This window comes from Gobius niger, assembly GCF_951799975.1.
Source record: "Gobius niger genome assembly, chromosome: 1".
In the NCBI taxonomy this organism is placed as follows: Eukaryota; Metazoa; Chordata; class Actinopteri; order Gobiiformes; family Gobiidae; genus Gobius; species Gobius niger.
The window spans coordinates 76213298-76277254 of NC_136852.1; the positions used below are offsets into that span (position 1 = coordinate 76213298).

Sequence of the window (63957 nt, forward strand, 5' to 3'; positions counted from 1 at the left end):
CCTCTCTCTCTCTGACGTGTCCTCTCTCTCATGTCCTCTCTCTCTCTGACGTGTCCTCTCTCTCTGACGTGTCCTCTCTCTCTCTGACGTGTCCTCTCTCTCATGTCCTCTCTCTCTCTGACGTGTCCTCTCTCTCTGACGTGTCCTCTCTCTGACGTGTCCTCTCTCTCTCGTGTCCTCTCTCTCTCTGACGTGTCCTCTCTCTCATGTCCTCTCTCTCTCTGACGTGTCCTCTCTCTCTGACGTGTCCTCTCTCTCTGACGTGTCCTCTCTCTCTCTCACGTGTCCTCTCTCTCTCTGACGTGTCCTCTCTCTGACGTGTCCTCTCTCTCTGACGTGTCCTCTCTCTCTCTCACGTGTCCTCTCTCTCTGACGTGTCCTCTCTCTCTCTCTGACGTGTCCTCTCTCTCTCTGACGTGTCCTCTCTCTCTGACGTGTCCTCTCTCTCTGACGTGTCCTCTCTCTCTCTGACGTGTCCTCTCTCTCTGACGTGTCCTCTCTCTCTCGTGTCCTCTCTCTCTCTGACGTGTCCTCTCTCTCATGTCCTCTCTCTCTCTGACGTGTCCTCTCTCTCATGTCCTCTCTCTCTGACGTGTCCTCTCTCTCTGACGTGTCCTCTCTCATGTCCTCTCTCTCTCTGACGTGTCCTCTCTCTCTCTGACGTGTCCTCTCTCTCTCTGACGTGTCCTCTCTCTGACGTGTCCTCTCTCTCTGACGTGTCCTCTCTCTCTCGTGTCCTCTCTCTCTCTGACGTGTCCTCTCTCTGACGTGTCCTCTCTCTCTCGTGTCCTCTCTCTCTGACGTGTCCTCTCTCTGACGTGTCCTCTCTCTCTCTGACGTGTCCTCTCTCTCTCTTGTCCTCTCTCATGTCCTCTCTCTCTCGTGTCCCTCGTGTCCCTCAGACGTCCTGGGGCAGATGGTGAGGGACTGCTGCCTGCAGGTGAAGAACAGAGCGGTTCCTAAACAGGCCATCGTGGATTACTCTGTGCAGGAGGCGGGACAAGGCTGTGCCATCAGCGCCATGATGTGAGTGCCACACATTACTGCTGTAGGGTCAGAGGTCAGAGGTCAGAGGACAGGGCTGTGCCATCAGCGCCATGATGTGAGTGCCACACATTACTGCTGTAGGGTCAGGGGTCAGAGGTCAGAGGTCAGGGGTCAGAGGTCAGAGGTCAGAGGACAGGGCTGTGCCATCAGCGCCATGATGTGAGTGCCACACATTACTGCTGTAGGGTCAGGGGTCAGAGGTCAGAGGTCAGGGGTCAGAGGACAGAGGACAGAGGACAGGGCTGTGCCATCAGCGCCATGATGTGAGTGCCACACATTACTGCTGTAGGGTCAGAGGTCAGGGGTCAGAGGTCAGAGGAAGCAGAGGTCAGAGGTCAGAGGAAGCAGAGGTCAGAGGTCAGGGGTCAGGGGTCAGGGGTCAGGGGTCAGAGGTCAGGGGTCAGAGGACAGAGGACAGAGGACAGGGCTGTGCCATCAGCGCCATGATGTGAGTGCCACACATTACTGCTGTAGGGTCAGGGGTCAGGGGTCAGAGGTCAGGGGTCAGAGCTGTGCCATCAGCGCCATGATGTGAGTGCCACACAGTACTGCTGTAGGGTCAGAGGTCAGGGGTCAGAGGTCAGGGGTCAGGGGTCAGGGGTCAGGGGTCAGAGGTCAGGGGTCAGGGGTCAGGGCTGTGCCATCAGCGCCATGATGTGAGTGCCACACAGTACTGCTGTAGGGTCAGGGGTCAGAGGTCAGGGGTCAGAGGTCAGAGGACAGAGGACAGAGGACAGAGGACAGGGCTGTGCCATCAGCGCCATGATGTGAGTGCCACACAGTACTGCTGTAGGGTCAGAGGTCAGGGGTCAGAGGTCAGGGGTCAGGGGTCAGGGCTGTGCCATCAGCGCCATGATGTGAGTGCCACACATTACTGCTGTAGGGTCAGGGGTCAGGGGTCAGGGGTCAGGGGTCAGAGGTCAGGGGTCAGAGCTGTGCCATCAGCGCCATGATGTGAGTGCCACACAGTACTGCTGTAGGGTCAGAGGTCAGGGGTCAGAGGTCAGGGGTCAGGGGTCAGGGGTCAGAGGTCAGGGGTCAGGGGTCAGGGCTGTGCCATCAGCGCCATGATGTGAGTGCCACACAGTACTGCTGTAGGGTCAGGGGTCAGAGGTCAGGGGTCAGAGGTCAGAGGACAGAGGACAGAGGACAGGGCTGTGCCATCAGCGCCATGATGTGAGTGCCACACAGTACTGCTGTAGGGTCAGGGGTCAGAGGTCAGGTAAAGCCCAGGATGCAGAAGAGAGGAAAGAAAACTGTGCCAAGTCCAAACCAAACCTTTCCCATGTGCTGATAGATTTACGCGTGTCGCCCCCTAGTGGCACTAACCCTGTACAACAGGAACCTGGATGAAACTGTCTCTGAATAAAGTATCTATTATTGAGTCTAACACTGATGACAAAAAGGTCCAGCAAAGACTCTTGTTTTTAAGGAAAATGAATTCATTTAGAGTTTGCCATGTCCTCTTTTTTATTGAGTCAGTTCTAGCATTTTGTTTTGTGTCATGGTTTGGTTTTCTTTCAGTGACCAACACAAGTATCAGTAGATCCTTGGTGCACAGCAGACTCTGCTGCAGGACCTTTAGCCCGACAGATAAAGGAGTCTTTAAGGAGTTTAAGTCACTTCCTGTGGGACGGGCTTTGTTCCAGAGAGTCGCTGAGGTAAAGGCTCTCATGTGGCTCAGTGAAGCTGCAGCTCCTCAGGCTTTGAGTGAAGCTGCAGCTCCTCAGGCTTTGATTGAAGCTGCAGCTCCTCAGGCTTTGAGTGAAGCTGCAGCTCCTCAGGCTTTGAGTGAAGCTGCAGCTCCTCAGGCTTTGATTGAAGCTGCAGTTCCTCAGGCTTTGACTGAAGCTGCAGCTCCTCAGGCTTTGACTGAAGCTGCAGCTCCTCAGGCTTTGACTGAAGCTGCAGCTCCTCAGGCTTTGACTGAAGCTGCAGCTCCTCAGGCTTTGAGTGAACCTGTGACTGTGTGTCAGTGTTTATGCCGCTGGTGTCTCACCGTACCGTGTGTGAAGCTGCAAGAGGAACCATGAACCTTTTCCATGTTACTGATCTGAGGTGATGCTCTTCCTTCAGCCTGGTGCCGCGCGGGCACCGCCCCCTCTGTGTGCCAACCAATCAGCAGTGGGTCAAAGACGTGATGAGGCACGTGGACAAACTCAAGAAGCACTGCCTGAAGAACGGCTACAAGGTACGGTCACCTGCAGCACCTGAGTCTGACTCTGGGACTCTGAGACTCTGTGACTCTGAGACTCTGAGACTCTGTGACTCTGAGACTCTGAGACTCTGTGACTCTGGGACTCTGTGACCCCCACCGTGTATGGAGTGAATGTAAATGTCCTTCTTCGTGTTCCAGGGCCGGCGCTGTGAGGGGGTGGGGCCACAGTGAAGACCCGCCTCCAGTCTGTGAGGGGGTGGGGCCACAGTGAAGACCCGCCTCCAGTCTGTGCAGAGAGAGTTAAAATGGCAGCCATATAACCAATGTGAACAGTCGAGTTCATGAACACAGAAAGGTTGAGTTCACGTTATTCATGTTGATGATGTCATGATGTGAGGGGCGGGGCCAAACACGAGGCTATGGGAGAGGCGTGAGGGGCGGGGCCAAACACGAGGCTATGGGAGAGGCGTGAGGGGCGGGGCCAAACACGAGTCTATGGGAGAGGCGTGAGGGGCGGGGCCAAACACGAGGCTATGGGAGAGGCGTGAGGGGCGGGGCCAAACACGAGGCTATGGGAGAGGCGTGAGGGGCGGGGCCAAACACGAGGCTATGGGAGAGGCGTGAGGGGCGGGGCCAAACGCGAGGCTATGGGAGAGGCGTGAGGGGCGGGGCCAAACACGAGTCTATGGGAGAGGCGTGAGGGGCGGGGCCAAACACGAGGAATCGTTTGTCCTTCATCATCGTTGGAAGTTCACTGTAAACCCAGAGAAGCAGAACTTTGTCGCTTCAGTCGAGTAAACTTAAAAGTTAATGGGTCAAAAATCTGATTAATATATTATAAAAGTCATTTGTATAAGTCAAGATAATATATTAAGTAAATTACACTCTGTCATGATTTTTCCGCAGAGCTCATCCATATTCTGCTCTTTTTAACATTCCTGCAGAAAAACAAAAACATAAAGCTTATTATTATTGAATGTGGACGTCGTGAAGTCACGTGAACTCAACCGATTAAGTAGAATGAACTCAGACTCATCCAGGAATAAACTTGTTCTGTTTTCTGAAAAAATGTGATTTATTTTGTGTGGTTTGTAACGTCTCACATGAATAATAAAAATGTTCTATTTTTGTGAAAAATTTCTGAGAAAAGTTTCTGTTTTCACGAGTAAAATAATTGCACTTTTATGAGTTATTTAGAACTTCCTTCAGGCAGACGTGGAACAGAAGCTGCAGAGCTCATTCCTTTGAGAAGAGCATTAGAGCTGCATGGATGAGGCAGGAGGCATCATTACTATTATTATGATTATGATTATGATTATGATTATGATTATGATTATTATTATTATTATTATTATTATTATTATTATTATTATTATTATTATTATTATCATTATGACTTATGTTCCTGTTCAAGACACTTTGATGAGAGCTACAGGCTACAGAGTTACGTCAGGTGTGTTTGAGATGAGACTCTCGGTGCCGGTTAGATTCTGTTCTTGCTCCAGAGGCTCTGACGTCACGAGGGGCACGAGGGTCACGAGGGGCACGAGGGTCACGAGGGTCACGAGGGTCACGAGGGGCACGAGGGTCACGAGGGTCACGAGGGTCACGAGGGTCACGAGGGGCACGAGGGTCACGAGGGGCACGGAAAGATCTGAGACCCCGACGAGAGCAGCCGACTGGATCAGCTGCTGCATCTCTCCAGAGGCAACTGGTGTGTTTAAGATGCCGCTGTGTCCACCCTGGACACTGTGTGAGCTAAAACCTGGTCTTAAACCTACATAGAAATCCAGGTCCGAGGTTTTGGTTTGTCCATGGTTTTATGGTTTTATGGTTTTATGGTTTTATGGTTTTATGGTTTTATGGTTTTATGATCTGCTGCCCCTGTGGTGTTTTATGTTTCATGTTATTGAACTGAAGCAAATGTTAGTAAAACCTTTCACTGACAAAACCAGTAAAATGTTTGATTTTAAACTCTGGGCCAGTTTTTGCTTCACGTGGACAGAATCAGGAACGACGTCACGGCTCCAAACGGCCTTTTTTAATGAACTGCTTTCATAAAAAACTCCAACAAACAACTCAAACCGGGACAGTTTCTCTGTGGAGTCTCATCTTTACAATTAACTTTGTTTTTCTTCATTTTTTAAAATATTTCAATAAATCAAGACTAAATGTGTGTGTTTTATATCTGATCAGAGGAGGTGATTATACAACACAGTCCATCTGACCCAGGCGGGATTCACCTATTGTACATGTTTTTGTGGTAGGGGAAACCTATGCAGACACGGTGAGAACATGCAAACTCCACAGAGAGGCCCCATCCAGGTGGGAATTGAACCTGTGACCTGCAGAGATGACAGGAGGCAGCAGGAGGATGATGTCAGTATATTTTATTACAGAGCACATGGATATATATACAAGCTGCATCTGCCCCTTAGACCCCCCCCCCCAGTCCCTTAGACCCCCCCATGTCCCTTAGACCCCCCCAGTCCCTTAGACCCCCCCAGTCCCTTAGACCCGCCCAGTCCCTTAGACCCCCCCCCAGTCCCTTAGACTCCTTTAGGCACACTTAAACCCCCCACAAACTGTCCCTCAGACCAGTGGCTCTGGACCCATTTCAAATCTGGTTTGTTTGTTTTGTACATTTGGGTTTTGGGCGGTTTTAAAGCAGCACTGAGTAACTCCTGCCCCTAGAGGCCGTAAGCGCCACTGCAGGTGTCGTGGACAGGTGTGTTTTTTCACTCAGGAGTAAACACGACGCTGACGGGAAAGACAAAGGGTCAGAGGGAGGTCATCGTTTATCTGTAAATACTGTTTAAGTGACGCTAGCCCACAGTTAACTTTACTGTTAGCTTCTTCCTGATTCCATTAGTGTGTATTGGTGACTCTGACCCGGAGGCAGGAAAAGTCACAATTGTGGTTTTGTGGCCAGAGACACCAGGGGGCGATGAAACCCCCCCCCCCAATCCTCCCATTAACACCTGGATCACCCCCAGAGGGACGACGGGAGGTAAAGAAGTTACTTAGAGCTGCTTTAAGTCAAACACACTGTTTTCAATCACAAATACATCAGATTCAAAGTTATGCAAATATTGTCTTTAAATCATCTCACGACCCCCTGAGGGCCCCCGACCCCCCCTTTGGGAACCTTTGCCTTCTTTGGCCCCACTGTCCGTGAAATACACTCACGTCCCTTATGCTCCTTCAGCCCCGGCCAGCTGTCCTTTAGGCCGGGCCTCCCTAAGGCAGAACCCCCCCCCCTCCAGCCCCCCCGCACATCTGTAGCCCCCCCCTCCAGCCCCCCCGCACATCTGTAGCCCCCCCCCCTCCAGCCCCCCCGCACATCTGTCCAGGCCCCGTAAGTGTCCTGATATGCTCAGCACATGGAATCACTCTCTTCACATCTGTGAGTTCCAATATAGAACGACATTTAGCACAAACGAGAAGTTAAATAATGAGCAACGAAACACGTCTGACGGAGGCGTGTTCTGTGGAGAAACACGTCTGACAGAGGCGTGTTCTGTGGAGAAACAGAGGCGTGTTCTGTGGAGAAACACGTCTGACGGAGGCGTGTTCTGTGGAGAAACAGAGGCGTGTTCTGTGGAGAAACACGTCTGACGGAGGCGTGTTCTGTGGAGAAACACGTCTGACAGAGGCGTGTTCTGTGGAGAAACACGTCTGACGGAGGCGTGTTCTGTGGAGAAACACGTCTGACAGAGGCGTGTTCTGTGGAGAAACAGAGGCGTGTTCTGTGGAGAAACACGTCTGACAGAGGCGTGTTCTGTGGAGAAACACGTCTGACGGAGGCGTGTTCTGTGGAGAAACACGTCTGACAGAGGCGTGTTCTGTGGAGAAACACGTCTGACAGAGGCGTGTTCTGTGGAGAAACACGTCTGACAGAGGCGTGTTCTGTGGAGAAACACGTCTGACAGAGGCGTGTTCTGTGGAGAAACATGTGATAGACATGACAGCCATGTGTCATGCCTGTGGAGAAGCTTCTTTAGATACAGACGGCAGCTGTCCACAGCTGTCCAGCCAGAGACCACGTCACGGTCAAAGCCTGGTGAGAAACAGATGTTCAGACCTTTGCAGATGTGCCTCAGACGAGTCGAGGCGACGGCGCAACAATCGAACAGCTGAGGTTCATCACGAGGCGGCATTTCACTAATCACTGTTTCAAAACCAAACAGAAAACACAGAGGTCTACAGTGTCGGCCATGAACTCGTTCAGTGACGTTTCAGTTTCACTTTAGACGGATGTTACGCCTCCAGGCCCCCAGGCCCCAAGGCCCTCAGGCCTCCAGGCCCCCTCCTTTTTCTATATGTGTTAGTGTGTGTTTGTGTTGTGTTTGTATTGTGTTCACTTGGGACGTCGTTCACTTTACATGAAATCACGTGACACTCGGTCCAGTCGTGGTTTTGTTTTTTGTTTTTTAGGCGTAATCCTGTTTGTTCTCTTGGCTTGGTTTAGGTTTCAGTTTCGTTAACTTTATGTGTATGTAGTAAATATCTTTTGATCTGCCAGAGATTAACAATGGTTTGGTTTGAGGCTGGTGTTTGTGTTTGTGTTTGTGTTTGTGTTCCTGGACTTTCTGCTCTGACCGTTTCAGAAACGAAACTTATAATAACCAGGATCTGACGCGTTCGTCTGGACAAACCTTCACAGAGGCAGGTTTCACAGGTTTCACAGGTTTCACAGGTTTCACAGGTTTCACAGGTTTCTGGAGGATGACACTTTTCCTGCTGCCTGCTGATTAGTGGTTAGTGACGACACACATGCACACGTTAAATATAAGTAAATACAAACTTCAGCACGATCCATATCGTCAGTTACGTCTAAAGCGTCCGAGAGCTAAATGCTAAATGCTAACTCAGACTCAGTCAAGCTCCTCCTGTTATGTTTGGTTATTTGTGTTCATGATAAAGAAACAGGAATGATGTAAATGCCACGAAACCTGCCGTACTTTAGTGTTGCAAACGAAATGTGCACATTGGTAGGAACTGGCTAAGATATAAGGCTAACGGCTAAAGGCATTTCTATGATGTCTGTGGGCGTGGCCTTGTCCAGGAGGGGGGGGAGGGGCAACATCTTCATCACACACAGTCACCGGGTCATTAAGGCAGGTCATTTCTGCAGCAAAGTGTCCAGTAAACGTGAACTCAAAGCTAGTGTTAGCATCATGGTTAGCATTATGGTTAGCATTATGGTTAGCATTATGGTTAGCATTATGGTTAGCATCATGGTTAGCATTATGGTTAGCATTATGGTTAGCATCATGGTTAGCATTATGGTTAGCATTATGGTTAGCATCATGGTTAGCATCATGGTTAGCATTGGGTTTGTCTTCATGTCTCTATCTTTATTTAGTAGAAAATGTGCATCTGTTAAAGCCGTTTGAGTCTCTGTTTCCCCTTTGAACACGTCGACCATATATGGGCATTAACCCCGGAGATGCCGCCTGTATCTAACGTGGTTCAGGTCCGTTTAAAACACAGGCCATGGAGGACGTGAACCACTCACTTATGTCTCTGTTAAACTCCAGTATTTACAAACGTCCTGCCCATATATGGCACTTCCACACCTTAAAAAAAAGACTTTTCCTTCACCTTCAAAAATACTTCTACTGTACACGATGATCGAGCAAACAATGTACAATCACGGCATTTACAGAGTCTTTTTACAACATGGCTGAACACGGGCACTTTACAGGAGACACATCGGTGTTAAAGAGCCGAGAGTTAGTCAGGTTTACCCAGGACTGTCCCAGTTCACCCGGGACTGACCCAGTTTACCCGGGACTGTCCCAGTTTACCCGGGACGGTCCCAGTTTACCCGGGACTGTCCCAGTTCACCCGGGACTGTCCCACTTTACCCGGGACTGTCCCAGTTTACCCGAGACTGTCCCAGTTTACCCGGGACTGTCCCAGTTCACCCGGGACTGTCCCAGTTTACCCGGGACGGTCCCAGTTTACCCGGGACTGTCCCAGTTTACCCGGGACTGTCCCAGTTTACCCGGGACTGTCCCAGTTTACCCGGGACGGTCCCAGTTTACCCGGGACTGTCCCAGTTTACCCGGGACGGTCCCAGTTTACCCGGGACTGTCCCACTTTACCCGGGACTGTCCCAGTTTGGAGCTCTCTGTCCCATGTCCCAGTGGATTTCTGCCAAACCATTGATTTGTCCCAGTTTTATACCCGCTCTGTCCCAGGGTTTGTGTTCGTGCCTTGGGGCCATCTGTGGATCAAACATGAACAGGGTGATTTCTTAAAAACTGGGAAGCATATCTTGAATGTTCCACAGGGGTCTCTGAGCTTCAGCCTTGTCTTGGACGTCTCTGATGGCCTGGGTGTTTCTCCTACAGCCTCATGTTTCCACAGTGATGAGGGTCGGGGAGGGTCAGAGTTATTCATATTCAGTTTCTCTCCTGAAGGACACTGAGCTTCACCAGAGACGTCTCACACATCCAGGAAACTACTTTACATCTTCATCATCGCATTATAGATTTTGATGAAGTTCTTTTCTCGGGTGGATCATCTCAGGGCGTTGGTGACGGGGTCCTGGATTTGAGCCATAGTGTTCTAGGCTTAAGTAACTAATGTTCACATGGGCCAGTTTCAGGGAAAGCATCTTATTTCGGGGCCCTAAAAACCAGGGCAAGTGGGACAGGGACCGAGTCAAACTGGGACAAATCTATTGGTGCTCAAAACTGGGACTGTCTCGGGCAAACTGGGGCGTCCGGTCGCCCTAAAACAAGGCAAAAAAAGCCAAAGGTTCATATTGGACTTTCACAATGTTCTCATTAAACCTGGAGAAACAAGACACTTTTCAGCTCCTGATACAAATTCACAAATATACCGGAGCTTGTGTATATATAAATATAACGGAGGCCACGTTCCAGGGCAGTGTTTTCTGAACATAAGTGGAGACGTCAGGCATTTCTAGCATTTCTATCAGAAGAAGAAAACTGTGGTTAAAGCGAGACACTGCAGGCGGAACATTAAGTCTCCTCATATAAATATGACTTTTTTATTACTAAGAGTTACGTTTTGCCCCAGAGCACCAGCCCTCTGAGGCTCCTGACCCTCCCCCAGAGTACCAGCCCTCTGAGGCCCCTGACCCTCCCCCAGAGGCCCCTGACCCTCCCCCAGAGCACCAGCCCTCTGAGGCCCCTGACCCTCTGAGGCCCCTGACCCCCAGAGTACCAGCCCTCTGAGGCTCCTGACCCTCCCCCAGAGTACCAGCTCTCTGAGGCCCTGACCCTCCCCCAGAGTACCAGCCCTCTGAGGCCCCTCCCCCAGAGTACCAGCCCTCTGAGGCCCCTGACCCTCCCCCAGAGCACCAGCCCTCTGAGGCCCTGACCCTCCCCCAGAGGCCCCTGACCCTCCCCCAGAGTACCAGCCCTCTGAGGCCCCTGACCCTCCCCCAGAGTACCAGCCCTCTGAGGCCCCTCCCCCAGAGTACCAGCCCTCTGAGGCCCCTGACCCCCAGAGTACCAGCCCTCTGAGGCTCCTGACCCTCCCCCAGAGTACCAGCCCTCTGAGGCCCCTGACCCTCCCCCAGAGTACCAGCCCTCTGAGGCCCGACCCTCCCCCAGAGTACCAGCTCTCTGAGGCCCCTGACCCCCAGAGTACCAGCCCTCTGAGGCTCCTGACCCTCCCCCAGAGTACCAGCCCTCTGAGGCCCCTGACCCTCCCCCAGAGTACCAGCCCTCTGAGGCCCGACCCTCCCCCAGAGTACCAGCCCTCTGAGGCCCCTGACCCTCCCCTCCTCGATGTGTCTCCTGTAACAGTGCCGCAGAGGAACCGTGTGGGGGCGTAGGGCGTCATGCACAGAGGCGGGGGCATGCTTCCTCTCGTCCGTCTGCACGCCGGGCCCTTCACTGTCCCGGATGTCCCGTCCCGCTCCGGTACAGGCTGTCCTCCGTGGTGCTTCCTCTCGTCCGCCTGCACACCGGGCCCTTCACTGTCCCGGATGTCCCGTCCCGCTCCGGTACAGGCTGTCCTCCATGGTGCTTCCTCTCGTCCGCCTGAACACCGGGCCCTTCACTGTCCCGGATGTCCCGTCCCGCTCCGGTACAGGCTGTCCTCCGTGGTGCTTCCTCTCGTCCGCCTGTACGCCGGGCCCTTCACTGTCCCGGATGACCCGTCCCGCTCCGGTACAGGCTGTCCTCCGTGGTGCCCAGGGTGACGTAGACGATGGGCACCAGGCCGTGAGCCGAGCCCCCCCCCCGGGAGCAGAGCAGCGTGTCGGGGTCGCTCCGCCGCAGCACCCGCAGGACGTCCCCCCGGAGGAAGCTCAGGTGTCCCGGCTCCGTGGCCTCGTGGTGACAGAGGGCCCGGACCAGGCTGCAGCACAGAAGCACCGGGAACCAGAAGATCAGCAGCAGAAACACCAGGAACCAGAAGATCAGGAACGAGAAGATCAGGAACGAGAAGATCAGAAACGAGAACATCAGAAACAAGAAGATCAGAAACAAGAAGATCAGAAACGAGAAGATCAGAAACAAGAACTTCAGCACAAACAGCTGTTCATGTCAACACTTTTGTTTTGGAGCCCTGACTTTAAAGGAACAGGCCAGCGTTTTTCCACACTGAGATATGTTCTTACCTGAGCTGTGACGAGTTCTTTAGGACCTGTCTGATCTTCAGTCACGTAAACACAGCGCAGACGGCGTTAGCATTTAGCCTCTCCCTCTCTCCTCTATAGCTCCAAAACAGGTCAAGATAGAAGCTACCGAGCTCTTCCACGTTTTCCCTATTTAAATATGGTACCAGGAGTAGTTTGGCATCCGCAGATGCCAAGCTACTGGTATTATTACGCCTTACAATATAGTTCCCCTTTTATCCGCTTAGAAAATCCACATTGTTTAATTGTGTGTAATTATACTTTGTAGTGGAACACTTCACGTAACCATATTTAAATAGGGGAAACGCTTCTATCTTGACCTGTTTTGGAGCTATAGAGGAGAGAGGGAGAGGCTAAATGCTAACGCCGTCTGCGCTGTGTTTACGTGACTGAAGATCAGACAGGTCCTAAAGAACTCGTCACAGCTCAGGTAAGAACATAAAAACAGTGGCCTGTTCCTTTAAAGGAATAGGCCACTGTTTTTACATACTGAGATATGTTCTTACCTAACCTTAGTCGAGTTAATATATCCCCGTCTGGTCTTTGTCCGTGCGCTCACACATACGCAGCCTCTCCCACATGTCACATAGCTCCAAAAAAGCTCACGATAGAAGCTACCAACCTCTTCCACGTCTGCGTCCGCGCAGTAACTCCTAAAGACTCCCCCGCTCACTTCCGTCAATAACCTTTAGGAGTTACTGCTCCTCGTATCATTACGCCTCACAATATAGTCCCCCTTTTTATCTGCTTATAAAATCGACATGCTACATTTCTGTGTAAATATACTTCACATGAAAACACTTGACGTAACTTTATTTAAATAGGGAACACGTGGAAGAGCTTGGTAGCTTCTATCGTGAGCTTTTTTGGAGCTATGTGACATGTGGGAGAGGCTGCGTATGTGTGAGCGCACGGACAAAGACCAGACGGGGATATATTAACTCGACTAAGGTTAGGTAAGAACATATCTCAGTATGTAAAAACGGTGGCCTGTTCCTTTAAGGAGGAAACTGTTTAGAAATCTCGACCACAATGTGTATAATCAGTACTTTCACCTACAAACCGGCCAAAGTGACAAAGAGAAAGAGAAATCAAGCAGAACCTTTGAGGCTGGTGTTTACATGAAGAAACTTACAGGGCTGAAGCTGGAGCTGCAGTGGAGGCGGGCTCCTGAGCTCTGGAGGCGGGCTCCTGAGCCGTGTGGGCGGGCTCCTGAGCCGTGTGGGCGGGCTCCTGAGCTCTGGAGGCGGGCTCCCGAGCCGTGGGGACGAGCTCCAGTGCAGGGGGGGGCGTGGGCTGGTTCTGAAGCCTCCTCTCGCTCCCCGCACTGAGGGTCTGAGCCACACGGCTGAACACGGAGCTGTCCAGGCGCAGCCACCCAGACGGCGTCCTGGGAGAGAAACATGGTTTGACCTTTGAGAACATGAGCAGCCCAACAATAGAGCATCTAATGAGAGGGGGGGCTTGTGTGGGGGTCATACCTGCCCTGTCCTCTCCTCCTGGACTCGCGGGCCTCCTGTGAGGACCCGCCCGTGGATCCAAAGAGGTGGCCCCAGCGCGGCCCCTGCTCCTCCGTCGCTGTGGGCCGGTCCTGACTCGGGACACACTCTGGAGGGCTGCCCATCCAGGACGACCTCCCTCTGGGGACCACAGCGCCCCCTTCAGGTCCTGCCTCCGCCCCCTCCACCACCCCCTCCCTGCGGGGCGGGGCGTGTCTCTCCGAGGGCCGCCTCCTCCTCTCGGCTTTGGTGAAGGAGCTCTGAGTGGACGGGTCGATGTAAACCTGGGACGACTGCATGAGCTGGAACCACCAGGACGAGTGCCGGTCCTGGAGTCCCCGGGGCTCCCCGCGGGCCTCCCCCCGGGGCTCCCCGCGGGCCTCCCCCCGGGCCTCCCCCCAGCCCTCCCCGCGGGCCTGCTCCGTCTCCTCGTCCCGCCGGGCCTGCTCCGTCTCCTCGTCCCTCCGGCCCCTCATGAGCTGGAAGGTGGAGCGCTCCGCCGGGTGGAGGCTGAGCAGCTCTTTGCGGCGCAGCTGCTCGCGGTTCTTCTGCAGAAGGTGGGGCTCGAACAGCAGGTCCAGGTCAAAGGGCAGCAGAGACAGAGGCTGGAGCAGCAGCAGCACCTCCTCAAACAGCGGCCGACAGGAGGCGTGGGACAGCAGCAGGAAGCCCCAGGGCTGGTAATGCGCCGTGATGATGTCTGAGGAACCAGAGGAGGAACGTCAGGCTCACTTTAAAACCAACAAGAAGCCGAAGTTTAAAGAGTTTAAACCAACACTTTCTGTCAGAGGTTTAGAACGATCGTATCAAACACAGAGCTGTGCAGTTGTATTTAGTTACAGAATACTGAACACTTCAGATGTAGTTTGTTACGTATTCCTTTGTCCAATCAGAGTGCAGTATTCTGAATGGGTCATTCTCATCAAGGCCAATGTTTGACAAAAATGAAACTTAAGACATGACATGCATTGCCCCCAAAACATAACTTACACTTCATATTAACGATAAAAGTAAGTTTTTTTCTAGTGTTCTTGTAATTTTTTTTTTTTTGCTGTTTTAATTAAACTTTGCTTAACTTTTTTCATAACTGTAACACTTTTTCTTTTGTTAATAGAAAACCTCAAACAGATTTTCACTGAGAATATGATTGAAATAACAAAATAAATAGGTTTTGGTCTCATTTCCCATAAAATTACTACCATTTTATATTCATTTTTTTTGGTTAAATTGTGCATCCGCGAAACATTTGAAAGAAAATGATATATTTACAGAAAGAACATTCAATTGTCACAGAACACATTAAAAAACAAAATACAATCTTTCAAAATTGTAATAAAAACTCATCTAAACAACGGCTTTAAGGTTGTGAAATACATGTTACGGTAATGAACAATATCATTTCGTTAATGAATTCATAGAACGTGGTTCAGAACAATAAATTCCCAGGTTATTTCACGTGTTTTCTTTTTGTCGGGCCCGTATGTCAGACTAAACACTGACTTGCTGGACAGAAGTTGTAGTATTGGCTCTGATATCAAATCCTTGAGTTTTTTCTGTATAATTTCACACTTTATCATTGTCAAATTTCGATGATGGGAGAAGAAATCATCCCCTGTACATCTCATCGCATTCATCCTGTTCTGTCCACTAGCAACTCACATTTCCTTCTATTCTCCTCAAGCAAGAGAAAATTCAAAGTAATGAATTATGGCTTAGTTTACATGGCGTCAATGGGAGCCCGGTCAGAAGAAATGTCATTGTAAAAGGTGACACTGGTGAGGGACATGTAAGAACAGTATATTTTGGTCCCGCCCTAAACATACTTTCACAATGATTTGCATAAAAGCAGTGCATGATATATATTTGATATTGACAGCCCAGAACGATGCAGAGCTAAACTTTGATCTTCTCTTTCTTACTGTTATGAATATGAAACTGAAATGTAAGGACTGAGTCTGTGACGTGTTCCTCTGATATTAGGAAAGTCACTGTAATCGAAATACCCTCAAACAAAAGAGGAACTTTACACTGCAAAAAGTCAATATCAAGCATTGGCTTAAATGAGTTGAACTGAGGAAATGTTTCTTGTTTTGAGCGGTTTTCACTCATTTAGACACTTTGAGGACATGTCAGACCAGTTCTAGGGTAAATCTCGCTTGAAATAAGAAAGTAAAACTGCCAATGAGATAAGACCAGTTTTCTTTCCCCATTGGCAAAGAAAATGACCTGAAATAAGGATGAAACGTATCGAAACGAGTCAGAAACATCTCAGAACAAGTGAAATAATCCGGGACAAATGCCCAACAACTTCTTAACTTTTTGTCATTTTTTTGTATTTTTTTGTCAAATTTTCATCAAATTTTTGTCATTTTTTGTATTTTTTTTTTCAGTTTTTTGTCCGTTTTTTGTTATTTTTTTTTATTTTTTTTGGTCAGTTTTTTGTCATTTTTTCGTCAAATTTTCATCACATTTTTTGTCATTTTTTTGTCATTTTTTTATCAATTTTTTTGTCACATTTTTGTCATATTTCAATGACTTGAATTGAGGAAATGTTTCTTGTTCTACAGGGACACGAAGCCCCGAAAACAGAGCTCCAGGATCATTAAGGTGGCGGCTCCAGGAGGGGCAGTTACTCCAAATATTAAGTTTTCAGTTACTCCCCAACACTGACTGTGGACACCAGGATGGAAGACATTCTAAAGACCCTTCAGCAAAGTGACCGTCTGGTAAAGATGGTGCTTCATTCTGTTTGAACACTGGCCTCTTGTGGACAAACTTCATTATTGCGACTTCTCCTTAACGTGAGTGAAGCTCCAACACGATCGTTCCGCACTTTGATCATCTGCACAAACACGGCTCTTGTCTATGTTTGAGGTGAATCAAGCTGAAAAAGCGCTTCTGACTCACCTTCGTGTGTGTGGAGGTGATTGAACCAAAACTCCAGAGACTTGAGACTGAAACACACAGAACAGTCAGAGAAAGATCACAGACTAAAGACCAGGTGTGATGATGAGGAGCACGTACTTGAGCAGCCCCACGATGAAGGCGTTGAGTCTCATGGAAGGAGAGGAAAGCTCTGAGAACTGGCTGATCTTAGAGTAGAGGCTGTGCAGCAGACGAGTGGACGGACCTGCAGACACACCATCAGACCATCAAACCATGAGACCATCAGACCATCAGACCATCAGACCATCAGACCATCAGACCATCACATCATCAGACCCACCAGACCCACCAGACCCACCAGACCCATCACATCATCAGACCATCAGACCCATCAGACCATCAGACCATCAGACCATCAGACCATCAGACCCATCAGACCATCAGACCATCAGACCCATCAGACCATCAGACCATCAGACCCATCAGACCATCAGACCATCAGACCCATCAGACCATCAGACCATCAGACCATCAGACCCATCAGACCATCAGACCCATCAGACCCATCAGACCCTCAGACCATCAGACCATCAGACCCATCAGACCCATCAGACCGTCAGACCATGAGACCCATCAGACCATCAGACCCATCAGACCCATCAGACCATCAGACCCATCAGACCATCAGACCATCAGACCCATCAGACCATCAGACCATCAGACCCATCAGACCATCAGACCCTCAGACCCATCAGACCATGAGACCATCAGACCATCAGACCCATCAGACCATCAGACCATCAGACCATCAGACCATCAGACCCATCAGACCCTCAGACCATCAGACCCATCAGACCATCAGACCCTCAGACCATCAGACCATCAGACCCATCAGACCATCAGACCCTCAGACCATCAGACCATCAGACCATCAGACCATCAGACCCTCAGACCATCAGACCATCAGACCCATCAGACCATCAGACCCTCAGACCATCAGACCATCAGACCCATCAGACCATCAGACCCTCAGACCATCAGACCATCAGACCATCAGACCCATCAGACCATCAGACCCTCAGACCATCAGACCATCAGACCATCAGACCATCAGACCCATCAGACCATCAGACCATCAGACCATCAGACCCATCAGACCCTCAGACCATCAGACCATCAGACCCATCAGACCATCAGACCCTCAGACCATCAGACCATCAGACCATCAGACCCATCAGACCATCAGACCATCAGACCATCAGACCATCAGACCGTCAGACCATGAGACCCATCAGACCATCAGACCATCAGACCCATCAGACCATCAGACCCTCAGACCATCAGACCATCAGACCGTCAGACCATGAGACCCATCAGACCATCAGACCATCAGACCATGAGACCCATCAGACCATCAGACCCTCAGACCATGAGACCCATCAGACCATCAGACCCTCAGACCCTCAGACCATCAGACCCATCAGACCATCAGACCATCAGACCATGAGACCATGAGACCCATCAGACCATCAGACCCTCAGACCATGAGACCCATCAGACCATCAGACCCTCAGACCATCAGACCATCAGACCGTCAGACCATGAGACCCATCAGACCATCAGACCATCAGACCATGAGACCCATCAGACCATCAGACCATGAGACCCATCAGACCATCAGACCATCAGACCATCAGACCATCAGACCCATCAGACCATCAGACCCTCAGACCGTCAGACCATGAGACCCATCAGACCATCAGACCATCAGACCATCAGACCATCAGACCGTCAGACCCATCAGACCATCAGACCATGAGACCCATCAGACCATCAGACCATCAGACCATCAGACCGTCAGACCATCAGACCGTCAGACCCATCAGACCATCAGACCATGAGACCCATCAGACCATCAGACCATCAGACCATCAGACCATCAGACCGTCAGACCCATCAGACCATCAGACCATGAGACCCATCAGACCATCAGACCATCAGACCATCAGACCGTCAGACCATCAGACCGTCAGACCCATCAGACCATCAGACCATCAGACCCATCAGACCATCAGACCATCAGACCATCAGACCATCAGACCGTCAGACCATCAGACCGTCAGACCCATCAGACCATCAGACCATGAGACCCATCAGACCATCAGACCATGAGACCCATCAGACCATCAGACCATCAGACCATGAGACCCATCAGACCATCAGACCATCAGACCATCAGACCATCAGACCATCAGACCATCAGACCGTCAGACCCATCAGACCCATCAGACCATCAGACCATCAGACCCATCAGACCATCAGACCATCAGACCATCAGACCATCAGACCATGAGACCCATCAGACCATCAGACCATCAGACCATGAGACCCATCAGACCATCAGACCATCAGACCATCAGACCGTCAGACCATGAGACCCATCAGACCATCAGACCATCAGACCCTCAGACCCATCAGACCATCAGACCCATCAGACCATCAGACCATCAGACCCATCAGACCATCAGACCCATCAGACCATCAGACCCTCAGACCCATCAGACCATCAGACCCTCAGACCCATCAGACCATCAGACCATGAGACCGTCAGACCCATCAGACCATCAGACCATCAGACCATCAGACCCATCAGACCCATCAGACCATCAGACCATCAGACCATCAGACCCCTCAGACCCATCAAACCCTCAGACCATCAGACCATCAGACCGTCAGACCCATCAGACCATCAGACCATCAGACCATCAGACCCATCAGACCCATCAGACCATCAGACCATCAGACCCATCAGACCCATCAGACCATCAGACCCCTCAGACCGTCAGACCATGAGACCATCAGACCATCAGACCATCAGACCATCAGACCGTCAGACCATCAGACCATCAGACCATCAGACCATCAGACCATCAGACCATCAGACCATCAGACCATCAGACCATCAGACCATCAGACCCATCAGACCATCAGACCATCAGACCATCAGACCATCAGACCATCAGACCCATCAAACCCTCAGACCATCAGACCATCAGACCATCAGACCGTCAGACCCATCAGACCATCAGACCATCAGACCATCAGACCCATCAAACCCTCAGACCATCAGACCATCAGACCATCAGACCATCAGACCATCAGACCATCAGACCATCAGACCCATCAAACCCTCAGACCATCAGACCATCAGACCATGAGACCCATCAGACCATCAGACCATCAGACCATCAGACCATCAGACCATCAGACCGTCAGACCATCAGACCATCAGACCATCAGACCATCAGACCCATCAAACCCTCAGACCATCAGACCATCAGACCATCAGACCATCAGACCATCAGACCATCAGACCATCAGACCCATCAAACCCTCAGACCATCAGACCATCAGACCATCAGACCATCAGACCATCAGACCGTCAGACCATGAGACCCATCAGACCCATCAGACCATCAGACCCATCAGACCATCAGACCCATCAAACCCTCAGACCATCAGACCATCAGACCATCAGACCCATCAAACCCTCAGACCATCAGACCATCAGACCATCAGACCATCAGACCATCAGACCGTCAGACCATGAGACCCATCAGACCCATCAGACCATCAGACCCATCAAACCCTCAGACCATCAGACCATCAGACCATCAGACCATCAGACCATCAGACCGTCAGACCATGAGACCCATCAGACCCATCAGACCATCAGACCCATCAGACCATCAGACCCATCAAACCCTCAGACCATCAGACCATCAGACCATCAGACCATCAGACCGTCAGACCATGAGACCCATCAGACCCATCAGACCCATCAGACCATCAGACCCATCAGACCCTCAGACCCTCAGACCATCAGACCATCAGACCATCAGACCCATCAGACCATCAGACCATCAGACCATCAGACCCATCAGACCATCAGACCCATCAGACCCTCAGACCCATCAGACCATCAGACCATCAGACCATCAGACCCTCAGACCATCAGACCATCAGACCATCAGACCCATCAGACCCTCAGACCCTCAGACCATCAGACCATCAGACCATCAGACCCATCAGACCATCAGACCATCAGACCATCAGACCCATCAGACCATCAGACCCTCAGACCATCAGACCATCAGACCATCAGACCCATCAGACCCTCAGACCCATCAGACCATCAGACCCTCAGACCATCAGACCCTCAGACCATCAGACCCTCAGACCATCAGACCATCAGACCATCAGACCCATCAGACCATCAGACCCATCAGACCATCAGACCCTCAGACCATCAGACCATCAGACCATCAGACCCATCAGACCATCAGACCCTCAGACCATCAGACCCATCAGACCATCAGACCCTCAGACCATCAGACCCATCAGACCATCAGACCCTCAGACCATCAGACCATCAGACCATCAGACCCATCAGACCATCAGACCCTCAGACCATCAGACCCATCAGACCATCAGACCCTCAGACCATCAGACCCATCAGACCATCAGACCATCAGACCCATCAGACCCTCAGACCATCAGACCATCAGACCCATCAGACCATCAGACCCTCAGACCATCAGACCATCAGACCATCAGACCCATCAGACCATCAGACCCTCAGACCATCAGACCCATCAGACCATCAGACCCTCAGACCATCAGACCCATCAGACCATCAGACCCTCAGACCATCAGACCATCAGACCATCAGACCCTCAGACCATCAGACCCATCAGACCATCAGACCCTCAGACCATCAGACCATCAGACCATCAGACCCTCAGACCCTCAGACCATCAGACCATCAGACCATCAGACCCATCAGACCATCAGACCCTCAGACCATCAGACCCATCAGACCATCAGACCCATCAGACCATCAGACCCATCAGACCATCAGACCCTCAGACCATCAGACCCATCAGACCATCAGACCCATCAGACCATCAGACCCATCAGACCATCAGACCATCAGACCATCAGACCCATCAGACCCATCAGACCCATCAGACCATCAGACCCATCAGACCATCAGACCCTCAGACCATCAGACCCATCAGACCATCAGACCCATCAGACCATCAGACCCATCAGACCATCAGACCCATCAGACCCTCAGACCATCAGACCCTCAGACCCATCAGACCATCAGACCCATCAGACCATCAGACCCTCAGACCCATCAGACCATCAGACCATCAGACCATCAGACCCTCAGACCCATCAGACCATCAGACCCTCAGACCCATCAGACCCATCAGACCATCAGACCCTCAGACCCATCAGACCATCAGACCATCAGACCATCAGACCCTCAGACCCATCAGACCATCAGACCCTCAGACCCATCAGACCCATCAGACCATCAGACCCTCAGACCCATCAGACCATCAGACCATCAGACCCATCAGACCCTCAGACCATCAGACCATCAGACCATCAGACCCTCAGACCCATCAGACCCATCAGACCATCAGACCCTCAGACCCATCAGACCATCAGACCATCAGACCATCAGACCCTCAGACCCATCAGACCCTCAGACCCATCAGACCCTCAGACCATCAGACCATCAGACCATCAGACCCTCAGACCCATCAGACCATCAGACCCTCAGACCATCAGACCATCAGACCCATCAGACCCTCAGACCATCAGACCATCAGACCATCAGACCCTCAGACCCATCAGACCATCAGACCCTCAGACCCATCAGACCATCAGACCATCAGACCATCAGACCCATCAGACCCTCAGACCATCAGACCATCAGACCATCAGACCCTCAGACCCATCAGACCATCAGACCCTCAGACCCATCAGACCCTCAGACCATCAGACCATCAGACCATCAGACCCATCAGACCATCAGACCCATCAGACCATCAGACCATCAGACCATCAGACCCTCAGACCCATCAGACCATCAGACCCTCAGACCCATCAGACCATCAGACCATCAGACCATCAGACCATCAGACCATCAGACCCTCAGACCCATCAGACCCTCAGACCATCAGACCATCAGACCATCAGACCCATCAGACCCTCAGACCATCAGACCATCAGACCATCAGACCCTCAGACCCATCAGACCATCAGACCCTCAGACCCATCAGACCATCAGACCATCAGACCATCAGACCCATCAGACCCTCAGACCATCAGACCATCAGACCATCAGACCCTCAGACCCATCAGACCATCAGACCCTCAGACCCATCAGACCCTCAGACCATCAGACCATCAGACCATCAGACCCATCAGACCATCAGACCCATCAGACCATCAGACCATCAGACCATCAGACCCTCAGACCCTCAGACCATCAGACCATCAGACCCTCAGACCCATCAGACCATCAGACCATCAGACCATCAGACCCTCAGACCCATCAGACCATCAGACCATCAGACCATCAGACCCATCAGACCCTCAGACCATCAGACCATCAGACCATCAGACCCTCAGACCCATCAGACCATCAGACCCTCAGACCCATCAGACCATCAGACCATCAGACCATCAGACCCATCAGACCCATCAGACCATCAGACCATCAGACCATCAGACCATCAGACCCTCAGACCATCAGACCCATCAGACCATCAGACCATCAGACCCTCAGACCCATCAGACCCTCAGACCATCAGACCATCAGACCATCAGACCCATCAGACCATCAGACCCATCAGACCATCAGACCCTCAGACCATCAGACCCTCAGACCCTCAGACCATCAGACCCATCAGACCATCAGACCATCAGACCCTCAGACCCATCAGACCCTCAGACCATCAGACCATCAGACCATCAGACCCATCAGACCATCAGACCCATCAGACCATCAGACCATCAGACCATCAGACCCTCAGACCCTCAGACCATCAGACCATCAGACCATCAGACCATCAGACCATCAGACCCATCAGACCCATCAGACCCATCAGACCATCAGACCCATCAGACCATCAGACCCTCAGACCATCAGACCCTCAGACCCTCAGACCATCAGACCCATCAGACCATCAGACCATCAGACCATCAGACCATCAGACCATCAGACCATCAGACCATCAGACCGTCAGACCGTCAGACCATCAGACCATCAGACCCATCAGACCCACCAGACCCATCAGACCATCAGACCATCAGACCATCAGACCCTCAGACCATCAGACCATCAGACCCATCAGACCCACCAGACCCATCACATCATCAGACCATCAGACCATCAGACCATCAGACCATCAGACCATCAGACCGTCAGACCGTCAGACCATCAGACCATCAGACCCATCAGACCCACCAGACCCATCACATCATCAGACCATCAGACCATCAGACCCTCAGACCATCAGACCATCACATCATCAGACCCATCAGACCATCAGACCATCAGACCATCACATCATCAGACCATCAGACCATCAGACCATCACATCATCAGACCATCAGACCATCACATCATCAGACCATCAGACCATCAGACCCATCAGACCCATCAGACCCATCAGACCCATCAGACCCATCAGACCCATCAGACCATCAGACCATCAGACCCATCAGACCCATCAGACCATCAGACCATCAGACCATCAGACCATCAGACCATCACATCATCAGACCCATCAGACCCATCAGACCATCAGACCATCAGACCATCACATCATCAGACCATCAGACCCATCAGACCATCAGACCATCAGACCCATCAGACCCATCAGACCATCACATCATCAGACCATCAGACCATCAGACCATCAGACCATCAGACCATCAGACCCATCAGACCATCAGACCATCAGACCCATCAGACCCATCAGACCATCACATCATCAGACCCATCAGACCATCAGACCATCAGACCATCACATCATCAGACCATCAGACCATCAGACCCATCAGACCATCAGACCATCAGACCATCAGACCCATCAGACCCATCAGACCATCAGACCATCAAACCATCACATCATCAGACCATCAGACCCATCAGACCATCAGACCCATCAGACCATCAGACCATCAGACCCATCAGACCATCAGACCATCACATCATCAGACCATCAGACCATCACATCATCAGACCATCAGACCCTCAGACCCTCAGACCATCAGACCATCAGACCATCAGACCCATCAGACCCATCAGACCATCAGACCATCAAACCATCACATCATCAGACCATCAGACCATCAGACCCATCAGACCATCAGACCATCAGACCATCAGACCATCAGACCATCAGACCCATCAGACCCATCAGACCATCAGACCATCAGACCATCAGACCATCAGACCATCACATCATCAGACCATCAGACCCATCAGACCATCAGACCATCAGACCCATCAGACCCATCAGACCATCAGACCATCAGACCCTCAGACCCATCAGACCATCAGACCATCAGACCATCAGACCCATCAGACCATCAGACCATCAGACCATCAGACCCATCAGACCCATCAGACCATCAGACCATCAAACCATCACATCATCAGACCATCAGACCCATCAGACCATCAGACCATCAGACCCATCAGACCATCAGACCATCAGACCATCAGACCATCAGACCATCAGACCCATCAGACCCATCAGACCATCAGACCATCAGACCATCAGACCATCAGACCATCACATCATCAGACCATCAGACCCATCAGACCATCAGACCATCAGACCATCAGACCCATCAGACCATCAGACCCATCAGACCATCAGACCATCAAACCATCACATCATCAGACCATCAGACCCATCAGACCATCAGACCATCAGACCATCAGACCCATCAGACCATCAGACCATCACATCATCAGACCATCAGACCATCACATCATCAGACCATCAGACCCTCAGACCCTCAGACCATCAGACCATCAGACCATCAGACCCATCAGACCCATCAGACCATCAGACCATCAAACCATCACATCATCAGACCATCAGACCATCAGACCCATCAGACCATCAGACCATCAGACCATCAGACCATCAGACCATCAGACCCATCAGACCCATCAGACCATCAGACCATCAGACCATCAGACCATCAGACCATCACATCATCAGACCATCAGACCCATCAGACCATCAGACCATCAGACCCATCAGACCCATCAGACCATCAGACCATCAGACCATCACATCATCAGACCATCAGACCATCAGACCATCAGACCATCAGACCATCACATCATCAGACCATCAGACCCATCAGACCATCAGACCATCAGACCCATCAGACCCATCAGACCATCAGACCATCAGACCATCACATCATCAGACCATCAGACCATCAGACCATCAGACCCATCAGACCCATCAGACCATCAGACCATCAAACCATCACATCATCAGACCATCAGACCCATCAGACCATCAGACCATCAGACCATCAGACCCATCAGACCATCAGACCATCACATCATCAGACCATCAGACCATCACATCATCAGACCATCAGACCCTCAGACCCTCAGACCATCAGACCATCAGACCATCAAACCATCACATCATCAGACCATCAGACCCTCAGACCATCAGACCATCAGACCATCAGACCCATCAGACCCATCAGACCATCAGACCATCAAACCATCACATCATCAGACCATCAGACCCTCAGACCCTCAGACCATCAGACCATCAGACCATCAGACCCATCAGACCCATCACATCATCAGACCATCAGACCATCACATCATCAGACCATCAGACCCTCAGACCCTCAGACCATCAGACCATCAGACCCATCAGACCATCAGACCATCAGACCATCAGACCCATCAGACCATCAGACCATCACATCATCAGACCATCAGACCCATCAGACCATCAGACCATCAGACCATCAGACCCATCAGACCATCAGACCATCAGACCCATCAGACCATCAGACCATCAGACCCATCAGACCCATCAGACCATCAGACCCATCAGACCATCAGACCATCAGACCATCAGACCATCAGACCATCAGACCATCAGACCATCAGACCCATCAGACCATCAGACCGTCAGACCCATCAGACCATCAGACCCATCAGACCCATCAGACCATCAGACCCATCAGACCATCAGACCATCAGACCATCAGACCATCAGACCATCAGACCATCAGACCATCAGACCATCAGACCATCAGACCATCAGACCATCAGACCCATCAGACCCATCAGACCATCAGACCCATCAGACCATCAGACCATCAGACCATCAGACCATCAGACCATCAGACCATCAGACCCATCAGACCATCAGACCATCAGACCATCAGACCATCAGACCATCAGACCATCAGACCATCAGACCCATCAGACCATCAGACCATCACATCATCAGACCATCAGACCATCAGACCATCAGACCATCAGACCCATCAGACCATCAGACCATCAGACCATCACATCATCAGACCATCAGACCCATCAGACCATCAGACCATCAGACCATCAGACCCATCAGACCATCAGACCATCAGACCATCAGACCATCAGACCCATCAGACCATCAGACCATCACATCATCAGACCATCAGACCCATCAGACCATCAGACCATCAGACCATCAGACCATCAGACCCATCAGACCCATCAGACCATCAGACCATCAGACCATCAGACCCATCAGACCATCAGACCATCAGACCATCAGACCCATCAGACCATCAGACCATCAGACCATCAGACCATCAGACCCATCAGACCATCAGACCCATCAGACCATCAGACCCATCAGACCATCAGACCATCAGACCATCAGACCCATCAGACCCATCAGACCATCAGACCATCAGACCATCAGACCATCAGACCCATCAGACCATCAGACCATCAGACCATCAGACCCATCAGACCATCAGACCATCACATCATCAGACCCATCAGACCATCAGACCCATCAGACCATCAGACCATCAGACCCATCAGACCCATCAGACCCATCAGACCATCAGACCATCAGACCATCAGACCCATCAGACCATCAGACCATCACATCATCAGACCATCAGACCATCAGACCCATCAGACCATCAGACCATCAGACCCATCAGACCCATCAGACCATCAGACCCTCAGACCATCAGACCATCAGACCATCACATCATCAGACCATCAGACCCATCAGACCATCAGACCCATCAGACCCATCAGACCATCAGACCCTCAGACCATCAGACCATCAGACCATCACATCATCAGACCATCAGACCCATCAGACCATCAGACCATCAGACCATCACATCATCAGACCATCAGACCCATCAGACCATCAGACCATCAGACCCATCAGACCCATCAGACCATCAGACCATCAGACCATCAGACCCATCAGACCATCAGACCCATCAGACCATCAGACCATCAGACCATCAGACCCATCAGACCATCAGACCATCACATCATCAGACCCATCAGACCATCAGACCCTCAGACCATCAGACCATCACATCATCAGACCATCAGACCCATCAGACCCATCAGACCATCAGACCATCAGACCATCACATCATCAGACCATCAGACCCATCAGACCATCAGACCATCACATCATCAGACCATCAGACCCATCAGACCCATCAGACCATCAGACCATCAGACCCATCAGACCATCAGACCCATCAGACCATCAGACCATCAGACCATCAGACCCATCAGACCATCAGACCATCACATCATCAGACCATCAGACCCATCAGACCCATCAGACCATCAGACCCTCAGACCATCAGACCATCACATCATCAGACCATCAGACCCATCAGACCCATCAGACCCTCAGACCATCAGACCATCACATCATCAGACCATCAGACCCATCAGACCATCAGACCCATCAGACCATCAGACCATCAGACCATCAGACCATCACATCATCAGACCCATCAGACCATCAGACCCATCAGACCATCAGACCATCAGACCCATCAGACCCATCAGACCATCAGACCATCAGACCATCACATCATCAGACCATCAGACCCATCAGACCATCAGACCCATCAGACCATCAGACCATCACATCATCAGACCCATCAGACCATCAGACCCTCAGACCATCAGACCATCAGACCCATCAGACCATCAGACCATCAGACCATCACATCATCAGACCCATCAGACCATCAGACCATCACATCATCAGACCATCAGACCCATCAGACCATCAGACCATCAGACCATCACATCATCAGACCATCAGACCCATCAGACCATCAGACCATCAGACCCATCAGACCCATCAGACCCTCAGACCATCAGACCATCACATCATCAGACCATCAGACCCATCAGACCATCAGACCATCAGACCCATCAGACCCATCAGACCCTCAGACCATCAGACCATCAGACCCATCAGACCCATCAGACCCTCAGACCATCAGACCATCACATCATCAGACCATCAGACCCATCAGACCATCAGACCATCAGACCATCAGACCATCAGACCATCAGACCATCAGACCATCAGACCCATCAGACCATCAGACCATCAGACCATCAGACCATCACATCATCAGACCATCAGACCCTCAGACCATCAGACCCATCAGACCATCAGACCATCACATCATCAGACCATCAGACCCATCAGACCATCAGACCATCAGACCATCACATCATCAGACCATCAGACCCATCAGACCATCAGACCATCAGACCCATCAGACCATCAGACCATCAGACCATCAGACCATCACATCATCAGACCATCAGACCCATCAGACCATCAGACCATCAGACCATCAGACCATCACATCATCAGACCCATCAGACCATCAGACCCATCAGACCATCAGACCATCAGACCCATCAGACCCATCAGACCATCAGACCGTCAGACCATCACATCATCAGACCATCAGACCCATCAGACCATCAGACCATCAGACCCATCAGACCATCAGACCATCAGACCATCAGACCATCACATCATCAGACCATCAGACCCATCAGACCATCAGACCATCAGACCATGAGACCCATCAGACCATCAGACCATCAGACCATCAGACCATCAGACCGTCAGACCATCAGACCGTCAGACCCATCAGACCATCAGACCATGAGACCCATCAGACCATCAGACCATGAGACCCATCAGACCATCAGACCATCAGACCATGAGACCCATCAGACCATCAGACCATGAGACCCATCAGACCATCAGACCATCAGACCATCAGACCATCAGACCATGAGACCCATCAGACCATCAGACCATCAGACCATGAGACCCATCAGACCATCAGACCATGAGACCCATCAGACCATCAGACCATCAGACCATCAGACCATCAGACCATGAGACCCATCAGACCATCAGACCATCAGACCATCAGACCATCAGACCGTCAGACCATGAGACCCATCAGACCCATCAGACCATCAGACCATCAGACCATCAGACCCTCAGACCCATCAGACCATCAGACCCTCAGACCCATCAGACCATCAGACCATGAGACCGTCAGACCCATCAGACCATCAGACCATCAGACCATCAGACCCATCAGACCCATCAGACCATCAGACCATCAGACCATCAGACCCCTCAGACCCATCAAACCCTCAGACCATCAGACCATCAGACCGTCAGACCCATCAGACCCATCAGACCATCAGACCATCAGACCCATCAGACCATCAGACCCATCAGACCCATCAGACCATCAGACCATCAGACCCATCAGACCATCAGACCATCAGACCATGAGACCGTCAGACCCATCAGACCCATCAGACCATCAGACCATGAGACCGTCAGACCCATCAGACCATCAGACCATCAGACCATCAGACCCATCAGACCCATCAGACCCATCAGACCATCAGACCATCAGACCATCAGACCCCTCAGACCCATCAAACCCTCAGACCATCAGACCATCAGACCATCAGACCCATCAGACCCATCAGACCATCAGACCATCAGACCCATCAGACCCATCAGACCATCAGACCCATCAGACCCATCAGACCATCAGACCATCAGACCATCAGACCATCAGACCCATCAGACCCATCAGACCATCAGACCGTCAGACCCATCAGACCATCAGACCATCAGACCATCAGACCCATCAGACCATCAGACCATCAGACCCATCAGACCCATCAGACCATCAGACCCATCAGACCCATCAGACCATCAGACCCATCAGACCCATCAGACCATCAGACCGTCAGACCCATCAGACCATCAGACCATCAGACCATCAGACCCATCAGACCCATCAGACCATCAGACCATCAGACCATCAGACCCATCAGACCCATCAGACCATCAGACCCATCAAACCCTCAGACCATCAGACCATCAGACCATCAGACCCATCAGACCCATCAGACCATCAGACCATCAGACCCATCAGACCCATCAGACCATCAGACCCCTCAGACCGTCAGACCATGAGACCATCAGACCATCAGACCATCAGACCATCAGACCGTCAGACCATCAGACCATCAGACCATCAGACCATCAGACCATCAGACCCATCAGACCATCAGACCATCAGACCATCAGACCATCAGACCATCAGACCATCAGACCATCAGACCCATCAAACCCTCAGACCATCAGACCATCAGACCATCAGACCATCAGACCATCAGACCATCAGACCCATCAAACCCTCAGACCATCAGACCATCAGACCATGAGACCCATCAGACCATCAGACCATCAGACCATCAGACCATCAGACCATCAGACCGTCAGACCATCAGACCATCAGACCATCAGACCATCAGACCCATCAAACCCTCAGACCATCAGACCATCAGACCATCAGACCATCAGACCATCAGACCATCAGACCCATCAAACCCTCAGACCATCAGACCATCAGACCATGAGACCCATCAGACCATCAGACCATCAGACCATCAGACCATCAGACCATCAGACCATCAGACCGTCAGACCATCAGACCATCAGACCATCAGACCATCAGACCATCAGACCCATCAAACCCTCAGACCATCAGACCATCAGACCATCAGACCATCAGACCATCAGACCGTCAGACCATGAGACCCATCAGACCCATCAGACCATCAGACCCATCAGACCATCAGACCCATCAAACCCTCAGACCATCAGACCATCAGACCATCAGACCCATCAAACCCTCAGACCATCAGACCATCAGACCATCAGACCATCAGACCATCAGACCGTCAGACCATGAGACCCATCAGACCCATCAGACCATCAGACCCATCAAACCCTCAGACCATCAGACCATCAGACCATCAGACCATCAGACCATCAGACCGTCAGACCATGAGACCCATCAGACCCATCAGACCCATCAGACCATCAGACCCATCAGACCCTCAGACCCTCAGACCATCAGACCATCAGACCATCAGACCCATCAGACCATCAGACCCTCAGACCATCAGACCATCAGACCCTCAGACCATCAGACCATCAGACCATCAGACCCATCAGACCATCAGACCCTCAGACCATCAGACCCTCAGACCATCAGACCCTCAGACCATCAGACCCATCAGACCATCAGACCCTCAGACCATCAGACCCTCAGACCATCAGACCCATCAGACCATCAGACCCTCAGACCATCAGACCCATCAGACCATCAGACCCTCAGACCATCAGACCCATCAGACCATCAGACCCTCAGACCATCAGACCCATCAGACCATCAGACCCTCAGACCATCAGACCCATCAGACCATCAGACCCTCAGACCATCAGACCCATCAGACCATCAGACCATCAGACCATCAGACCATCAGACCATCAGACCCATCAGACCATCAGACCCATCAGACCATCAGACCCATCAGACCATCAGACCCTCAGACCATCAGACCCATCAGACCATCAGACCATCAGACCCATCAGACCATCAGACCCTCAGACCATCAGACCCATCAGACCATCAGACCCATCAGACCATCAGACCCTCAGACCATCAGACCCATCAGACCATCAGACCCATCAGACCATCAGACCCTCAGACCATCAGACCATCAGACCATCAGACCCATCAGACCATCAGACCCTCAGACCATCAGACCCATCAGACCATCAGACCCATCAGACCATCAGACCCATCAGACCATCAGACCCTCAGACCATCAGACCCATCAGACCATCAGACCATCAGACCCATCAGACCATCAGACCCTCAGACCATCAGACCCATCAGACCATCAGACCCATCAGACCATCAGACCATCAGACCATCAGACCCATCAGACCATCAGACCCTCAGACCATCAGACCCATCAGACCATCAGACCCATCAGACCATCAGACCCATCAGACCATCAGACCATCAGACCCATCAGACCATCAGACCCTCAGACCATCAGACCCATCAGACCATCAGACCCTCAGACCATCAGACCCATCAGACCATCAGACCCTCAGACCATCAGACCATCAGACCATCAGACCATCAGACCCATCAGACCATCAGACCATCAGACCATCAGACCCATCAGACCCTCAGACCATCAGACCATCAGACCATCAGACCCTCAGACCCATCAGACCATCAGACCCTCAGACCCATCAGACCATCAGACCATCAGACCATCAGACCCATCAGACCCATCAGACCATCAGACCATCAGACCATCAGACCATCAGACCCTCAGACCATCAGACCCTCAGACCCTCAGACCATCAGACCCATCAGACCATCAGACCATCAGACCCTCAGACCCATCAGACCCTCAGACCATCAGACCATCAGACCATCAGACCATCAGACCATCAGACCCATCAGACCCATCAGACCCATCAGACCATCAGACCCATCAGACCATCAGACCCTCAGACCATCAGACCCTCAGACCCTCAGACCATCAGACCCATCAGACCATCAGACCATCAGACCATCAGACCATCAGACCATCAGACCATCAGACCATCAGACCGTCAGACCGTCAGACCATCAGACCATCAGACCCATCAGACCCACCAGACCCATCAGACCATCAGACCATCAGACCATCAGACCCTCAGACCATCAGACCATCAGACCCATCAGACCCACCAGACCCATCACATCATCAGACCATCAGACCATCAGACCATCAGACCATCAGACCATCAGACCATCAGACCGTCAGACCGTCAGACCATCAGACCATCAGACCCATCAGACCCACCAGACCCATCAGACCATCAGACCATCAGACCATCAGACCCTCAGACCATCAGACCATCAGACCCATCAGACCCACCAGACCCATCACATCATCAGACCATCAGACCCTCAGACCCTCAGACCATCAGACCATCAGACCATCAGACCCATCAGACCCATCAGACCCATCAGACCATCAGACCATCAGACCATCACATCATCAGACCATCAGACCATCAGACCCATCAGACCCATCAGACCCATCACATCATCAGACCATCAGACCATCACATCATCAGACCATCAGACCATCACATCATCAGACCATCAGACCCTCAGACCCATCAGACCCATCAGACCCATCAGACCCATCAGACCCATCAGACCCATCAGACCATCAGACCATCAGACCATCAGACCATCAGACCATCACATCATCAGACCATCAGACCATCAGACCATCACATCATCAGACCATCAGACCATCACATCATCAGACCATCAGACCATCAGACCCATCAGACCCATCAGACCCATCAGACCCATCAGACCATCACATCATCAGACCCATCAGACCATCAGACCATCACATCATCAGACCCATCAGACCATCAGACCATCAGACCATCAGACCATCAGACCATCAGACCATCAGACCATCAGACCATCACATCATCAGACCCATCAGACCCATCAGACCATCAGACCATCAGACCATCACATCATCAGACCATCAGACCCATCAGACCATCAGACCATCAGACCCATCAGACCCATCAGACCATCAGACCATCAGACCATCACATCATCAGACCATCAGACCATCAGACCCATCAGACCATCAGACCATCAGACCATCAGACCCATCAGACCCATCAGACCATCAGACCATCAAACCATCACATCATCAGACCATCAGACCCATCAGACCATCAGACCATCAGACCATCAGACCCATCAGACCATCAGACCATCACATCATCAGACCATCAGACCATCACATCATCAGACCATCAGACCCTCAGACCCTCAGACCATCAGACCATCAGACCATCAGACCCATCAGACCCATCAGACCATCAGACCATCAAACCATCACATCATCAGACCATCAGACCATCAGACCCATCAGACCATCAGACCATCAGACCATCAGACCCATCAGACCATCAGACCATCAGACCATCAGACCCATCAGACCCATCAGACCATCAGACCATCAGACCATCACATCATCAGACCATCAGACCCATCAGACCATCAGACCATCAGACCCATCAGACCATCAGACCATCAGACCATCAGACCATCACATCATCAGACCATCAGACCCATCAGACCATCAGACCATCAGACCCATCAGACCCATCAGACCATCAGACCATCAGACCATCACATCATCAGACCATCAGACCATCAGACCCATCAGACCATCAGACCATCAGACCATCAGACCCATCAGACCCATCAGACCATCAGACCATCAAACCATCACATCATCAGACCATCAGACCATCAGACCCATCAGACCATCAGACCATCACATCATCAGACCATCAGACCATCACATCATCAGACCATCAGACCCTCAGACCCTCAGACCATCACATCATCAGACCATCAGACCATCAGACCCATCAGACCATCAGACCATCACATCATCAGACCATCAGACCATCACATCATCAGACCATCAGACCATCAGACCATCAAACCATCACATCATCAGACCATCAGACCCTCAGACCATCAGACCATCAGACCATCAGACCATCAGACCATCAAACCATCACATCATCAGACCATCAGACCCTCAGACCCTCAGACCATCAGACCATCAGACCCATCAGACCATCAGACCATCAAACCATCACATCATCAGACCATCAGACCCTCAGACCCTCAGACCATCAGACCATCAGACCCATCAGACCCATCAGACCATCAGACCATCAAACCATCACATCATCAGACCATCAGACCCTCAGACCCTCAGACCATCAGACCATCAGACCCATCAGACCCATCACATCATCAGACCATCAGACCATCACATCATCAGACCATCAGACCCTCAGACCCTCAGACCATCAGACCATCAGACCCATCAGACCATCAGACCATCAGACCATCAGACCCATCAGACCATCAGACCATCACATCATCAGACCATCAGACCCATCAGACCATCAGACCATCAGACCATCAGACCCATCAGACCATCAGACCATCAGACCATCAGACCATCAGACCATCAGACCCATCAGACCATCAGACCATCAGACCCATCAGACCATCAGACCATCAGACCATCAGACCATCAGACCATCAGACCATCAGACCATCAGACCCATCAGACCATCAGACCATCACATCATCAGACCATCAGACCATCAGACCATCAGACCATCAGACCATCAGACCATCAGACCATCAGACCATCAGACCATCAGACCATCAGACCCATCAGACCATCAGACCATCAGACCATCAGACCATCAGACCCATCAGACCATCAGACCATCAGACCCATCAGACCCATCAGACCCATCAGACCATCAGACCATCAGACCATCAGACCATCAGACCATCAGACCCATCAGACCATCAGACCATCAGACCATCAGACCCATCAGACCATCAGACCCATCAGACCATCAGACCCATCAGACCATCAGACCCATCAGACCATCAGACCATCAGACCATCAGACCCATCAGACCATCAGACCATCACATCATCAGACCATCAGACCATCAGACCATCAGACCATCAGACCATCAGACCATCAGACCATCAGACCCATCAGACCATCAGACCATCAGACCATCAGACCCATCAGACCATCAGACCCATCAGACCATCAGACCCATCAGACCATCAGACCCATCAGACCATCAGACCATCAGACCATCAGACCCATCAGACCATCAGACCATCAGACCCATCAGACCATCACATCATCAGACCATCAGACCCATCAGACCATCACATCATCAGACCATCAGACCATCAGACCATCAGACCATCAGACCCATCAGACCATCAGACCATCAGACCCTCAGACCATCAGACCATCAGACCATCAGACCATCAGACCATCAGACCATCAGACCCATCAGACCATCAGACCATCAGACCCATCAGACCATCAGACCCTCAGACCCGTCAGACCCGTCAGACCCGTCAGACCCGTCAGACCCGTCAGACCCGTCAGACCCGTCAGACCCGTCAGACCCGTCAGACCCGTCAGACCCGTCAGACCCTGGTCATCAGCTGTTACCCTTTTACTTCATAATGGTATTACATATACTGTGTGTATGTGTGGGGGAGGAGCCTGTGTGTGTGTGTGGGGGAGGAGCCTGTGTGTATGTGTGTGGGGGAGGAGCCTGTGTGTGTGTGTGGGGGAGGAGCCTGTGTGTATGTGTGTGGGGGAGGAGCCTGTGTGTGTGTGTGGGGGAGGAGCCTGTGTGTATGTGTGTGGGGGAGGAGCCTGTGTGTGTGTGTGGGGGAGGAGCCTGTGTGTATGTGTGTGGGGGAGGAGCCTGTGTGTGTGTGTGGGGGAGGAGCCTGTGTGTATGTGTGGGGGAGGAGCCTGTGTGTATGTGTGGGGGAGGAGCCTGTGTGTATGTGTGGGGGAGGACCCTGTGTGTATGTGTGGGGGAGGAGCCTGTGTGTATGTGTGGGGGAGGAGCCTGTGTGTATGTGTGGGGGAGGAGCCTGTGTGTATGTGTGGGGGAGGAGCCTGTGTGTATGTGTGGGGGAGGACCCTGTGTGTATGTGTGGGGGAGGAGCCTGTGTGTCTGTGTGGGGGAGGGGCCTGTGTTCCTATTAATGCATTAAAGCATCAACAATCCCTCAAAAACTAAACGACCTAAATATTTCATCCTTTTGAACGCTGTGATGTCGCCGGAAACAGCAAAAAGGTTCTTCTAGAAACATGAACATGACTGTCAGGTATTGAATGATTTTGTTTAAGAGTTGATGATACATGAAGTTATTTGAAGTTAATAAGAATATAATTGTATTCTTAATTTGTTTCTGGTGGAGCAGCAGGTCAAATACAAATGTCATAAAACAGAGGTTTTAGTGACTATGATGAGAACAGGAGTTGCACTGAGTGCCCTCATGTATTTATTTATATATTTGTCATTGTAAATCATATGTTGAAGTCAATATATGACTATTAGAATGTTAAATATTTAATATTTTCAAAATCACACTGCAGACACTCAGATATACTTGACAAAGATTTGACTTTGTACAAATGATTGGAAACCATTTAATATTTAGAAACAACTCGGTTGCGCCGCCTGACATTTCTTATGCAGAGAAGTTACAAATACATACAACAAATGAAGAGACAGTTTTGAAAAATGTTTTTAAAATAACCTTTTAGACGCTGTTTGTCATTGACCGATGTTTAAATTTGACAGATGCATATGAGGCTTTAAAATAACCCCAGCGTTGATATTTTCCATCTTCTGTGAATCAGACGGTCACTATGAAACACTGGGGAGGCTTTGCTTGGAGCTCCTCGTGTGGCCACTAGGGGGCGTCACAGAGCGGCTCAGAACTGACGTGATATTAGATTAAAGGCATTAGAAATGTGGAAGTCGGTTTCAGGTTTCACCAATGAAACCATTTGCATCTCACAAAGAAACCTTATGCTCCTCACACACGCCTCACTGACGCCTCATGAGGATCATTCAGACCTTCTGCTCTGGAGTGTTTACACTCACATGACGTGACGGGCGAGTCACATATGAGCCGTTTCTAACCCGCCCTGATGCTGTTCAACATGACGCTTTATAAACATGACGCATTATAAACATGACTCATTATAAACATGACTCATTATAAACATGACGCATTATAAACATGACGCATTATAAACATGACGCATTATAAACATGACGCATTATAAACATGACGCATTATAAACATGACGCATTATAAACATGACCCACGGCTTTAACTACATCCAAATGTGCCGGTTTTAGTTTGATTCATTCAGAACGAGCTGGTGAGTCTCTGGGATCAGAGGAAACACAAACTCACGCACAGACCGTGGAAACAGGAAACATCCAGCGCCACAAAAACACAAACCGGAGTCATGTTTACGTCATAAACCTGCTGTGAAGATGTTCGAGTGAGTCGTGGCTAAATGATGCTGATGGTTTAAACACAGAGAAGCATTAACATCCTACATCAGTCACTGATCATCTGTCCAGAACCTGCTGTCCACCATCTTTGGACAATATGCTTCATCAAAAAGAGTCTAAGCTAATCTCCATAGGAAGTGTACAGGGCAGGCAATCAAGCTAACGAGCTAACGAGCTAACGGGCTAACGAGCTGACGAGCTAACGTTACCTGGCTGTGTGGACGCCTCCACCAGGCTCCAGGGCCCACAGCGCCTCTGGCCGATGATGAGGTCCAGGACGTAGGACCTCAGCCCGTCCCTCAGCAGGTCGTGGAGGGCGGGGCACAGGTACTTCAGGACCAGGTGACCCACGTTTGGACTCACCCAGCTGTTTCCCAGTTTACTCTGCGGGAAACAGAACAAAGAGGACCCGTGAGAGCCGGAACAGGAACCATGTTTATTTCTGATTTCAGCAGTGACACAAAGGCTGGTAAATGCACTCTCTCTGCTCTCCTGCTGGGCCTCCTGCTGGGCCTCCTGCTGGGCCTCCTGCTGGGCCTCCTGCTGGGCCTCCTGCTGGGCCTCCTGCTGGGCCTCCTGCTGGGCCTCCTGCTGGGCCTCCTGCCACTTCAGCTCTGTCCGGACTCACCTGCTGGTTTTACATCTTTGAAATCGCGGATCGCTGTTTATTATATTTAATTCTTATTTTTTCAGCAGAGCCTTGGACGTGACGACACGGTGCCCCCCCCCTAACAGGACAGGCCCAACATGCAGACGGGGGAGACGCAGCCTGAGGAGTGGCCTCGCTCTTAAGGTTTGGAACTTAAAGGGACTAGATGGAGTTTAAAATGTTAACATGATGTATTTTCTTCTTATTTGCTCCAGTCATGTCCTAACGAGCTCAGGCCTGTTCACCACAACTGTCACTTCATAAAGAAGCTGCAGTTACGTATAAGACCAGAGGGGGCAGTGGTGAGTCCCTTTACATGTTGACATACACTGATCAAAGGCAAGAGAAAAGTGACAAAAGGATTTCTGTTCCTTACGCTCCGTCCCCACCAAACTCGATTTGGCGCCTCCAAAGCGTCAGGTTTACATTTAAAATACATGGAGGACGCGCCTCCGGGGGGCGTCAAGATGTCCCGCAGCGCCTCACGCGCCTCCTCTGCGGCGCGTTTTGAGGTTTTTCACGCTTGGTGAGCGTTTGGCGCCTCCAGGGCGTCGAGCGCGGCCGACGCTCGAGTTGGGAAATGTTGAACTTTTTGGCGAAATTCGCGAGCGTCGACCAATCAGGAGCTTTCTCCCCACAGTGACGTTGTAGCTGAGCCACCGGGGCAGATTCTACGCCGGCCCCACAGATGTAAACAAGTCACAAGTCACGGTTTAGCTTCTTTGTGAACCGGAGCTACAGCCGCTCTGGGACTTTTAAAGACACATCAGTGCTTCTTTATCTAAACACCAGGATTAAAAGCGGCGGAAGAACCGTTGAAAGCGACTCTCGTCCGAGCGCAGCTCCTGGAGCAAATGGTGAAACTCGCCAAACTGAGAACGCCTAACGCCTTCGGACGATCTCATGAATCCAGACACGGCGCCGACGAGCCCGTAGACGACGTTGTCTGGCTTTATGAAGCAATAAAAGCCAAGCCACTCTCTCTATGTCATCCATGTTGATAACTGACAACTGACAACGGCAACAGAGATGCTCCTCCCAACGCGCTCCACGACCACGCTCTCGACGCTCTTCTCTTGACGCTTGGTGACGAGCGTCTGACTTGAATGAGCACAGGCGTCCAACAACGGGCGTGACCCGCGTTTTTGATGCCCAAATCGAGTTTGGTGTGGACGGAGCATTAGAGTTAAAGATGTATATTAGTGATTTACCGTCCAAAGAGAAAACTATTTAAAGTTTGTGTTTTCAGTTCAGGGTCCCTCAGCCTTGTTCCAGTTGTTCTCCAGCCCTACAGTCCTGGTGCTGAAGACCAGAGCGGCAGAGTGACGTCCATCAGAGCGTGGGCTGGCGTGTGAAGAGGAACGAGGAAGATTCCTGACACAGATAAACCGGTCTCACCTTGACGTCTGGGTCTCGGGTGGTCCCAAAGTGAGCCACGATCAGGTCCACGGCCGTGTTCACCGCCTTCACCAGCGCTGCAGAGAGTCAGGGGCAAAACATCACAATCAAGGCCGACCCAGGGTGCTGAGGGCGCTGCAGCACCCCCCGGTGGATAGTTAGTGAACTGCAGGCAATATCAACCCCTTAACTCCCACCGGAACCGAGCACATCTTCTCCAGCTTTACCCCAATCCAAAAGCTTCTGGAAAAAAGGTGTGAAAATGGCGACAAAACTGAGACGAAAACAAGGATGAAAATGTGAAGAAAGTGAGAAAACATGGACGAAAAAGTGACAAAAAATGTACAAAAAAATTACAAAAATGGACAAAAATTTGACAAAAAATGGAGGAAAAAATTACGAAAAAGTGATAAGAATTTGACAAAAAAATTCGAATAATTTGACGAAAAATTTACAAAAAAATGACAAAAAAATGACAAAAAAATGACAAAAAAATGACAAAAAAATGACAAAAAATTGAGAAAAAAATGGACGAAAAAATGACAAAAAATGACAAAAAATTACAAAAAAAATTACAAAAAAAATACAAAAAAATTACAAAAAAATTACAAAAAAATTACAAAAATGGACAAAAAATGGACGAAAAAGTGACAAAAAAGTCACGAAAATTAGAAAAAAATGAGTCGACTGCCCGACAAAAAAAGTGATGGAAAAAAATCTGCCGTGAGGAAAAAGATCCATTTAGTTTTGTAGGTCTTTCAAATGAGGCGTTACACTGGCCTACAGGATTTGGGTAAAGCTGAACTGGAGAAAAACGGGAGGGACGAGGGGGACGAGGGGGACACACATGGATCTGTTAGTTAGATGATACGACTACTTCCTATTCCCCAGGGTCTCTTTGGTTTAGTCTAACCCTCATCCCTGTCCTCCGTCTGAAAGGCGTGACCTCTGACCTCTCTTCTGCTGCAGGTCCACGGAGCGGCTGGACGTGTCCGGGGAGAGGCAGAACTCTTCAGGCGGCCTCTCCATGAGGGACAGGTACTCTGGGCCCCAGTCTGTGGACGTCTGCTGCTCTCCTGCTGGACACAACACACAGGGTCAGAGGGTCAGACAGAGGGTGAGACAGAGGGTGAGACAGAGGGTCAGAGGGTCAGACAGAGGGTCAGACAGAGGGTGAGACAGAGGGTGAGACAGAGGGTGAGACAGAGGGTGAGACAGAGGGTCAGAGGGTCAGACAGAGGGTGAGACAGAGGGTGAGACAGAGGGTGAGACAGAGGGTCAGAGGGTCAGACAGAGGGTGAGACAGAGGGTCAGAGGGTCAGACAGAGGGTGAGACAGAGGGTGAGACAGAGGGTGAGACAGAGGGTGAGACAGAGGGTGAGACAGAGGGTGAGACAGAGGGTGAGACAGAGGGTGAGACAGAGGGTGAGACAGAGGGTGAGACAGAGGGTGAGACAGAGGGTCAGACAGAGGGTGAGACAGAGGGTCAGACAGAGGGTGAGACAGAGGGTGAGACAGAGGGTGAGACAGAGGGTGAGACAGAGGGTCAGACAGAGGGTCAGACAGAGGGTCAGACAGAGGGTCAGACAGAGGGTGAGACAGAGGGTCAGACAGAGGGTGAGACACACAGAGGGTCAGACACACAGAGGGTCAGACAGAGGGTGAGACAGAGGGTGAGACAGAGGGTCAGACACACAGAGGGTCAGACACACAGAGGGTCAGAGGGTCAGACAGAGGGTGAGACAGAGGGTGAGACAGAGGGTCAGACAGAGGGTCAGACAGAGGGTCAGACAGAGGGTCAGACAGAGGGTGAGACAGAGGGTCAGACAGAGGGTCAGACAGAGGGTCAGACAGAGGGTCAGACAGAGGGTCAGACAGAGGGTGAGACAGAGGGTGAGACAGAGGGTGAGACAGAGGGTCAGACAGAGGGTGAGACACACAGAGGGTCAGACACACAGAGGGTCAGAGGGTCAGACAGAGGGTGAGACAGAGGGTCAGACAGAGGGTCAGACAGAGGGTCAGACACACAGAGGGTCAGAGGGTGAGACAGAGGGTCGCCACAGCTTTTACAAACCACAGTAATGTGTCCCACAGATTTTCCACTTTCCTGCTTTAATAATAAATAAAGGTGTATTTAGCTCTGATATGCGAGTCTGTACATTCACCCTGAGGTGAGACGCTGTGAGGGGAAAATTTGAATCTTTAGCTGTAGAACCAAGATAAATATGTGGAGGAAGAAATCAGAGGGATCATCATTTGTAAAACACTCTCTGTGGGTAAAACAAGGCCCTAAAAACACAGACGTACTAAATTAAAGATGCAGAAACGTGGATTATTCTGTGGCAGCTCATTTTGTTGATTTTAATCATCCCATATAATCATTTATATATGGATTATGTAAAACTGCTCCCTAGAGGTGGGACCATAGATCTAGGAGGGACAGGGCGGCGCCAGCAGGGGGGGCTAGGGGGCGCTAGTTTTCTCTAGAAACATTCCAAAAGGAGTGAGTGGGACAGGTTTCATTAAAACTAAAGCACGAGGCCCAGTGTGAGGCTGAACCTAAAGCACGAGAACAGAGCGAGTCCTCCAGATGAACCCATTACAAAACAATCGTTAGTTGCAGCCTGAGTGTATTCATTTATTTAAAGGGGGGTATTATGCGAAATGGACTTTTCCAGCTTTCCATCCTGTTATTCTGTCACTCCCTCATTAAAAACATGGCTGAAGTGTTGCCTTGGCACATTCACGTATTTCTGAGTCATCTGTAAAAACTCTGATGGCGGCCATTTTAGGGATAGGTTTGCCTGAGTCCTCCTAGGAACGCCCCCACCTCCTGGAGACGCCTCCGAGCTTTGGTCACCAGCCGAGTAACCAACCACTGCTCCTCAGCAGAACCCCCTCCCCACTGATGCCACAGACAGCGTGTGGAGGGGGCGTGTCTAAAGGCTCAGAGGTTCTTAAAGAGACAGAGGCCTATTTCAAGACATTCACTACAGCCATTTTGAGAGAGACATTTTATACAAGGCAGTTATTCTAATTTACTGCATTTACAGACCAACAGAAGGTTTGTCATCATTGTAGTGAGATATAGACTGGTGCTATGGGGCTGACAAAAGCAGAACACCCCCTCTTTAAAGCAGAACACCCCCTCTTTAAAGCAGAACACCCCCTCTTTAAAGCAGAACACCCCCTCTTTAAAGCAGAACACCCCCTCTTTAAAGCAGAACACCCCCTCTTTAAAGCAGAACACCCCCTCTTTAAAGCAGAACCCCCCCTCTTTAAAGCAGAACACCCCCTCTTTAAAGCAGAATACCCCCTCTTTAAAGCAGAACACCCCCTCTTTAAAGCAGAACACCCCCTCTTTAAAGCAGAACACCCCCTCTTTAAAGCAGAACACCCCCTCTTTAAAGCAGAACACCCCCTCTTTAAAGCAGAACACCCCCTCTTTAAAGCAGAACACCCCCTCTTTAAAGCAGAACACCCCCTCTTTAAAGCAGAACACCCCCTCTTTAAAGCAGAACACCCCCTCTTTTAAGCAGAACACGCCCTCTTTAACTTTACCTTATTCATTTACTTTTTTTTTATTGCTGAGATCCCCGGGGTAATTGTTTTTCTTTAGTGCCCCAAAAAATGTACTGTTTGTGAGCCCCCCCTGACCCCCCCCTGAGCCCCCCTGAGCGCCCCTGGGACAAACGTCTGGCGCCGCCGCTGAGCAGAGGGCCCTCCGTGATCCCCCACACAGCTGTGAGCATCTGTAACGCGCTTCAGTGAAACCCTAGCGTGAGGCTCTGTTGCAGCACCGTGGAGCCGGTCCGGGGGTCCCGCGTGAGCCGGAGGGAAGTCGAACACGTTGTGTCGCGGTGGCCTCTGTGCCGGGCCCCGGGGGACCAGGGGGTTCCTCCGCCGGTACTCCCTCCATTTAAGAGCCTGGGGAGACAGGTGGTGGGCTGAGGGGCGTGGTCAGGGGCGGGACGTGGTCAGGGGCGGGGTCAGAGGCGGGGTCAGGGGCGGGGTCGGACAGGTGAGATGAGAGCGTGTGGGGGATGATGACGGGAGAGGATAGAGATGATCAATCACAAGAGAAGGTGCAGAAGAAGAGGAGGAGCAGAAGAAGAGAAGGTGCAGAAGAGAAGGTGCAGAAGAAGAGAAGGTGAAGAAGAAGAGAAGGTGCAGAAGAAGAGAAGGTGAAGAAGAAGAGAAGGTGCAGAAGAAGAGAAGGTGAAGAAGAAGAGAAGGAGCAGAAGAAGTGAAGGTGCAGAAGAGAAGGTGCAGAAGAAGAGAAGGTGAAGAAGAAGAGAAGGTGCAGAAGAAGAGAAGGTGAAGAAGAAGAGAAGGAGCAGAAGAAGAGTAGGAGCAGAAGAAGAGAAGGTGCAGAAGAGAAGGTGCAGAAGAAGAGAAGGTGCAGAAGAAGAGAAGGTGAAGAAGAAGAGAAGGTGCAGAAGAAGAGGAGGTGCAGAAGAAGAGAAGGTGAAGAAGAAGAGAAGGTGCAGAAGAAGAGAAGGTGCAGGAGAAGAGAAGGTGCAGAAGAAGAGAAGGTGCAGAAGAGAAGGTGCAGAAGAAGAGAAGGAGCAGAAGAAGAGTAGGAGCAGAAGAAGAGAAGGTGCAGAAGAGAAGGTGCAGAAGAAGAGAAGGTGAAGAAGAAGAGAAGGTGCAGAAGAAGAGAAGGTGAAGAAGAAGAGAAGGAGCAGAAGAAGAGTAGGAGCAGAAGAAGAGAAGGTGCAGAAGAGAAGGTGCAGAAGAAGAGAAGGTGCAGAAGAAGAGAAGGTGAAGAAGAAGAGAAGGTGCAGAAGAAGAGGAGGTGCAGAAGAAGAGAAGGTGAAGAAGAAGAGAAGGTGCAGAAGAAGAGGAGGTGAAGAAGAAGAGAAGGTGCAGAAGAAGAGAAGGAGCAGAAGAAGAGAAGGTGCAGAAGAAGAGAAGGTGAAGAAGAAGAGGAGGTGCAGAAGAAGAGAAGGGGCAGAAGAAGAGAAGGTGAAGAAGAAGAGAAGGTGCAGAAGAAGAGAAGGAGCAGAAGAAGAGAAGGTGCAGAAGAAGAGAAGGTGAAGAAGAAGAGAAGGTGCAGAAGAAGAGGAGGTGAAGAAGAAGAGAAGGTGCAGAAGAAGAGGAGGTGCAGAAGAAGAGAAGGGGCAGAAGAAGAGAAGGTGCAGGAGAAGAGAAGGTGCAGAAGAAGAGAAGGTGCAGAAGAAGAGAAGGTGCAGAAGAAGAGAAGGTGCAGAAGAAGAGAAGGTGCAGAAGAAGAGAAGGAGCAGAAGAAGAGAAGGTGCAGAAGAAGAGAAGGTGCAGAAGAAGAGAAGGAGCAGAAGAAGAGAAGGTGCAGAAGAAGAGAAGGAGCAGAAGAAGAGAAGGTGCAGAAGAAGAGTAGGAGCAGAAGAAGAGAAGGTGCAGAAGAGAAGGTGCAGAAGAAGAGAAGGTGCAGAAGAAGAGAAGGTGAAGAAGAAGAGAAGGTGCAGAAGAAGAGGAGGTGCAGAAGAAGAGAAGGTGCAGAAGAAGAGAAGGAGCAGAAGAAGAGAAGGTGCAGAAGAAGAGAAGGTGAAGAAGAAGAGAAGGTGCAGAAGAAGAGGAGGTGAAGAAGAAGAGAAGGTGCAGAAGAAGAGGAGGTGCAGAAGAAGAGAAGGAGCAGAAGAAGAGAAGGTGAAGAAGAAGAGAAGGTGCAGAAGAAGAGAAGGTGCAGAAGAAGAGAAGGTGCAGAAGAAGAGAAGGTGCAGAAGAAGAGAAGGTGAAGAAGAAGAGAAGGAGCAGAAGAAGAGAAGGTGCAGAAGAAGAGAAGGTGAAGAAGAAGAGAAGGTGCAGAAGAAGAGGAGGTGAAGAAGAAGAGAAGGTGCAGAAGAAGAGAAGGTGCAGAAGAAGAGAAGGTGCAGAAGAAGAGAAGGAGCAGAAGAAGAGAAGGTGCAGAAGAAGAGAAGGTGAAGAAGAAGAGAAGGTGCAGAAGAAGAGGAGGTGAAGAAGAAGAGAAGGTGCAGAAGAAGAGGAGGTGAAGAAGAAGAGAAGGTGCAGAAGAAGAGGAGGTGCAGAAGAAGAGAAGGGGCAGAAGAAGAGAAGGTGCAGGAGAAGAGAAGGTGCAGAAGAAGAGAAGGTGCAGAAGAAGAGAAGGTGCAGAAGAAGAGAAGGTGCAGAAGAAGAGAAGGTGTAGAAGAAGAGAAGGAGCAGAAGAAGAGAAGGTGCAGAAGAAGAGAAGGTGCAGAAGAAGAGAAGGAGCAGAAGAAGAGAAGGTGCAGAAGAAGAGAAGGAGCAGAAGAAGAGAAGGTGCAGAAGAAGAGAAGGTGCAGAAGAAGAGAAGGGGCAGAAGAAGAGAAGGTGCAGAAGAAGAGAAGGTGAAGAAGAAGAGAAGGAGCAGAAGAAGAGAAGGTGCAGAAGAAGAGAAGGAGCAGAAGAAGAGAAGGTGCAGAAGAAGAGAAGGTGCAGAAGAAGAGAAGGTGCAGAAGAAGAGAAGGAGCAGAAGAAGAGGAGGTGCAGAAGAAGAGAAGGAGCAGAAGAAGAGGAGGTGCAGAAGAAGAGAAGGAGCAGAAGAAGAGAAGGTGCAGAAGAAGAGAAGGTGCAGAAGAAGAGAAGGAGCAGAAGAAGAGACGGTGCAGAAGAAGAGAAGGAGCAGAAGAAGAGAAGGTGCAGAAGAAGAGAAGGTGAAGAAGAAGAGACGGTGCAGAAGAAGAGAAGGAGCAGAAGAAGAGAAGGTGCAGGAGAAGAGGAGGTGAAGAAGAAGAGAAGGTGCAGAAGAAGAGAAGGTGCAGGAGAAGAGGAGGTGCAGAAGAAGAGAAGGTGAAGAAGAAGAGAAGGTGCAGAAGAAGAGAAGGAGCAGAAGAAGAGAAGGTGCAGAAGAAGAGAAGGTGCAGAAGAAGAGAAGGGGCAGAAGAAGAGAAGGTGAAGAAGAAGAGACGGTGCAGAAGAAGAGAAGGAGCAGAAGAAGAGGAGGTGCAGAAGAAGAGAAGGAGCAGAAGAAGAGAAGGTGCAGAAGAAGAGAAGGTGCAGAAGAAGAGAAGGAGCAGAAGAAGAGAAGGGGCAGAAGAAGAGAAGGAGCAGAAGAAGAGAAGGTGCAGAAGAAGAGAAGGTGAAGAAGAAGAGAAGGAGCAGAAGAAGAGAAGGTGCAGAAGAAGAGAAGGAGCAGAAGAAGAGAAGGTGAAGAAGAAGAGAAGGGGCAGAAGAAGAGAAGGAGCAGAAGAAGAGAAGGTGCAGAAGAAGAGAAGGTGAAGAAGAAGAGAAGGAGCAGAAGAAGAGAAGGTGCAGAAGAAGAGAAGGAGCAGAAGAAGAGAAGGTGCAGAAGAAGAGAAGGTGAAGAAGAAGAGAAGGAGCAGAAGAAGAGAAGGTGAAGAAGAAGAGAAGGTGCAGAAGAAGAGAAGGAGCAGAAGAAGAGAAGGTGCAGAAGAAGAGAAGGTGCAGAAGAAGAGGAGGTGAAGAAGAAGAGAAGGAGCAGAAGAAGAGAAGGTGAAGAAGAAGAGAAGGGGCAGAAGAAGAGAAGGAGCAGAAGAAGAGAAGGGGCAGAAGAAGAGAAGGAGCAGAAGAAGAGAAGGTGCAGAAGAAGAGAAGGTGCAGAAGAAGAGAAGGAGCAGAAGAAGAGAAGGTGCAGAAGAAGAGAAGGTGCAGAAGAAGAGAAGGTGCAGAAGAAGAGAAGGAGCAGAAGAAGAGAAGGTGAAGAAGAAGAGAAGGTGCAGAAGAAGAGAAGGAGCAGAAGAAGAGAAGGTGCAGAAGAAGAGAAGGTGCAGAAGAAGAGACGGTGCAGAAGAAGAGAAGGAGCAGAAGAAGAGAAGGTGCAGAAGAAGAGAAGGTGAAGAAGAAGAGACGGTGCAGAAGAAGAGAAGGTGAAGGAGAAGAGGAGGTGAAGAAGAAGAGAAGGTGCAGAAGAAGAGAAGGTGCAGGAGAAGAGGAGGTGCAGAAGAAGAGAAGGTGAAGAAGAAGAGAAGGTGCAGGAGAAGAGAAGGAGCAGAAGAAGAGAAGGTGCAGAAGAAGAGAAGGTGCAGAAGAAGAGAAGGAGCAGAAGAAGAGAAGGTGCAGGAGAAGAGGAGGTGCAGAAGAAGAGAAGGTGAAGAAGAAGAGAAGGTGCAGGAGAAGAGAAGGAGCAGAAGAAGAGGAGGTGCAGAAGAAGAGAAGGTGCAGAAGAAGAGAAGGAGCAGAAGAAGAGAAGGAGCAGAAGAAGAGAAGGTGCAGAAGAAGAGAAGGTGCAGAAGAAGAGAAGGAGCAGAAGAAGAGGAGGTGCAGAAGAAGAGAAGGTGCAGAAGAAGAGAAGGAGCAGAAGAAGAGAAGGAGCAGAAGAAGAGAAGGTGCAGAAGAAGAGAAGGTGCAGAAGAAGAAGAGAAGGAGCAGAAGAAGAGAAGGTGCAGAAGAAGAGAAGGTGCAGAAGAAGAGAAGGAGCAGAAGAAGAGAAGGTGCAGAAGAAGAGAAGGAGCAGAAGAAGAGAAGGTGCAGAAGAAGAGAAGGTGCAGAAGAAGAGAAGGAGCAGAAGAAGAGAAGGAGCAGAAGAAGAGAAGGTGCAGAAGAAGAGGTGCAGAAGAAGAGGAGGTGAAGAAGAAGAGAAGGAGCAGAAGAAGAGAAGGTGCAGAAGAAGAGAAGGTGCAGAAGAAGAGAAGGAGCAGAAGAAGAGAAGGAGCAGAAGAAGAGAAGGTGCAGAAGAAGAGAAGGAGCAGAAGAAGAGAAGGTGAAGAAGAAGAGAAGGTGCAGAAGAAGAGAAGGAGCAGAAGAAGAGAAGGTGCAGAAGAAGAGAAGGTGCAGAAGAAGAGACGGTGCAGAAGAAGAGAAGGAGCAGAAGAAGAGAAGGTGCAGAAGAAGAGAAGGTGAAGAAGAAGAGACGGTGCAGAAGAAGAGAAGGTGAAGGAGAAGAGGAGGTGAAGAAGAAGAGAAGGTGCAGAAGAAGAGAAGGTGCAGGAGAAGAGGAGGTGCAGAAGAAGAGAAGGTGAAGAAGAAGAGAAGGTGCAGGAGAAGAGAAGGAGCAGAAGAAGAGAAGGTGCAGAAGAAGAGAAGGTGCAGAAGAAGAGAAGGAGCAGAAGAAGAGAAGGTGCAGGAGAAGAGGAGGTGCAGAAGAAGAGAAGGTGAAGAAGAAGAGAAGGTGCAGGAGAAGAGAAGGAGCAGAAGAAGAGGAGGTGCAGAAGAAGAGAAGGTGCAGAAGAAGAGAAGGAGCAGAAGAAGAGAAGGAGCAGAAGAAGAGAAGGTGCAGAAGAAGAGAAGGTGCAGAAGAAGAGAAGGAGCAGAAGAAGAGGAGGTGCAGAAGAAGAGAAGGTGCAGAAGAAGAGAAGGAGCAGAAGAAGAGAAGGAGCAGAAGAAGAGAAGGTGCAGAAGAAGAGAAGGTGCAGAAGAAGAAGAGAAGGAGCAGAAGAAGAGAAGGTGCAGAAGAAGAGAAGGTGCAGAAGAAGAGAAGGAGCAGAAGAAGAGAAGGTGCAGAAGAAGAGAAGGAGCAGAAGAAGAGAAGGTGCAGAAGAAGAGAAGGTGCAGAAGAAGAGAAGGAGCAGAAGAAGAGAAGGAGCAGAAGAAGAGAAGGTGCAGAAGAAGAGGTGCAGAAGAAGAGGAGGTGAAGAAGAAGAGAAGGAGCAGAAGAAGAGAAGGTGCAGAAGAAGAGAAGGTGCAGAAGAAGAGAAGGAGCAGAAGAAGAGAAGGAGCAGAAGAAGAGAAGGTGCAGAAGAAGAGAAGGTGCAGAAGAAGAGAAGGAGCAGAAGAAGAGAAGGAGCAGAAGAAGAGAAGGTGCAGAAGAAGAGAAGGTGCAGAAGAAGAAGAGAAGGAGCAGAAGAAGAGAAGGTGCAGAAGAAGAGAAGGTGCAGAAGAAGAGAAGGAGCAGAAGAAGAGAAGGTGCAGAAGAAGAGAAGGTGCAGAAGAAGAGAAGGAGCAGAAGAAGAGAAGGAGCAGAAGAAGAGAAGGAGCAGAAGAAGAGAAGGTGCAGAAGAAGAGAAGGTCACCACCACAGAAAACGACTCAAATAGATTTAGCATTTAATCACTGGACAATGAGAAGGTTTTACTGTAATTATGGCTGAGTTTGGTGATAACTCGTAGTAAGTAATAATATCGTTTAATGAAGACATTTCATTGGTTATTGCTAAACGTTAAAGTGATGACGTCATCGCTCCCCAGCGCGTGTGAACTGGGACTGAACTAACGTTCGGCCTTGGGTCGACCCTCAGACAAGAACACATTCAGAACATGTTTGTCTAAACTAAAGAGTTTCAGCTTGAACATCTCTTACCGTTCCCTCGGGCCGGGGGCCCCCTGAGCGCCTCTGGGGGGCCCCTGAGCGCCTCTGGGGGGCCCCTGAGCGCCTCTGGGGGGCCCCTGAGCGCCTCTGGGGGGCCCCTGAGCGCCTCTGGGGGGCCCCTGAGCGCCTCTGGGGGGCCCCTGAGCGCCTCTGGGGGGCCCCTGAGCGCCTCTGGGGGCTTGGTCTCCCCGTATCCCGCGGGGCTGAGGACGTCCCCCTGCAGGCCGGGCAGCACCGGGGCCACGGCTCCTCGTTTGGCGGCCAGGGAGGCGGGCGGGGGCGTGGGGGGGCCGCACACGTGTTGGGGCGGGGTCCGGGGGCCGGGGGAGTAACGGCCCAGCGGAGAGGGCCGGGCCGGTCCCCCGGGGCGGGGCGCTGAGGTGTTTGAGATGAAGACGTCGGGGTCGCGCTCGCCCCCAGACTCGGAGCCGGAGCCCGAGCTGGACCGGGCCCCCCCGGGCAGGGGCTCCGGGGGCAGCAGGGCCCGCGCCGGGCGGCAGGGGAACTGGTGCTGGAAGGTGAAGGGCTGGATGGGCAGGGTGGTCGGGCGCTGCTCCTTACTGTAACGTAACAGGGCGGGGCCGCTCTCCCCACCTGGACACAAAATGACTTGAGTTTAGTCACTTAACACTTAACCCATTGTGTTCAGTTGTTAGCTGTGCCACGCTCTGTGCCACGGACAGAGCGTGGCACAGAGCGTTATCATGTATATCCAGATGTAGAAAAAGATCCCTGCCTTAATGAAACTATAGGACGAGCTCTGGCGGCCATGTTGTGATTGTCCCTTTGAAGCGAGTGCAATGTTTACGTCGCCCATACTTTAGCGTAACCACGGTAACTGTCTCTATGCAGGCGTCTGGTCTGAGTTTGTGGCTCATTTCTCTGTAATTCACATGAAACAAAAACTGTCCTAACGTTCACAGTCGTCTCTTGAGCTCAGATGAACTCGGGGCTCATTGTTTCCTCACAAAGACGATCTTCAGAAACGTGTGATGTTGGTCAGAAGAACAAGAATAATGTGAATCCAGTCAGAACAGAATTGTAGAACATGAACAGAACCTGACTGAGCTCGTGTCTTCTGTAGCAAGTTTTGCATTTTGATTTGTTCAAGTGAAACAGTAACACAGACTTTTCTCATTATATTTTGCCACAGATTAGATTTTCCTCTTGTAAACACGTATATTTACGCTTGTTTCACGCTGTATTACTGGACTGTATTTACTGACATCACATTAGACCTTTTTACATCATACTGACAACATGACGGAAAAACTGCAAAGACAAACATGTAGCAAAAGCAAAACAGTTGTGCAGGTCAGTCACTTTTGTAGGTCTTAGCTTTCAAATGAGGCTGTGAGCTGCTGTCAAGAAGCTAAAAGCCGAACTGAAGAAAATGCAGGTGGTTGAGGTGGAGATAAAATCCTGAGCAGCGTCAAAGAACTTCAGAACTCATTATCCTGGGTTTGTCGTCTGTCCAACGGTGCAACGCATGGAGTGAACACAATCCAGCAGCTTTAGGGCAGAACAAACACAAACACACAAACACACACACACACACACACACAAACACAAACACACAAACACACACACACACAAACACACAAACACAAACAACAACACTCAGACGGTTCACCAGATCATGGAGTAAACACAATCCAGCAGCTTTAGGGCAGAACAAACACAAGCACACAAACACACACAAACACAAGCACACACAAACACACACAAACACACACAAACACACAAACACACAAACACACACACACACACACACACACAAAAACACACACACACACAAACACACAAACACAAACAACAACACTCAGACGGGTCACCAGATCATGGAGTAAACACAACCCAGCAGCTTTAGGGCAGAACAAACACAAGCACACAAACACACACAAACACAAGCACACACAAACACACACAAACACACACACACACACACACACACACACACACACACACACAAACACACAAACACAAACACACACAAACACACAAACACACAAACACACAAACACACAAACACACAAACAACAACACTCAGACAGTTCACCAGATCAGTCATTACCCACGTGAGAGTCCACGGTCCTCAGTCCGCGCTGCAGGGACAGTATTTACCTCAGGGTGACAGACAGGAGCAGCTGACGGCAGCACAGACCTGCTGACCGGGGGGGGGGGCGGGGGCCGGCAGGGGGGGGCGGGGGGGGGGACGGCGGGGGGGGGCCTCATGTCTCAGTGCTAAGAGAATTACTCAAGATGCAACGGTTTAGTCTGATGACGCGTGAAGAACGGTTGATTGTAACTCCTCACTGCTGTTTCACACAGAGAACACAAACAGGTCATAAATGAAACAAAGTCCAAATGTTTCCATGATCATTATCTGACAGCGACTGGATTCACATTATTGTTTTTCTTCTGACCAACATCACGCTCATGTTCCTGAAGATCGTCTCCACTTTCAGGCACCTTCATGAGGAAATAATGAGACGTGAGTTCATCTGCGCTGTGATTGTTTCATGTGAATTACAGAGAAATGAGACGAAGAATCTGATACTGTGCTATAGTGCGCTCTGACTGGGCAACAGAGCTGTGACAAACTCCTCCCCCTCCTGAAGGCGGAGCCACACGTGTGCGTGAGCCAGCTCCTTTCTGCAGACGCCGGGACACGAGAGAACGAGCCACCTTCACCCAGACCAGCCGTGGCAGGATCTGGACGAGAGCGACCAGGGGAGGAACATGGTGTCCGGAAACAACCGCCGCGAGCGCCATCGACGGCGTCCGCGAGCGCCATCGACAGCGTCCGCGAGCGCCATCGACGGCGTCCGCGAGCGCCATCCACGGCGTCCGCGAGCGCCATCGACGGCGTCCGCGAGCAGGACAGATGACTTAACAGCAGATCTCTTTAAAATGTTCAAAAGTGACCCTAAAAGTTACTGCAGTGTCTTTTCCAGCTGCTCCACCTCCGTCGTGTCCCGATGGTTTTATGAAGAACACGAGCCGCGTCCCCTCAGGCCTGAAGGACCCGTGAGCTTTTGTGAGAGATCTCCACATTGAGAAGATCTCCACAAGTCCCCTACGCTCCTCACCCACAGCGGGACTTAAAGAGGGGGTATTATGCTTTTTTCAGCCACATAGCACCAGTCTATATCACACTAGTTGCTGCTTTATTGACATTATTTGTACATAATATGCTGCCTGTTTTCAATGAATGTTGTGAAGGTGAAGGTTGGTAGCTTGTCGCGGCTAATAGTGCCTTAGCTCTGGGAGAAACCACTCGGCTACGACTCACTGTAGATGAAATGTGAGCAATAAACTACAAAATCCACAAGCCAGGCTCCGTGTGTGATCATCATAAAGGCTTCAAACAGTTGCCTGTTTTAGTGGCGTTTTCAATGCATAATATGCTGCTTGTATTCAGTGAATTTTCCCGTTGGCTTGTCGCAGCTAGCTTGTTAGCTCCGGGAGAAACCACTCGGCTACGACTCACTGTAGATGAAATGTGAGCAATAAACTTCCAAATCAACAAGCCCGGCTCCGTGTGTGATCATTGTTAAACGGTTCTTTATGTGTGTGGTGCTTTTATTGACTTTATTTGTGCATATTTCTCGTTTTCACGTGATGACTCGAGGTTTAGCTTAGCATTAGCTTTCTCCGGAGGCTCTGTGCATCATCACGGCCCAGCGCAGAACCAGACACTGAAATAAGTGTTCTTGTCACCGGTTTTAATCCTGGGTGTTTCGGGAACAGAAACACTGATGTGTCTTTGTAAAAGTCTCAGAGTACACAGAACACATGAAGCTAATCCTCCATGATGACTCTGTTTACATCTTAGGGCTGGACACTGCGGGGAGGGGGTTCTGCTGAGGAGCAGTGGTTGGTTACTCGGCTGGTGACGAAAGGTCGGAGGCGTATCCTGGAGGTCGAGGGCGTTCCCTGAAGGAATCAGGCGTTTTATCCCTAAAATGGCCGCCATCAGAGTTTCTACAGATAACTCGAAAATACGTGAATGTGCCAAGGCAACACTTCAGGCATGTTTTTAATGAGGGAATGACTTAATAACATGATGTAAAGCTTGAAAAAGTCGATTTTGCATAATACCCCCCCTTTAAAAACTCCGCCCGCCGCTGGTGGGACATGTCCTTCAGGAGGGTACGCTCACGGTCAGGACAGTTAAAGTAAATATCAGCACATTTTGAACTACAGGTGTTTATGAAAGACAACACGTGGATGTACCTTGAGTGCTGTGCTCCTGGCCGAGCTGGAGGGGCCCCTGGAGGCCGCTGCCCTGGCCCACAGTGAGCTCCGTGATGGGGCAGCAGTCGGAGGCGTGGCTGGAGGCGGTGGGTGGAGCGGGGTCGTTGGCGGGTCTGGCAGTAGGAGAGTGAAGTCCCGCTCCGGCGCGGCGTTTACTGCGGGCGATTTCCGCGAAGGACGTGACCCTGGGGGGCGCGATCTGAGCCGGGGCCCCGCCCTCGCTCAGCCTCACTGGACAGCTCAGCATCCGCCCCAGAGCGCCCAGCCGCGGGCACTGGCAGCCGCCCGGAGCGCCCCGCTGTGGGCACTGGCACAGCTCCAGACTGCGGTCGTAGCTGCGGGAGCGAGGCCTCCCTTCAGCTGAGGGCCCGTTCACGTAAACCTGGCCCTCCACACGCTCCGGCTCCTCCTCCACCTGCTCCACCGGCTCCACCTGCTCCACCTGCTCCACCTGCTCCACCTGCTCCACCGGCTCCTGCTGAGGGACAACGACAGTTCAGGAGGTTCAGGAGAAGACGTGATGATGATATAGTTTGATATCGTGATGATATAGTTTGATGTTGTGATGATATAGTTTGATGTCGTGATGATGATATAGTTTGATATTGTGATGATATAGTTTGATATCGTGATGATATAGTTTGATGTTGTGATGATATAGTTTGATGTCGTGATGATGATATAGTTTGATGTCGTGATGATGATATAGTTTGATATCGTGATGATATAGTTTGATATCGTGATGATATAGTTTGATATTGTGATGATATAGTTTGATATTGTGATGATATAGTTTGATATCGTGATGATGATATAGTTTGATATCGTGATGATATAGTTTGATATCGTGATGATATAGTTTGATATTGTGATGATATAGTTTGATGTCGTGATGATATAGTTTGATATCGTGATGATATAGTTTGATATCGTGATGATGATATAGTTTGATATCGTGATGATATAGTTTGATATCGTGATGATATAGTTTGATATTGTGATGATATAGTTTGATATTGTGATGATATAGTTTGATATCGTGATGATATAGTTTAATGTCGTGATGATGATATAGTTTGATGTCGTGATGATATAGTTTGATATCGTGATGATATAGTTTGATATCGTGATGATATAGTTTGATATCGTGATGATGATATAGTTTGATATCGTGATGATATAGTTTGATATCGTGATGATATAGTTTGATATCGTGATGATATAGTTTGATATTGTGATGATATAGTTTGATATTGTGATGATATAGTTTGATATTGTGATGATATAGTTTGATATTGTGATGATATAGTTTGATATTGTGATGATATAGTTTGATATTGTGATGATATAGTTTGATATCGTGATGATATAGTTTGATATTGTGATGATATAGTTTGATGTCGTGATGATATAGTTTGATATCGTGATGATATAGTTTGATATCGTGATGATGATATAGTTTGATATCGTGATGATATAGTTTGATATCGTGATGATATAGTTTGATAACGTGATGATATAGTTTGATATTGTGATGATATAGTTTGATATTGTGATGATATAGTTTGATATCGTGATGATATAGTTTGATGTCGTGATGATATAGTTTGATATCGTGATGATGATATAGTTTGATATCGTGATGATATAGTTTGATATCGTGATGATATAGTTTGATATCGTGATGATATAGTTTGATATCGTGATGATATAGTTTGATATCGTGATGATGATATAGTTTGATGTCGTGATGATATAGTTTGATATTGTGATGATATAGTTTGATATCGTGATGATATAGTTTGATATCGTGATGATATAGTTTGATGTCGTGATGATATAGTTTGATATCGTGATGATATAGTTTGATATCGTGATGATGATATAGTTTGATGTTGTGATGATATAGTTTGATATTGTGATGATATAGTTTGATATCGTGATGATGATATAGTTTGATGTTTTGATGATATAGTTTGATATTGTGATGATATAGTTTGATATCGTGATGATGATATAGTTTGATATTGTGATGATATAGTTTGATGTTGTGATGATATAGTTTGATATCGTGATGATATAGTTTGATGTCGTGATGATGATATAGTTTGATATTGTGATGATATAGTTTGATGTTGTGATGATATAGTTTGATATTGTGATGATATAGTTTGATATCGTGATGATGATATAGTTTGATGTCGTGATGATATAGTTTGATATTGTGATGATATAGTTTGATGTCGTGATGATGATATAGTTTGATGTCGTGATGATGATATAGTTTGATATCGTGATGATATAGTTTGATGTCGTGATGATGATATAGTGTGATATCGTGATGATATAGTTTGATATTGTGATGATATAGTTTGATATTGTGATGATATAGTTTGATATCGTGATGATGATATAGTTTGATGTCGTGATGATATAGTTTGATATTGTGATGATATAGTTTGATATCGTGATGATATAGTTTGATATTGTGATGATATAGTTTGATGTCGTGATGATATAGTTTGATGTCGTGATGATATAGTTTGATATTGTGATGATATAGTTTGATATCGTGATGATATAGTTTGATATTGTGATGATATAGTTTGATGTCGTGATGATATAGTTTGATGTCGTGATGATATAGTTTGATATCGTGATGATATAGTTTGATGTCGTGATGATATAGTTTGATGTCGTGATGATATAGTTTGATGTCGTGATGATATAGTTTGATATCGTGATGATATAGTTTGATATTGTGATGATATAGTTTGATGTCGTGATGATATAGTTTGATGTCGTGATGATATAGTTTGATATTGTGATGATGATATAGTTTGATATCGTGATGATATAGTTTGATATCGTGATGATATAGTTTGATGTTGTGATGATATAGTTTGATATTGTGATGATATAGTTTGATATTGTGATGATATAGTTTGATGTCGTGATGATATAGTTTGATGTCGTGATGATATAGTTTGATATCGTGATGATATAGTTTGATGTCGTGATGATATAGTTTGATATTGTGATGATATAGTTTGATGTTGTGATGATATAGTTTGATATTGTGATGATATAGTTTGATATTGTGATGATATAGTTTGATGTCGTGATGATATAGTTTGATGTTGTGATGATATAGTTTGATATTGTGATGATATAGTTTGATATTGTGATGATATAGTTTGATATTGTGATGATATAGTTTGATATTGTGATGATATAGTTTGATATTGTGATGATATAGTTTGATATTGTGATGATATAGTTTGATATTGTGATGATATAGTTTGATATTGTGATGATATAGTTTGATATTGTGATGATATAGTTTGATATTGTGATGATATAGTTTGATATTGTGATGATATAGTTTGATATTGTGATGATATAGTTTGATATCGTGATGATATAGTTTGATATCGTGATGATATAGTTTGATGTCGTGATGATATAGTTTGATATCGTGATGATATAGTTTGATGTCGTGATGATATAGTTTGATATCGTGATGATATAGTTTGATATCGTGATGATATAGTTTAATGTCGTGATGATGATATAGTTTGATGTCGTGATGATATAGTTTGATATCGTGATGATATAGTTTGATATCGTGATGATATAGTTTGATGTCGTGATGATGATATAGTTTGATGTCGTGATGATATAGTTTGATGTCGTGATGATATAGTTTGATATCGTGATGATATAGTTTGATATTGTGATGATGATATAGTTTGATATTGTGATGATATAGTTTGATGTCGTGATGATATAGTTTGATGTTGTGATGATATAGTTTGATGTTGTGATGATATAGTTTGATGTCGTGATGATATAGTTTGATGTCGTGATGATGATATAGTTTGATGTTGTGATGATATAGTTTGATGTCGTGATGATATAGTTTGATGTCGTGATGATATAGTTTGATATCGTGATGATATAGTTTGATATTGTGATGATATAGTTTTATGTCGTGATGATATAGTTTGATATTGTGATGATATAGTTTGATGTCGTGATGATATAGTTTGATATCGTGATGATATAGTTTGACATGACAGAGCTAAGGCTAACGTGGCTAATAAACCACACGTGTTTAGCATCTGTGGACGTGCACTCACATGAGGAGACGTCTCCTCGTCCTGCTCCTCCTCCAGGCCCGGGGGCGTCGGTCTGAACAGGAAGTAGTGGTTGGGCTGGTTGGGGGTGGGGCTCCTCTGGTCGTCGGAGCTGTTGGCGCTGGAGCCGGCGGGGCTGGGAGACGACTGAGACAAGTCACACGTCACCAGTTTGTAGTAGTTCTGAGTGGCCACGACCAGCCGGGCCTGGCTCTGCAGACACGGCTCCGAGTGACCGGGAGGACACGCGTTACAGTTCCCGTCCAGGTCCAAGGCCTGGAGGTCCAGGGCCTGGTGCTCCGCAGAGCAGGAGGAGGTGGACAGCAGGGGCTCCCTGAGCAGAGGAGGCGGGCGTGGCGGCTCTGTGGGGGAGGACAGCAGGTCCAGGTAAAAGGCCCCGCTCTGGACTCTGTTCTGGTTACTGTCCTCTGACCACTGCGGCTGCTCCGGGACCGCGTTGTTCAGTTTGCTGTAGATGGCGCTGAAGTTGACCAGGACGCCGTCGGAGCTGTTGCACGAGGAGTCGCTGCCGTAGGCCTGGCTCTCACAGAAGGCCTCGGGGCAGGACACCATGTGGTCCTCCTCGGCCTCGTCATCGGCCCAGTCCTGCTCTCCACAGTCCATGGACACGTTGGAGCCGCTGCTGAGGGGCCGCTGCAGGGGCCTCCCAGAGCCGTGCAGGTGGAAGGGCTCGGAGGAGAAGTCTCCGTGCAGGCTGAAGGAGCAGTCCTCCTGGTACCCGCTGAAGGAGCAGTCCTCCTGGTCCTCCTGGTCCTCCTGGTACCCGCCCAGCCCGTCCTCCTCGTCGGGGCGGCAGAGGAAGGGGTTGTGGCGTAAGGCGCTCCTGTGTCGGCCTTTGGCTCGGGGCAGAGTGTGAGCTGTGATCTGCTCCTCCGAGTTACTGGAGGTGAAGGACGACGAGTCACTCGCCATGCTGCTCCCGCGGGTGCTCTTACGCTCTTTGCGTTGGGAGGTCCAGGCGCCGCTGGAGGTGTGGAACAGGCTGCTGAAGAGCAGCGCCTCCCCGTGGAGAATGTCTCTCTCAGGGAGCGAGGTGGTGCGACTCAGGCCCAGGTTCTCAGGAGGCATGAAGGGGCTGTCCCCCAACAATCCCCCTTTACGAGCCCCCGACACCTGACAGTGCACCAGGGGGATGTGGTGCACGATGAGGGTCTCCCCTGACAGCTTAGGAGGGCTGTCCATGCTGCAGGAGGCAACGGGCCAACACTTCAACCCAAACGGACCCCCCACATCTGGAGGTCTTGGTCCACGGCCTGGTCCATGAAGCCCATCTGAAAACACGAGAGAGAGAGAGAGAGAGAGAGAGAGAGAGAGAGAGAGAGAGAGGATGAACAAACATAAACAGCATCGTCCAAGAGTCTAAAGCACTCAGTCCATTAACCTCCGCAAACAGACACGGCTTTAGATACTCTGTTCCCTAAGGGTGGGGGGGAACGCACTCAAAGGAGGAGCTGGGACGTGAAGCAAAGGGGAGGTGTTTGTGTTTAGTGTTTGTGCTCATCGACTCCTGTGTAGAGTGTGGAGTGTGTAGTGTGTAGCGTAGTGTACATGCTACAATAAAACATTACACAATATGCTAATTAAATATGTATATTTGATCTAAACGACCCCCAGGTTGAGAACCACGGCTCTAACAGCAGCAGGAAAGACACACTGTGACATTTATTCCGACACCAGTTCTTTAATGATCAACGATTCACCAGGTTCATCTCCAATGAAAGAAAGTGGGAAAAACAAGAAGAAGAAAAATGTGTAAAGGGGAAAATGGGGGAAAAGTATTCATTTCTTTGCACTGGGACAATGTGACAGATTTAGCTCCAGAGTGAGTTTTGAACCGTCCTCCTGCGCCAGCTGTAAATCTGCCCTGGGGCGGTTTAACGTTACTCAGCACAGAAACTAAACGCCCTGGTTGGCGCTGTGACCGTGTGCGAGTCCTCGATATATTTCCTCAGCGACGACGAGCTCAGAATGGTGGAAAAAAGTGCAGCTAAAACTGTCCTCGTGGATAAATTTAAACAAACAGACGGGGCAGCGGTGGCGTCGATCTCCACGGCAACAGCCCTCTCACTCTGTCTGATGAAACTGCCTTTAATCCTGGTTTGGACGAGCTTTAATGATCGGCTCTTTAAGAGACGAGTGGCTCCACACAGACATATCGATACCAAACGGCTACTCTCAGTATCGATCCCATCCTCTGTATGAGCAGCTGTAAAAAGCAGCCGCAGAGTCGTCCATTTCAGTTTAGGTTTTTTCACATTCATAGAAATACATTCAGCCACTTTAACCAGGTGCATTCAGTTCAGCTTTACCCAAATCTAACCGCCTACAGGACAGGCCAGAGCGGCACCTCATTTGAAAGCTAAGACCTACAAAACTCCCATCACGCGCGTTCTTCCCTAAATGTTGTGCTTTTATTTTGAGCGGCCCGGAAGTGATCGCGCCTCGCTCTCTCCACTTCCGGTCTCCGCAGCTGATGAAAAAACAATAATAAGAGAAAAATAACGCGTCATTGAGCGAGAGGACAGTGTGATCTCAGGACTGTCCCGCAGCGCGACACGTCCCCCCCCCGTGTCCCCCCCTCCGTGTCCGCGCGCGCCGCTCTCACGGTGATGTAACGGTCTCACTCACGCCCTTTGTGCAGTGGCGTGACGGGGACAGGGCCGTGATCCCCCCGTGTGTCCCCGGTCTGTGTCCCCGGTCTGTCCCTCGGGCCTGTCCCCCGGTCTGTCCCCGCTCTGCCCCCGCTCTGCCCCCGGGCCTGGGCGGGACACGGGCCTGCGCTCCCTGCGGTCCACCCCGTCCCGTCACTGCGTTTTTCCAGCATCTTCCAGCCGCACCGTCGCTCCTCTCCTCCCCCCCCTCCCCCTGGGTCTGCGGGACGCGGACACTCACCGTGTGTCCGGGCCGGTGCTGTCCCCGCTGATGTCTCTGATGTCTCTGTCCCGGGGAAGACGGGCACGGGAGGAGCGCGTGTGTTCCACAGCAGCGCGCGCAGGGTGCGGGTCTGTCCGCCATGGAGGCTGTGTGTGCGCGTCAGGACGCAGCGGGGAGGGGCGCGCGCCGCGTCACCCGGAGCTCACGCGCACTCACTGCCCTCATGTTTATGTTTATGTCAGTCAGGATAATATCGATATCAGAGCCGATATCAGAGCCGATATCAGGCCGATATCAGGCCGATATCAGGCCGATATCAGGCCGATATCAGGCCGATATCAGAGCCGATATCAGGCCGATGTTAAAGCTTCTTTAAAACAGCGACAGAAACGAGGCTGAAAATGTGATAAAACATAAATAAAAAAGAGCAAAGAAGCAACAATAACATGGTTAAAAGTGACAAACATGGGAATAAACAAAAGTGACACAAACACGACACTGACGTCAGAAAAAGACAAGAGACACAGTGAGTTTTGTAGGTCTTAGCTTTCAAATGAGGGTCGCCCTGGCCCAGTTTGCGCCTGGAGCGCGTGAGGAGGTCAGGATGTTTCTGCAGATTAACTGTGTCTAACACACGGGTGTTAATCCATACCAAAAGGAATAATGCATCTCTTAAAAAATTATCAATTCAATAATGTAACACAGAAAATTCAGAATAAATTATTTATCGGAGAAATCGATGTCACTAAAAGAACATGTCCAAACAAATACATCAGAAACCTCATCCAGCCTGTGCAGAGACCGATAGCAACGCTGCACTGGAGCTCAGTATTTGGGGAGGTAGACTGGAGCAGGGCCTGGCTGGTTGGTGAGAAGCTGTGCATCTATAATAAAGTCAAAGAAATCTCATATAAAATCCTACACAACATATACCCTGCAAAAAAAACACTGGAAAGATTCAAACTCAACATAGATTATAAATGCGACTTCTGTCAAACTGAAGAAGAAACCATCATCCACCTGTTTTATCACTGCACATACAGTCACAGCCTATGGTCACACGTACAACAACTGATCCAGAACAAAACTGGCCATGTGATCAGCCTCCAGGAGAGTGACATCATGTTTTATTTCAATAATCCAAATATTCCCAAAGACCTTTCCCTTCTGGTTCAAACTATTATACACCTGGCCAAATATCACATTCATAAAACTAAGTGGGCACAAACAAAGCCAAATGGACTTCATTTTATAAACGAACTCAATCAATATCTTAAAACAATAAAGACTGTGGCTAATCAAAAAGCCATCAAAACCCATAACGCATTCTGCAAATATCACTTAACAACACAGTAAATGCTGCATTTATGTCATCCTGTATCATAATGTATTGTTTTAAAATCCCCCTTTATGTCTTGATCTATTCTGTATGACTCTATTACTTTATTTTCTGTATTTCCCTTTATTCTTTTCTTCTCTTTTTTTTTATTATTATTATTTTTTTTTATGTTCGTTTTGTTTTTGTTCAACGTCTCCCTCCTGGCGTTAAAAATGAAAAAAATGTAAATATGCTTATATGTATACATGTACTTTGAAGCATTTGTATTTTGCAATCACATCTGTTAAATAAAAAAAAATAAATAAATAAATAAATAAATAAATAAATAAATAAAAAAAAAACACACGGGTGTTACTTATGCACAGCGCCGCCAGGTGGCGCCATTTCATCTCCTGTGGATCAACGGCCTCGAGGACAGAGCTGTGTTTAGGACACTGTGGAAGAACCTTCATCATTCAGTACTTTAACTTCTACTCGAGAAATACTGTAATAAAGTATCTTTACTTTTACTTGAGTAAAAAAGTGAGTCATTAAATTGATGCAAAAGCTTTAGAATT

The 63957-nt window shown here is 49.5% G+C and overlaps 3 protein-coding genes across 3 annotated transcripts in view; 2 read left to right on the top strand and 1 right to left on the bottom strand.

Moving 5' to 3' along the window:
- Positions 1-1085, top strand: part of LOC306980151 (insulin gene enhancer protein isl-1-like) — a gene marked incomplete at its 5' end in the record, with an annotated part of 274135 nt that extends 273050 nt beyond the window's left edge. Inside the window, 1 exon segment of the mRNA XM_079579407.1 lies at positions 1070-1085.
- Positions 1-3522, top strand: part of LOC306980770 (C-C motif chemokine 21-like) — a 9886-nt gene extending 6364 nt beyond the window's left edge. The window contains exons 2-5 of the mRNA XM_079580198.1: positions 903-1026; positions 3124-3238; positions 3404-3461; positions 3502-3522. Coding sequence (XP_079436324.1) covers positions 903-1026; positions 3124-3238; positions 3404-3436 — 272 coding nt within the window. The 3' untranslated portion in view covers positions 3437-3461; positions 3502-3522. The remainder of the gene's footprint in view (positions 1-902; positions 1027-3123; positions 3239-3403; positions 3462-3501) is intronic.
- Positions 3523-11295: 7773 nt separating this feature from the next.
- Positions 11296-60453, bottom strand: rusc2 (RUN and SH3 domain containing 2). The gene is made up of 12 exons (XM_079579658.1): positions 59170-60453; positions 55007-55469; positions 50759-51361; positions 44404-44550; positions 41557-41679; positions 40604-40680; positions 38766-38940; positions 16355-16460; positions 16238-16284; positions 13313-14030; positions 12967-13221; positions 11296-11551 (listed from the first exon to the last, which is right to left on the bottom strand). Exons 1-12 carry the CDS (start codon positions 60367-60369, stop codon positions 11332-11334), a joined length of 4134 nt encoding a protein of 1377 aa, XP_079435784.1. The 5' UTR covers positions 60370-60453; the 3' UTR covers positions 11296-11331.
- Between the last annotated feature and the right edge of the window lie 3504 nt (positions 60454-63957).

Excerpts from the sequence above, each read along its gene's own strand:
- rusc2 (XM_079579658.1), bottom strand. The coding sequence starts at position 60,369 with ATGGACAGCCCTCCTAAGCTGTCAGGGGAGACCCTCATCGTGCACCAC. Across the intron at positions 14,031-16,237 it reads TCACCTCCACACACACGAAG|ACATCATCACGGCGCATTAC; the intron begins GTGAGTCAGAAG and ends CTGGTTCCTCAG. Across the intron at positions 11,552-12,966 it reads GCAGCTCCAGCTTCAGCCCT|CCTGGTCCGGGCCCTCTGTC; the intron begins GTAAGTTTCTTC and ends TCTGTGCTGCAG.